We start from the raw sequence: 72,089 nt of genomic DNA, 5'->3' as shown, positions 1-72,089 counted from the left end.
CTGCTTAGTAAAGGGCTCATCAAGCTGGTTTCAGAGCACAGAGTCCAAGTAATTTCCACGAGAAACACAAAGGTCGGGGACGCCCCAGCTGCTGGTGAAGATACATCACTATGTTTAATTGACTGTAGATATAGAAAAATAAAACTATTTACATGAAAAAATGAAAGAAAGAAAAGAAAGATAATGGACCTCTGTATCTGTAAGCCAGTCCTAGCTAAATGTATTCCTTTCTAAGAGTTGCTGAAGTCAAGACATCTCTTACAGCAGGAATAACACTTAGACCAGAGAGGACACAAAATGGGGGAGGGACGACCACACCAAAGTGGACAGATTTCCAAGAACTGAAAACTCTAAAGTTTGAGACGAGCCACGAAAGCACAGTAACCCATGTTACTATCCATGAATAAAACTTAGGTTGGATTGTCGGCTAAAGTCTGTAATTCTACACAGGTTCCTAGGCAAGATTTTCATTAATTCAAGTTATATCAGCCTGGGACCCTGTCAAAAACAGAACAAAACAAAATGGAAAAGGCAGTGGGCCTTATTTTTTAAAGGTGGATGAAAAGACTTGCCAGCAAGCATGATGAAGGCCAGCTTCTTTAACTATGAATACTGTCCTCTGACCATGGCTCCCTCTCCCTGTCCCCCTCGCTCTCTATCCCCTCCCCTCACAGGTCTTGCTGGGATGAGAAGAATTCACAGAAACTTGGTACAGAAGTTGACTTTTAAAAACTGTTTTATTGTAAGATGCTTTAATACTTTTGTTAGCATACAGATATGAAAAAGGGAAACTATTTGCTGACCGCCTGCTGCAGATAGTAAGGATGAATTTGAAGACGTTCCTTCCTATTTGATGTAAAATTTCCTCAGTGATGCTAGGAACATCAGTGAGGCTGTGAGTGAAGGCTGGCCCTAGTGTAAGGTTGCCACCAGCTGGCCTGCTATACAGGTAAAGGAGATGTGGAAGTGGAGAGGGGGGAGTGTTGTTGCCCATCCCAGGGCTTGAGAGAGAAGTTCCCGATGTTTGCATACCAGAGGATAGCTTGGTGGACTTTCTTCCTTGCTGAGAGCTGGATGGAGTGTTTCATGACCAGAGACAAATCATCTTGAATTTTCTGTGACCCACAAATAGCCAAGGGCTGCTCACAGCTGTGTACTAACAGCCTTGTTGCTGGTTTGTGTACTGGCAGACCCCTATCTTCTGCCAATAGGAAGTCAGAGAAGCCAGGCAGCAAGAGAGCTAGCACTACAGCAGAGGTCTCCAGCTTCCCTCGAACATGCCTACAGCATGTCTCCACCACTGCATTTTACAAGGCTCTTGATGTATGGATTTCTCTGCTCTCTTCTACAGAAACACCATGAAACAGACACTTCCTTGGGACATGGTATTCGGAGTTACCCGAGTCTGTGTTCCTGGTCCAGGGGATCCACTCTGCCCTCTCTCGGACTCCTCAGGCTCCTGCATGTATGTCGTGCACACATACAATCAGGTACAAACACACATACAAAAATAAGTAAGTGCTTTTTTCTGTGTTGTGTTTGTGTGGGATGGGCAGGTGTGTGTGTGTGCCATGACTCGCGTGTGGAGGCCAGCGGAGAGTTTGCAGCTGTCAGATCTCTTTCTGCTGTACCTGCTCCGTGGATCAAGCTCTTGGATGATCAATCCTGACAGCAAGCCCTTGCCTGCAAGCCCTCTCTATGTCCCTTTAAAATCTCTCCCTCTCTGTTCTTCTCTGCCTCTCTGCATTCCTTCCACAAGACCCCACCCCCACCCCAGACACTGTCTGTCTACATAGTGATGGCAAGAAGAGCTTTGTGCCACCGTGCCTGACCCCTTTAACCTCTTTAGCCCACGTGCAGACATAATACAGCAATTTAAGGTTTTCAGATGATCGTACCGTTTATCATTGCATCATACACGGCAATTTCTCTTCTATAGTGTGTTTGGGTTGAGGCCACACCTCAGCCCCTGGCATCCATATACACAAAAAGTCTGGAATGTTTGAGTGGAAAATTCTACCTCAAATCCCCTCCTGTGGGAGTTACCTCTGTTCAGAATTCACCTCAGAGAAAGCCTGCCAAAGGGTGACCCCTCCATAGAGATGCTCAAGACCACTCCCACAGGGTGTTTAAACTGCCCCCCCCCCAGGGACAAACTTGTGGTTTCTCTCTCTTATTTCCTCATCTCCCCTCTGAGGATCTGGAAGGCCACTGGGAGCGTTAGCACTCATTCAAAAACATGGGCTTTTTCTGATACAGTTTGACTTGGTCTGATTATGGGTTATTGCATTGGTGGAGAGGTTTATTGGGTCCCAAAACCTTTTCACAATGTTTTTGAAACAAGAATTTATCTGTATAAAGTATCCATCTCGATCTCTTCTGATTGATTTTAGTTTGAAGTCAGTTTTGTTAGAAATTAATATGGCCACACCTGCTTTTTTCTTAGGACCATTTGCTTGAAAGACCTTTTCCCAACCCTTTACTCTGAGTAGATGCCTGTCTTTGTGGTTGAGATGTGTTTCTTGCAAACAGCAGAATGTTGGATCCTGTTTTCGTATCCAATCTCTTAGCCTGTGCCTTTATACTCATAACAGGTACAATTTGTCAGGATGATGTCTCAATCCTGAATATTTATGCCCCTAATATAAAAGCACCCATGTATGTAAAAGAAATATTACTAAAACTCAAGGCAGATATCAAACCACACACACTAGTAGTGGGAGACTTCAATACACCTCTCTCAGCAATGGACAGGTCAATCAGACAGAAACCTAATAGAGAAGTAAGAGAACTACTGGAGGTAATGAAGCAAATGGACTTAACAGACATCTATAGAACATTCCACTCAAATAGGAAAGAATATACCTTCTTCTCTGCAGCCCATGGAACCTTCTCGAAAATTGACCACATACTCGGAAACAAAGGAAACCTCCACAGATACAAAAAAATATCAGTGTCCACCTGCGTCTTATCAGATCACCACGGATTAAAGTTAGAATTCAACAACAATCCTACCTCCAGAAAGCCGACAAACTCATGGAAACTGAACAGTCAACTACTGAACCACACCTGGGTTAAGGAAGAAATCAAGAAGAAAATTAAAGTCTTCCTGGAATTCAATGAAAATAGAGAAACAACATACTCAAACCTATGGGACACTATGAAAGCAGTGCTAAGAGGAAAGTTCATAGCACTAAGTGCCCACTTAAAGAAAACAGAGAAAGCATACATCGGAGACTTAACAGCACACCTGAAAGCTTTAGAAAAAAAAGAAGCAGACACGCCCAGGAGGAGCAGAAGACTGGAAATAATCAAACTGAGGGCGGAAATCAACAAAATAGAAACGCAGAAAACAGTCCAAAGAATCAATGAAACAAAAAGTTGGTTCTTGGAGGAAATCAACAAGATCGACAAACCCCTATCCAAACTAATTAAACGACAGAGAGAGAACACGCAAATAAATAAGATCAGAAATGAAAAGGGAGACATAACCACAGACACAGAGGAAATTCAGAGACTCATTAGATCTTACTACAAAAGCCTGTATGCCGCAAAACTAGAAAATGCAAAAGAAATGGACATGTTTTTAGATAAGTGCCACATACCAAAGCTAAACCAAAACCAGGTGAACGATCTAAATAGACCTGTTAGTCGCGAAGAACTAGAAACCGTTATCAAAAATCTACCTTCCAAAAAAAGCCCAGGACCACATGGTTTCAATGCAGAATTCTACCAGAACTTCCAAGAAGAGCTAATACCTATCCTCCTTAATGTATTTCACAATATAGAAACAGAAGAGTCATTGCCAAATTCCTTTTATGAAGCTACAGTTACCCTGATACCAAAACCACACAAAGACCCAACCAAGAAAGAAAATTACAGGCCTATCTCACTCATGAATATCGACGCAAAAATTCTCAATAAAATACTGGCAAACCGAATCCAAGAACACATTAGAAAAATTATCCATTATGATCAAGTAGGCTTCATCCCAGAGATGCAGGACTGGTTCAACATACGCAAATCTATCAATGTAATCCAGCATATAAATCAACTGAAAGAAAAAAAACATATGATCATTTCATTAGATGCTGAAAAAGCATTTGACAAAATTCAACACCCCTTTATGATAAAAGTCTTGGAGAGATTAGGGATACAAGGGTCATACCTAAATATAATAAAAGCTATTTACAGCAAGCCGTCAGCTAACATTAAATTAAATGGAGAAAAACTCAATGCCATCCCACTAAAATCAGGAACACGACAAGGATGTCCACTCTCTCCATACCTCTTCAATATAGTGCTTGAAGTTCTAGCAATGGCAATAAGACAACATAAAGGGATCAAGGGGATTCGTATCGGAAAAGAAGTTAAGCTCTCGTTATTTGCAGATGATATGATAGTATACATAAGCGACCCCAAAAACTCTACCAAAGAACTCCTACAGCTGATAAACACCTTTAGTAATGTGGCAGGATATAAGATCAACTCCAAAAAATCAGTGGCCTTCCTATACACTAAGGATAAGGAAACAGAGAGGGAAATTAGAGAAGCATCACCTTTCACGATAGCCACAAATAGCATAAAATATCTTGGGGTAACTCTGACCAAGGATGTGAAATATCTATTTGACAAGAACTTTAAATCTTTGAAGAAAGAAATTGAAGAGGACACCAGAAAATGGAAAGATCTTCCTTGCTCCTGGATTGGGAGGATCAACATAGTAAAAATGGCAATTCTACCAAAAGCAATCTATAGATTCAATGCAATCCCCATCAAAATCCCATCAAAATTCTTCACAGATCTGGAAAAGACAATAATCAACTTTATATGGAAAAACAAAAAACCCAGGATAGCCAAAACAATCTTATACAACAAAGGAGCGTCTGGAGGCATTACCATCCCTGACTTCAAACTCTACTACAGAGCTACAGTATTGAAAACAGCTTGGTATTGGCATAAAAACAGAGAAGTCGACCAATGGAATCGAATAGAAGACCCTGACATTAACCCACAAACCTATGAACACCTGATTTTTGATAAAGGAGCTAAAAGTATACAATGGAAAAAAGAGAGCATCTTCAACAAATTGTGCTGGCAAAACTGGATGTCAACCTGTAGAAGAATGAAAATAGATCCATATCTATCACCATGCACAAAACTCAAGTCCAAATGGATTAAAGACCTCAATATCAGTCTGAACACACTAAACCTGATAGAAGAGAAAGTGGGAAGTACTCTACAACACATGGGCACAGGAGACCACTTCTTACATACAACCCCAGCAGCACAGACATTAAGGACCTCATTGAATAAATGGGACCTCCTGAGACTGAGAAGCTTCTGTAAAGCAAAGGACACTGTCACTAAGACACAAAGGCAACCCACTAACTGGGAGAAGATCTTCACCAACCCCGCAACTGACAAAGGTCTGATCTCCAAAATATATAAAGAACTCAAGAAACTAGACTGTAAAAGGCTAACCAACCCAATTATAAAATGGGGCATTGAGCTGAACAGAGAATTCTCAACAGAAGAACTTCAAATGGCCAAAAGACACTTAAGGTCATGCTCAACTTCCTTAGCGATCAGGGAAATGCAAATCAAGACAACTTTAAGATACCATCTTACACCTGTCAGAATGGCGAAAATCAAAAACACCAATGATAGCCTTTGTTGGAGAGGTTGTGGAGAAAGGGGTACACTCATCCATTGCTGGTGGGAATGCAAACTTGTGCAACCACTTTGGAAAGCAGTGTGGCGGTTTCTCAGGAAATTCGGGATCAACTTACCCCTGGACCCCGCAATACCACTCTTGGGAATATACCCAAGAGAGGCCTTATCATACAACAAAAGTATATGCTCTACTATGTTCATAGCAGCATTGTTTGTCATAGCCAGAACCTGGAAACAACCTAGATGCCCTTCAATGGAAGAATGGATGAAGAAAGTATGGAATATATACATATTAGAGTATTACTCAGCAGTAAGAAACAAGGACTTCTTGAATTTTGCATACAAATGGATGGAAATAGAAAACACTATCCTGAGTGAGGTAAGCCAGACACAAAAAGAGGAACATGGGATGTACTCACTCATATTTGGTTTCTAGCCATAAACCAAGGACATTGAGCCTATAATTAGTGATCCTAGAGAAGCTAAATAAGAACCCAAAGAAAAACATATAGGCATCTTCCTGAATATTAACCTTCAGCAAGCGATGAAAGGAGACAGAGACAGAGACCCACATTGGAGCACAGGACTGAATTCTCAAGGTCCAAATCAGGAGCAGAAGGAGAGAGAGCACGAGCAAGGAACTCAGGACCATGAGGGGTGCACCCACACACTGAGACAATGGGGATGTTCTACTGGGAACTCACCAAGACCAGCTGGCCTGGGTCTGGAAAAGCCTGGGATAAAACCGGACTCTCTGAACATAACGGACAATGAGGACTACTGAGAACTCAAGAACAATGGCACTGGGTTTCTGATCCTACTGTACGTACTGGCTTTGTGGGAGCCTAGGCAGTTTGGATGCTCAACTTACTAGACCTGGATGGAGGTGGGAGGTTCCTTGGACTTCCCACAGGACAGGGAACCCTGATTGCTTTTCGGGCTGGGGGGGGGGGACTTAATTAGGGGAGGGGGAGGTAAATGGGAGGCGGTGGCTGGGAAGAGACAGAAATCTTTAATAAATAAATAAATTTAAAAAAAATAAAAGAAAAAAAAGAAAAAAAAAGAATTTATCTGTAGCTTCAGGTACAAAGAAGGATAAAATGATTCAGCTGAAATACTCAACCAATGATGAACATACACATCACAATGGAAAATTTACTGGGTGCAAGACGGGATCACCAGCCAAACAACGGAACCCACTTTAACACGTTTTTTTTTATTTTATTTTATTTTATTGAGCAATACATTATTCTCTGGTCAGCTCCCTTCAGCCCTCTCCCATGGTCCCCATGCTTTCAATTTATTCTGGAGATCTTGTCTATTTCTACTTCCCATGTAGATTAGATCTACGTATGTGTCTCTTTGAGTCCTCATTGTTGTCTAAGTTCTATGGGGTTGTGATTTCTAGGCTGGTTTTCTTTGGTTTATGTTTCAAAACCACTTATGAGTGAATACGTGTGATAATTGTCTTTCTGGATCTGGGTTACCTCACTCAAAATGACGTTTTTTAGTTCCATCAATTTGCATGCAAATTCCAAGCTGTCATTATTTTTCCTGCTGTATAGTACTCCATTGTGTAAATGTACCACATTTTCCTTTTTCATTCTTTGATCGAGGGGCATTTAGGTTGTTTCCATGTTCTGGCTATGAGAAACAAAGCAGCTATGAACATGGTTGAGCACATGTCCTTGTGACAAGATTGAGCGTCCTTTGGATATATACGCAAAAGTTTTATTTCTGAGTCTTGAGGAAGGTCGTTTCCTCCAAAGGGGCTGTACCAGCTTTCACTCCCACCAGCAATGCAGGAGTGTTTCCTTTACCCCACAACCTCTCCAGAATAGAACATTATTGGATCATTTGTTCTTTTGACGACCGATTTCTTGAGTTTTTGGTATATTTTGGAGGTCAGACATCTGTCTGATGGTGGGTTGGTGATGATCTTTTCCCATTCTATAGGCTCTCAGTTTGTCTTGTGGACCATGTCCTTTGCTTACAGGAGCTTTTCAGTTACAGGAGGTCCCATTTATTAATTGGTTTTCTCAGTGTGTGTGCTGCTGGGGTTATATTCCGAAGGTGATCTCCTGTGCCCATGCATTCAAATGTACTTCTCACTTTCTCTTCTATCAGGTTCAGTGTGTCTGGCTTTATGTTGACATCTTTGATCTATTTTGACTTGAGTTTTGTGCATGGTGAAAGATATGGGTCTATTTCATTCTTCTTCATGTTGATATCCAGTTATTTAAGCACCAGTTGCTAAATATGCTGTTTTTTACATTTGATTTTTTTTTGTTCTTTGTCAAAAATAAGCTGTTTAAAGAAGAGTGGATTGATATCCAGGTCTTAGATTTGGTTCCGTTGGTCCTCCTGTCTGTTTTTATGCCAATACCAGGCTGTGTTCAGTACTGTAGCTCTGTAGTAGAGTTTGAAGACAGGGATTGTGATGTCTCCAGAAGTTCTTTAATTGTACAGGATTGTTTTGGCTATCCTGTGGTTTTTGCTTTTCCATATGAAGTTGAGTACTATTCTTTCGTGGTCTGTCAAGAATTTTGCTGGGATTTTGATAGGCATTTCATTGACTCTAGATTGTTTTTTGGTAAGATTATCATTTTTACTATGTTAATTTTGCCTACCCAAGAGCATGGGAGATCTTTCCACTTTCTGGCGTCTTCTTCATTTTCTTTCTTCAAAGATTTAAAGTTCTTGTTATACAAGTCTTCCACCTGTTTGGTTAAAGTTTCTCTGAGACATTTTATGCTATTTGTGGCTATTGTGAAGGGTGATGTTTCTCTGATTTCTCTCTCAGCCCATTTGTCCTCTGTGTAAAGGAGGGCCTGAAGGCGTAAGTCATAAACAATGCCACACCAGCTTGGAAATATGATTAATAGGGTGGTATTTATTTAAAGGGGAAAAAACTTACAGATCACCGTCAGCCCTCTGCGCAACCAGGAAGGGAGTCTAGTCTCCGGTGGAGCAGGAAGTGAAGACAGAGAGGAGAGGGAAGTGGCCGCTTTTTTAAAAAGAGAGAGACCACGCCCCAATGGGCTGGTATCTCAGCAGCTATAGGCTGGAGGAACGGGAGGACCTCCCGCAACACCTCCCCCTTTTGTTTAAATAAGAGAGTTCTAAACCTACTATGAAATTATATACAATAAGTACAAATATCCTATTCTAAGTAGCTTAGGTCTTGTATAATAAATAACTTGGCCAAGTCATGAGAGAAAGTAACTCCATTTATATAGTCTTCAACCCCATCTAAGATCTGAGAAGGGAAATAATGTTACCTGGGTAATTAGGAAGTTCAGTAAAACAACTTCCAAAATATGCAACAAATCACAGAGACAACTAGCTACCTGGGCAATCACCCAAAGTCACGTTAGCAGCGTTGAAGCAACCAACTTTGGCTAAGGCCTAACATAACTGACATACCATTTTCAAAGGCAAGCAACTTTTCAAAACTATCTTACCCTGTCTTGGTAGGATATGACAGTCCTGTTTTATCCACTGATGCACGCTCGGTATCTTTGTCAGTGGTTGAGGTACGGGCATTTCTTTGCCCCAAGGCCAGTTCTGCCAAAAAGAAAGGCTCCAGGTGGAGTGTCTTTGGTGCTCAACATTCTCTCAGGAATAGAGTGGTGTTGCCAGGAGCAATTGTGTCTCACTACCACAAAACTCTGAGTTAGATTAAAGGCCATTTTCTACAGCTCTTTGAAGAAGTTGAAGATTATCTATCTATACTGAGTATAATCTCTATATATCTAAAGAACCTGATTAGTCTTATTATAAATGACAAACTTAGATGACTATTAGTCTATATAATTCTCAATATCTATCTAACTTAAACACTAAGACAATAAATGACTGTGAAACAAATGAGGACAATGACCTCCAAATATAAACAATGTACAAATATACATTGCAGTAGGTAAATATATATCAATACACAAACATTATATAAGTATCTTAATCAGAGGTAGAAATGTACACTGCAATATGGTAAATATATACAATATATATATCAATACAATATATGTCAATACATAAAAATGTTTTAAACGGAGGTAGAAACATGCATGCATACAATAGTCAATATAATTTAACTTTGTATCAATATACAAGAATCTATACCAATATATTTGTCTAAAAACAGTAACTCACAATTACCAATCTATTATCCCATCATCTCTCTTTTTTTTTTCAAAATGATCCCTAAGCTTATGAAATTCCTCCCCCAACCCTCAATCATATGCTAATTATAATCAACCCCTAAATGATGTCCCTAAACCCAAGGGCAAACTTTACTGGGAGAGGGGACGTCGTGCTCTAGAATTACTTCCAGCTGTCATGGGCGCGACGTTCTTTCTGGGGGATCCTGTGAAAGTAAAATGATGGTTAAATTTCAAGATCAATGTCTTTTAAAATTGCCAATAGTCTCTGAGTATTTTGTGCAGGTCTGGCCAAAATGTTGTATAAGATGTGCACCATTTCAGCTAACCAAGTTGGAACTGTCTTGTGCAGCTGGTACCCAAAGCAGGTCTTGTAGTAGTGCTATCAGTATCATGACGTCATATCAACCAGGTGGAGTTGTTGTTATGAGGCCCCATCTTCTTCCTGGAAACTTCAAATGTCACTTCAGGAAAAACTCATTGTTCATTGTGAAAAACTTAAACATTAATCATATAGACATATATAGACATATATATATATTCATTGAAATGCATGATAGATATATTCAATGAAAAGTATGATAGATATGAAGAAAAGCAAAGATGTTTTCTAAACTCATATTTCTTTCTGTCCCATATCATAGCTCTTGATATGAGACAGAAACTCCAGAAACTCTGGGTTTTTCTCTTACTAACAGGCTTGGAATTGGAGAGGGACTGAGCCAGAGTCCAACTTCAAAACCAGCTTTATAAATTTAGAAATATGGTTTAATATATTTTACTTACACAACTCATTCAGTTTTCTTGATATTTCCTATTGGGCAAATATTTTTCTATCTGTCAGTATCCAAACATCCAGGGTCCCTTGAATTTTTCAAAGATGAGTGTTTTCCTGTGGAGATAAGAACAGAACACTGCCCCCATTTTATATGTTTTTCTTACCACCTGTATGAATATCATCATTGTGGATGAGTTGTCATTTCTCCTTTCCAAGAGGTTTCTCCTCTTCAAATCGAAACTTTATTAATTTTGATGATATCTACAATATTTCTTCTCCTGTGGAAACAAGAGCAAAACCCCTTCCCCAACGTAGCACATCTCCTGGCTTCCACTGAGAGGTCAGCACATCTTTGAAATAAATCGGTTGATTTAGTTCAGCAGACTTTTCCATTATCCAATGTCTTTCTGCTGCTGTCATTCCTTTCTCATTAGCGTTAAGAAAATTCAAGGTTAATAAAGCATTATGTAATCTATTTCTGGGGGTATCTTCGTTCCCTTTCTGTTTGTTCAGCATATCCTTTATAGTACGATTTGATCTTTCTATAACTGCCTGACCTGTAGGATTATTTGGTATACCTGTAATGTGTTTTATATTATAATAATCAAAAAAGCGTTTCATTTTCTTAGATACATATGCTGGACCATTATATGTCTTTATTTGTGCAGGTATACCCATGATGGCCATAACTTCCAATAAATGTGTAATTACTGAATCAGCCTTTTCTGAGCTCAGGGCAGTAGCCCATTGAAAACCTGAATACGTGTCTATGGTGTGGTGTACATATTTTAATTTACCCAAGTCCATAAAGTGGAACACATCCATCTGCCAGATTTCATTTCTCTTAGTGCCCTTTGGGTTACTCCCTGCAGGCAACGGTGTTTGATTATAGAAAGAACAAGTAGGACATGTCTTTATAATGGCCTTAGCTTGTTGCCAAGTAATGGAAAATTCTTTCTTTAGGCCTTTACTATTGACATGATCCTTCTTATGAAATTCTGAGGCCTGCAACACACTTCCAATCAATAATTGATCAATCTCAGCATTGCCTTGGGCTAGAGGACCAGGCAGGTATGGGACCGGATGTATGTTATGTACATCGGACAAAGCCTATTCCTGATTATGTCTTGTACCTGGATAAACAATGAAGTCAAAACTGTGTCATCTGGTATAAATTCAGCGGTTTCAATATGCAAGATAACTCTTTCTGCATATTGTGAATCTGTAACTATATTAAGAGGTTCTTTAAAATCCCTTAGCACCATAAGAATGGTATATAATTCTGCCTTCTGGACAGAATTATAAGGGCTTTGTTCCACCTTTCTCAATTCATCTGACTTGTAACCTGCTTTCCCTGATTTATTTGGATCAGTATAGAACGTATGGCCTCCAGTTATTGGAGCATCACGTACAATTCTAGGAAGAATCCAAGAAGTTCTTTTTATAAGGTTAAGTCTACCACTTTTGGGATAGTTGCTATTAATTTCTCCCAAAAAATTAGCACAAGCTCTTTGCCACGGTTCATTGTCTTCCCATAACTTTTTTATTTCTTCAGTAGTAAAAGGCACTATAATTTCTGCTGGGTCTATACCTGCTAGTTGACGAAGTCTCAGCTTACCTTTTATAATTAATTCAGAGACTTTTTCCACATAAGTTTTTAATTTTTTACTTGGTTTATTAGGTATAAATATCCACTCTAAAATAATATCTTCCCTCTGCATTAGAATCCCTGTAGGAGAAATTCTGGAAGGCAATATGACTAGGATGCAGCTAAGATTTGGGTTCACCCTATCCACATGTGCCTCCTGTAATTTTTCCTCAATCATTGTCAGTTCCTTTTCTGCTTCAGCTGTCAGTTTTCTTGGACTATTCAAATCTTTATCACCATCTAAGGTTTTGTTTAAATGAACTATTAGATCAGGTGTTATCCCAACAGCTGGTCGTAGACTGGAAATGTCTCTAATAATCTTTGGAAGTCATTAAGAGTCTTTAACCGGTCTCTCCTAATTTGTGCCTTTTGAGTTTTAATTTTCTCTAACCCTATTCTGTAACCTAGGTAATTAATAGAATTTCCTCTTTGAATCTTTTCAGGGGCAATTTGTAATCCCCACCTAGGCAAGACTTTCTTTACTTCTTCAAACATCCTTTCTAAAGTATCTTTATTTGAATCAGATAACAAGATGTCATCCATGTAATGATAAATTATGGACTTGGGGAATTGTTTATGAATTATTTCCAATGGCTTACTTACAAAATATTGGCACAATGTAGGACTATTGAGCATACCCTGTGGGAGGACAGTCCATTGATATCTCCTATTAGGCTGAGAATTATTATAAGTAGGCACTGTGAAGGCAAATTTTTCTCTATCCTTTTCTTTAACGGTATAGTGAAAAAACAATCTTTCAAATCAATAACTATAAGAGGCCATCCTTTTGGTAACAGAGAAGGCAAAGGAATTCCAGATTGTAGTGGGTCCATAGGTTGAATTATTTTGCTGACAGCTCTTAGATCTGTCACCATTCTCCATTTACCAGATTTCTTTTTTACAACAAACACAGGAGAATTCCAAGGGCTGGTTGATTCTTCAATATAGTGAGCATCTAGTTGCTCTTGCACCTGCTGTTCCAATGCCTGTAGTTTATCTTCAGCTAGAGGCCACTGTTTGATCCATATTGGCTTCTCAGTTAGCCATTTATAGGTAAGGCTGTTGGTACCTCTAAAGGTTTGGTATTTGCTGTATGTTCTTGTACATCCTGAATGGCTGGTGACCTTTTTCCATAATACCTCATCATATCCTTCCCAGAATTATGAGTTCCTGGAACTACAGGAATGTTAATCTGGATATTCCATTGCTGTAGCAGGTAATGGCCCCATAAATTTATGGCAATAATGACTATATATGGCCTTAGTCTTTCTATTTGTCCTTTGGGCCCTATGCATTCAACCCATCTTGTGCTTTGTTTTACACGAGATAGGGTTCCAATTCCCAGGAACGGAACATCTACCTCTTGAAGAGGCCAATTTGGATGCCAAGATTCTGGGGTAATGATACTTACATCCGCACCTGTGTCTAATAAGCCTTCAATAAAAGTGCCATTTATACAGACTCTTAGCTTTGGTCTTTGATCGTTAATAGAAGTCTGCCAAAATATACGTTTACTCTGTCCTACTGGGTTTTTTTTTTACTCATCCTCCACATGTAATTCATCATTTAGACCAGTATTACTTTTTACAGCAGAAATTGGAGCTTTTAATTTCCTTGGTGAGGCATGTTCTCCACTGTGACTGGGAATGACTGGGCCACTGTTGGCTTGGGGGCCTGCGAGAGGCCCTTCAAGGAGTTTCCCAATATTATCGGGTTGCCTTGTTTGTCTGTTGTTGATCTGCATTCGTTGGACCAATGTCGGCCATTACCGCATCTCCTACACATACCTGAAGGCCTAGGTCTCCTATTTTTGTCATTCCCAGAGGAGATATTATTTCTAGAAATTCTGTGCCTGCAATCCCTTTTCAGATGTCCTAATTTACCACAGTTTGATGTCTCCTCATTATTGTGGAAATCGCTTCTCCTACCCAAGATTCATCGTTATAGCTAAACGTCTCAACATTCATCGTATGCTGAATCCATTCATCCATAGGTGCTGATCTAGACTTTAAAGGCCCAATTATCTTTTTGCATTCTATGTTTGCATTCTCAAAAGCTAGAGATTCAAATAGTATTCGTCTAGCTTCTGGGTCTGTTACCCCTATGTCCAGAGCCTTAATTAATCTTTGCAAAAAGTCAATAAAGGGTTCTCTCTGTCCCTGCCTAATTCTGATATATGATTCAACCCTTTTTGCTGGATCTTGTATCCTATTCCAAGCATTTAGAGCTGCTTGGTGACATAGACACAGTACTTCATCGTCATAAAGAGCTTGGACCTGTGGATCAGCATATTCTCCTGCACCAAGAATTTGATCTTGGGAAACCTCGACACCTTTTGTTCTTCCTTGCTGCTCCATATGTTTGGATTCTTCTCTGAAATAAATTCCAAACATCAAGGAAGGTCCATTATCTAAAACTGCAGACACTAACTGATGGAAATCATGGGGGGTAGCTCTAGCATTAGAAGCCAAAGTCCTTATCATTTCCTTTACATATGCAGAGTGCAAGCCAAAATTAACAATAGCTTGCTTAATTTCATTTAGCTCATTCATTGCTATTGGCGTCCATCTCACTTCTCTGACTCCCTTTGAGCCTTTAGAAGTTGATGCTTTGTCAGAATTAAGTATAGGGTATGCCGCTAAAACCTTGGGTAAGCGAGTTCTAATAGCTGGTGTTGGCATTGTATCCTGTCCTTGTGCCTTATTACTCTGTTCACCAGCTCCAATCATTTCTTCAATCATTTCAAGTCTTTTTATTATTGTCATTATTATTGTCTCTTTTGAATCCTGAATCTCCTGACCTGCATGAGTTTCTAGTAAAGATTGTATGGTTCTTAGGAGTGCCATATTCTTCCTAAATGATAGAATATGCAAAAGAATACTGAAACCTAGTAACTAGTAAATCAAGTTATCCCCATAGTCATATAAACCAAGCATGATATAACCCATTGTATTGGTAACCAGAACAGTAAAATTCGCGTTGGAAACGAAAACTGCCATATTACCTATTATCCAGCAGGTGGCGCTGTTGCCAAGTCGCGATAAACAGAGTCCTGTTTCAGAGTCTGCCTAGAATTTGTTAAAAACTGGAAAATGTAAGTTGCTCAACAAAGTAAATGTAATTGTATCAATTCCAGAGACCGAACCAGAAAAACAGAATCCAGAGGTAGAAAAGAGCAACCTGGAAGCCGCTTATGCCTCCACGTGACAGAGTCACCCTGAGGGGTTGCAGCTCTCGGTAACCGCATGCTCTGGTTCACGCCACATAAGAGCTGTGCTTGCAAGGGAGATTTAAAAATGACTCAGAAAAGAGCAAACCATGCGGGCGGAGACTACGCAGGCCTGTGGAGTTTAAATCCACGTGGGGAGGCAGCCGGTAGGGTGCGTGGAGACTGGAAGTCAATCTGAGGTGTCTAAAGAGAAAATATAAAGAACTGCAGCAATAAAAGCCAGTGTGTGATGATTGCTGTTAAGCTGCTGGCTCCAAGCCCAAGACACAGGCCACAAGGCCGCTTGCCGGCTGCGGCAGCTGAGGAAGGGAGGCTCGCACCAAGCCAAACTCACGGCCGGCAGCCGAGCGGGGTAAGGAGAGGTCCTAACACCAAACATTGGGTGCCAACTGAAGGCGTAAGTCATAAACAATGCCACACCAGTTTGGAATTAGGATTAATAGGGTGGTATTTATTTAAAGGGTAAAAAACTTACAGATCACTGTCAGCCCTCTGCGAAACCAGGAAGGGAGTCTAGTTGCCGGCGGAGCAGGGAGTGAAGAGAGAGAGGAGAGGGAAGTGGCCACTTTTTTAAAGAGAGAAAGAGACCACGCCCCAATGGGCTGGTATCTCAGCAGCTATAGGCTGGAGGAACGGGAGGACCTCCCGCAACAAGGGCCATTGATTTTTTTTTCTTAATCTTCTGTCCCACTACACTACTGAAAGTATTTTTGAGTTGTAGAAGTTCCTTGGTAGAACTTTTGGGGTCACTTATGTCAATTACCATATCATCAACAAATAGTGAGAGTTCGACTTCTTCTTTCCTGATTTGTAGCCCCTTGGTCTCCTTCTGTTGTCTTATTGCTCTAGCTATGACCACAAGAACTGTATTGAATAGATATGGGGAGAGTGGACAACCTTGTCTTGTTCTTGATTTCAGAGAAATTCCTGGGAGTGTCTCTACGTTTAGTTTGCTGTTTGCTGTTGGCTTTCGGTGTATAGCCTTTATTATGTTTAGGTTTGTTCATTGTATCCCTGCTCTCTCCACGACCTTTATCATGAAGGGATGTTGTATTTTGTAGAAAACTTTTTCTGCATCTAATAGTCCATCTAATTATCATGTGGTTTTCATTTTTGAGTATGTTATATGGTGGATTACATTGATAGATTTTTGTATGTTGAAGCATCCCTGCAACTCTGGGATGAAGCCGACTTGATGCTGGTGGATGATGGTTCTGATGTGTTTCTGGATTCGATTTTCCAGTATTTATTGAGTATTTTTGCATTAATGTTCATGAGTGAGATCGGTCTGTAATTCTCTTTCTTAGTGATGTCTTTATGTGGTTTGAGTATCAGGTAATTGTAGCCTCATAGAAAGGGTTTGGCAATGTTCCTTCTGTTTCTATTGTCCCACTTTAAGAACTTATTAGAGAGAGGAAAAGACCCATGCGCAGGTTGGGGAGACCTGGTGCTGAGAAGAAAACAGGAAGTGGAAGAGTCCAGTTTTGAAACTGCTTAGTGCATGTGCATAGGGACTTGGCTTACATAGCTGTAACTTCTGCAGGGTAGATCAAGATCACACAGTGTTTGAGGCCCTGGATGACTATGTAAGTTGCTACAACACTTGATGTCGCATGCCTGGCTCTGGAACCCAGAAGTGCCAGTGCTTGGGGTAGCTAGACATTTTGGAAGAATGATGGTTGATGGAAATGATAACATTTCACCCTTATGTTTACTATAAAAATTCGGGGGTTAAGAGCAGCAGATGGGCAAGAATAGGGCATCACATGTATCGAGAGTGGTTCTTGCTGATTTGTGGACATCAGAAAGTTAGGGTCTTGGCCACATCTTGGGGTAGCGGGTTACTTCAGTGTGTTCTGGTCTTTGTGGAACTGGCTGACTAGCACGCCAGTACCAATCTATTCCGGAGAGAATGTTGAGCCTCGATGACACTCCACCTGGAGTTTGTTTTCTTCTTGACACAATTGGCCTTTGGGCAAGAAATTGCCCATGTCTCAACCACTGACAAGGTACATGATGTCTGGACTGGATAAGCAGGACACAAGGAAAAGGACTGCCAAAGCTTGCCAAGACAGGGGAAGACGGCTCTGAAAATTTTTATACCTCTGAAAATGGTCTGTCAGTTATGCTTGGTCTTAGCCAAAAATTGATTGCTTCAACATTGCAAATGAGACTTTGGGTGATTGCTCAGGTAGCCAATTTCTCTGTCATATACTGCTTGCTTGGATTCTGCTTGATTACACTTCCTGCCTACTCAAGTAACATTATCTCCCTTCTCAGGCCTTCCATGGGGTTGAAGATTACATAGTCTTAGTCACCTTCTTCTTATGATTTGGTTAAGCCAATTTCCAATGCAAGACTTAGACTCTTTAAAATAGAATGTTTATTAAAACATTTATCATGTGTTCCTTGCTTAATATTGTATATGTTGGTTGTAATTTTATACTTGATATCGGTTCATATTGTGTATAGTTTTGTATTGGGTTTGTATAGTTCTTATTTAGACAAAGGGGGAGATGATGGGGAATCTTTGTCAACCATTTATCTTTAAGAGGTGGGAACAAGTAAGGTTGTGACTTTCTGAGACCAGGAGAAAAATTCCACAGGGCTCAGATGCACACTCTTTGTGGTTCCCTGAAGAACAGCTGAGTTTGGACTTCTTGTTCCTGTTTCGTGAGTTTGACCACTATAACAAATAAAAAATATAATTGTTTTATCTTTTAGCTAGCCTAGTTATTTATCACTCCAAGAAAATTCAACAAGTAAAAGGTTTGCGATGAGATTAGTGAATCCACTAAGGGAGGCCGTCAAGCTTGGCACCTGTGGGAGTTACAAGAATTACCTTAAAGAGGCCATGCCATTTAGGGGAAAGGGATAAGGGAGGTTGGTCTGGAGGAGAGTGAAGGACCTGATCCCCGATGTTAACTGGAGGTGGACAGGGCTGGCGCATGGTTAGGGTAGTGAGTAAAGTCCCATAAGAGGGAGCCTAGGTGATGAAACAATAGGGTGAGCAGCTGAGCAGGGATGGCTGAAGATTTAGGTGAGAGGCCCGCAGTCAGGAGGGGTTGCCCATACATGAGTTCAAAGGGCAAGATGGAAAGGGGTCTTTTGGGGAGAGCCTGTGGCTTGAATAGAGCCAAAGGCAAAAGCTTTTCCCAGTCAAGAAGAACATTTTTTTGGGGGAGACAGGGTTTCTGTGTAGCTTTGGTGCCTGTCCTGGAACTAGCTCTTGTAGACCAGGCTGGCCTCGAACTCCCAGAGATCTGCCTGCCTCTGCCTCCCGAGTGCTGGGATTAAAGGCGTGAGCCACCACCGCTGGCCAAAGAACATTTTTTAAGAAATGCTTAGTTCATTCTAATTCCCTGAGGACCTAGGATGGTATGGGATATGAAAATGCCAGGGAATGTTAGGAGCCCTAGATAGTGTGAGAGATCTGGGAGGTAAACTCTTGACCATTATCCGACTGAAGCGAGGTTGGGATTAGAAACTTTGGACTAATTTCCTGGAGCAGGACTTCAGCAACTGTCAGGACCCTCTTATTCGTGATGGGAAACCCTTCAGTCCACCCAGACATGGTATCTACCTAACCCGGGAGATATTTAACCCATCTGACTGTGGCACATGAGTAAAATGAGGCTGTCACTCACTTCCTATAAGGGAGCTCATTTCCTGGTGGGTGTGAAAAGGGCAGCTACAATACCTGGACTTGGAATATGACTTTTGATAGATTTTATAAGAGGCAATGATAGTTTTTGAAACTTTAAGTTCTACGGGGTGTGTTAGAGGTGAGCTTTGACAAAGTAGACAGAGCCTGACTATGTGGATGAAGAGTTGACGTAGGTTGGGCAGAATTGGTCAAGTGTCAGTTGGTGACTGTGAGAATGTGGGCCGTACTGTATGAACCCCCTGAGGTGATTGAGGTATGTCTGGGCCTGGAAGGCTGCTGCCTTGGCTGCTTGGTCAGCTCAGTTATTTCCCTTAAAGATGATGGAGTTTGATCCCTTAGAGATGATTAAAGTCTGATGAAACCAGCAGTTAATGATTCCAATAGCTCTGCGGAGATGGGAGGTCTTTAACATGGCCATAATGAGGTCTAGTTAGTTATGAATCCTCCTTTTGTTGTAAGAAGCCCTTGCTCTTTCCAGATAGCACCATTGGTAGGGAAAATAACAAAGCACATTTTTATCTGGTGTGGGAAGAGAGGGGACTTCTGTGGACAACCTCCACCTGCTGTCTGGTTTATTAGGACAAGTAGAGAGTGGGAATCTATTCTTAATAAAGGAAAATTATGGACAAGTCACCAAAGCACAAGAAATAACCTGAATTTAAATAAACAGGTAAATTTTAAACCACTGGCTAAAGATATACATATGGCAGAATGACCAAAATGTAATTCATAATCATAAAACCCTAGAACCAAGTTATTTCAAAAACCACTTGGTGTGTAAACACCGAAATAAATCCAATAAACGGCCAGCCTCTGTCTTGTTTGCTAAGGAGTCCAGGGACTGGTAGTGACTGTTTTGGCCTCTGCAGGTGAGTAGCACCTGCGGAAGGTGCAAGATGGCTGGTTTGCTCCCCAGTTCTTCAGAAGGAACCAAGAGCAGTTCGCCTCCTCTCCAGGTACCCCATCCACCATGGAGAGAAGAGCCATAGAGGGTTATCACGTGCTTGGGGAAAATACTGCACACCTACAAGAGTGGCAATGACCCATGGACTTCTCAGTAAGTGACTGCCCTCACCACCCTACCAAGGCACAGAGGCATTTACTCGGTGCAGCTCACAATGCATAGGCGTTGGAGAAATCACTTCTGCAGGACAGGCCAGTCAGAAGGAAGCCATCCGGTCTGAACAGGGCTGTACTTGACTGAGACTCTGGTGAGCACTGAACATCTGGTGCATGGCTGGCCGTGATCATACAGTGGTTAGTATACTCATCATTGTGGACGCAGCAACCTTGATTCGAATCCGAGTCACGGCAATCATTGTCCTTCCTGTCTGATGTGCTGCTTTCTTTCCCCATAAACCTACGCCTAGCTAATGTCTTGACACAGACTCCAGACTCTCTAGTTCAAGTCCCGCAGACATGGAGGAACTCAAACACTATTAGTACAGTTTGCTGCTTGGAGTCTTCACTGTCAATCACGCTGTCTCATGTGGACTCACAAAATCACCTTCATTGTCAGTCACCCTAGACCCAGGGCATAGTAAGCACCATCTTTGAGCAACACCCCTAGCCCAGGTTTTGGTCATGTCAGCATGATGCAGGGTCTGAATGTTCCTATCTGGTATTTGTCTTAGTAATAACACATTAGTGGGAAATCTTGTTTTCTATGTCCTGCCCTCCCTTTATGTGTCCTCCCCCATTCCTAGTGATGGCTCCTAGTAATGGAGTCTCAACTGGCCATCTCCTTCACCAGGCAAGGATACCAGTGGTAGGACTGGGCTGCATTCAATTCAGGTCAAGGGTGCCCCATGGAAATCTCCAAACCACCCAGGCTGCCGCTAAGACACAGCGCTGCTCTCCAGAAACTGCCCTCAGGTCCCATTGCTGAGGTAACATCCAAACATGGAACACGATGAAGTCAAGCTGGCTCATACAGGAAGCCTGCATCCCTATGTTCTAATATTTGGGTGTGGGAGGGTACTCTGTGGCCTATTGAAAGAGAAAAGCATACGCCAACCAACCGAATCACAAAGCCCTTGACCTTCAAAATGTCCTGCCTTCAAAATATGAAGGACAATGGTGGCACAGAACTTGTGAGAATAGGCAACCGGTGTCTGAATTGATTAAGGCCCACTCCACAAGAAGGATCCCACACCCAACACTTGCTTCTGTACCCAAGAACCAGAGTAGATAGCTAGATAGATTGATAGATAGATAGATAGATAGATAGCCCAGTAGTAGACAATCCAGAGACCAAGGGAAAACCAAACACTACTGGTTTATAAAATATACATATATATATTACCATATGTCTCTGGATATCTACTGCTGGGCTATCAAATATCTATACATCTATCAATTCACCTATCTACTGGGCTATCATCTATGTATCTATCCACCTATCTATTGGGCTTTCAACTATCTATGTACGTATCTCTTGGGCTATCAACTATCTATCTATCTATCTATCTATCTATACCTATCAAGCTATGAATCATCTTTCTCCCTTTTTTATAGTCTTGCACAGAAACACTCTCCACAGGAGGTATGTGGCCACTGATACAGGCTCCTTTTACTCCAGCTAGTCATAAGGCTCCTCATAATATTGCTTAGTTAGACTATCAAGAGGGGTTCCTTATGCCTCCTCTACCCATAGAATGTTTGTCTCAAATTCTGCATGTGATTAGACAGTCCTAACCTGTATTGTTAACCTAGATGAAAGTGAAGAAATCCATTCCAATCAGACAGTCAGTGATGCTGGGGCTGGGTCCTGAACCTCTGTGAGCCCTGCATGGATATGTGGCAGCTTAAGACAATTAGCATGCCTACTTCATGAACCTGTCCCTACAGGTCTCAAGAAACTTGTGTCTTTGGTTGGAGCTGATTTAATCTATTGATGGAGCACACAGGACAGGGAGGACAACGTCAAGTGCAGGGACTGGAGAGATGGCTCATGCATTAAGAGCACCGGCTGTCTCCAGGGACCCACATGACAACAAACAAACCTCTTTAATGTGCTTTCCAGGTGGAATCCACTGCCCTCATCTGGTCACTTGGGGAATTGCATGTACGTGGTGGCAAAACACCCACAAGTAGAAATAAAAGCACCACAAAATGACCCAACATGTCTTGAAGGACATTAATTCTACTGTGCGGTTGTCATTTTTGCGTATCACTCACATTTCAAGAAAACCAGAGGCAGATTGCTTTGAATTTCCTGATTTCTGTTGTACATTCCTTTGTTGAATGTTCTCATTTCCTGAGAGGCCAGGAACAATGTAGTTGTGTGATATAAGACGCCCCATCTGTATATTGTGAATATGTTTTACTATCATTTCTTAATAAAGAGGCTGATTTGGCCAAGGGTAAGGGAGAATATAGCTATGCAAATCCTAACAGAGATACAGAGAGAAGGAAGGCAGAGTCCAGGAGATGTAATGAAGCCACCAGAGGAGTGGGATGTCAGAGAATTAGTGGTAAATCATAACCATGTGGCAATACACAGATTAATAGAAATGGGTTAAAGTAAGAACTAGCTAGTAATAATCTGAGTCACTGACCGAATAATTTTAATTAATATTAAGCCTCAGAGTATGCTTTATAAGCAGTCATGGGACCAAGCAGAACACAGAAAAGCTTCAGACTACAGTTAGTTGTGTTTCCCTTCAGTTTGCTCTGCATGATGATGTCATGAACATGTTGTACAGTGTGTACCACATTTTAATGGTAGCAAAATATATGACCTCAGGGATGCAGTTTGTCTAATTTTCTATAGACTAGTGGGAATACAAGGAGGAGGCCATGCCATCCGTATCCATATCCAAGGTGCCATCTGCCTGTGTAGACCATGGTTGGAAAATCATTGTGTATTCCAAATTGCCTGGAACTTGCTGATATTGATCCATGCTTGTGAGTTGTGTGTTTGCAGGATTGTGACAGCTTATCTGACCAAAAAGAGTCTTAAGAGTGAAAAGTTGAAAACTGTTTTTTATTCATAAAACATTCATTGTATTCTATGGGCGCTTCAAAACAGCGGTCATTACAGACAGTGTATAGCCTTAGCAAACTACTAAAACTATGGAAATAATAAAAGAAATGACAAAATATAACAAAAACTTACACTAAAATGGAGAAAACCAAAAAACTAATGCACAGATATCCCAAGATATAAACCAAACCCAAACAAAAACAATCTAAAACATAACAAAAACAACCAACCAAACAAAATGAAAAATTCCCACTTTCCCTTGAAATATTCTTTAAGAAAAAAACAAATCAATAACATGAGACACGAGGAAGTGGATTAGTCTCTGTAGTGAATTATCATCACCAACACTTGTGTGTGATATGGGGTCAGCGTCAGCTCTGCACTAGAGAGAGAATCCTGGGCTTTAGGGTGTGGTCTGTCTGGATAGCAGTGTGACAGAGTCTTCCTTGTCAGATTCCACATCACATATGCAGTCAGCTTACCAAAGCCCTTGACAGTAGCTGACAGAATGACTCTTGCTCACCCAAGTATCTCCCTCCATGTTGTTTTGCCAACACTGGGGCCACTTGGTGATGGATGTTCAGCTTCTGAGTAATTTGTGGGGTGTCGTCTGAATCTCAAGCTTATTTCTGATGCAGTCTTTTCTCTGGAAATCGTGAGCCAACAGAGGTGGATCAGATTGTGGCTGGATCCTCTAATGATTGGTTGATATTTGCATCAATGTTGTGCTCACAGCAGAAAGGGACATGGCTTTTTCAGAGGAGGCCTGGATCCTGGAGTGTAGAATGTCATGCCTTCAAGGTGTCTCTGGTTTCCCTCAGGCTTCTCAGTTCTTTTACGAGGTGCTGAAAGAAAAGAAGAAAAAGTCTCTCTGGGGCCCAGGCAAGAAGAATATCAGGGCCTATTCAGCCCTAGTAAGGAAAAGTCAAGGAAGGAAACCCACACCGTCAACCCCTGGTTGGTGGGAATGGGCTCAATGGTGGCTCACTTGCCTGGCACATAGTGCTCCTGCTGCAGCAGCTCCATCTGCAGGAGGCTCTCCTCCTGGGCTGTGGCCTGTTTCAGTTCATGCTGGAGATGTTCAAACCTAGAGGAGGAAGGCAGCTGGGACACAGGCCTGGTGGGGCCCTGCCATGTCAGTTTTTGAGCCCCCACCAGCTAGAAAATCCACTGCCTTTTAGCTGAGCTCATTGACTGCTTCCCTAAGGGAAAAAGTCGTAGTGTCCCTGGGATGGTTTTTTTTCTCAATGTCTAAAAAATGCTGTTCGTTGAACCAAAAAATACACTGTGCTGGACCTGAAAAACACAGCATTTTTTCAACAGTCCAAAAACATTATTTTGAAGAAATATCAATATCTGAGTCACAGTTCAGAAAACATATTCCTGGCTTTAATTAGATACCAGGTGAAAATGAGCAACCTGTCAAACTCTATGTCTGCCCTCTAGTGGAGCCCACACAACACTGCAGAGAAGGCTCTGATTATCCCTACAGCCCAGAACCTACATGGGGTTAATTTGACAACTCCTAATCTGTTGATGGCCAGAGTAAATCTTCTCACTGGAAACTGATGAACCCTGCAGAGAGCTTGCAGTCAGCAGGAGTGTGCTGCATCCAAGTTAGCAAGAAGACTAGAAACTTCTCTGTAAATGTGATGTTCCTGAAGGAAAATAAAGTGGCAGAGGACACACTGTCCCTCACAATTGATTTCCTGCTTCTCACAAGAGAAGAAGGGACACAATCCACAGGAGACTAATAACCAAGCATATTGTTTTGTGGACAAATGTTTCTGGAAATTAGCCAAATCATATTCTGAGGTATTTTGTACCAGGGTGTGGGTGTGAGCCTTGCCAAATAGACTAAAACCCAAACAGGTCAGAGACCACAAAACAGAGAATCCACTAGACTACAACTGCTTCTGTCAGTCCGTGCTCCTACCTCGTCTGGGACTCAGTGAAGCGATGCTGCTGCTTTCCTGCCAAGTCCATTAGCTGGGTAACCAGTTCCTTCTGCTTCAGCAGGAATTGAAGGTTTTCCTCCAGTCTTTGATGTTCCTATCATTAGAGGATTGTGTTCTTAGGGCAGGATTGTCTGCGCACACGTACACATGTGTGCATGCATGTACACAAACACAAACAAATGTGTTTACACAGTCTTAATCATCACAAGGACATGGATGCTCACAAACAAGCACACTGCACATGTGTAGTTCCTAGCTAACAAGATGGAAGAAGAGATCACCTGGGATGCTATAAAGAAGAGAGTTAACTTTCATTAGCCCACACCCTCTCCCCCCGTATTCTAAACCAGGCACAGGGATGTGGTGATGTGTTGAGGATTCTGTACTTTGTCTCTGTTTTGATGAGTTTTCATTCTATTTCCACTTTATATGTGTGGGGGTTTTGCCTGCCTGTGTGTCTATGCACCACATGCACGCCTGGTCCCTGGGAGAAGAACACAGTGGGCAGAGCAGTCAATGTAGTGCTTGCCTTGTACACCCAGGCCACCAATGGTGGATGCCAGGGTTCCTTGATCTATTAATTAAGCTTGCATAGGTAGTTTTACAATCTGTACCTTATAGGCCTAATTCTGTGGTGCAGGACCACTGCCTGATGGTGGACCAGCTCCTTCCTCTCACTCAGTGTTTCCCCGTGGCTCCAAAGAGGGCAGCTTCCTCCAATAGGAGCGCTCTAAACTACAGGTTACATCATTTTCAGCCCAATGAGTTCAAGAAAAGAGTTCAGAAAACCAGAAAATCTCTACAACCAGATTCAAATAAATCTGTGCATCCAGTAAGATGATTATGTCAGGAATTTGTCTAAGTAAGAGAAGAAGGCTGACTCACGGCCTAATGAGGGCATGTATTGCTTCATGCTTAACAATATTCCATGGAAGGGCTTGACTTCATTGAATGTTTACTCATCAATGAAGGGCATTTGAATATTATCTGGTTTGGTGGTGCTATGAGGAATACTTCTATAATCTGGGTATCGCCTAGATTCTCTGTGCACCCTTACTTCTGCTTCTGGAATCACAGAGTCATCTTGGAATGCAATCCATGTTTCTGAAAAATTATACATAGCTCAGCATGGCTATGGGACTTTGGCTGGGGGGGGGGGACACCTCGGCAGTTCAGAATATCTTAAATGATAAAATCCATGCTGAGCTGTGAGAACAGGCTGTCTTTGTGCAGCCCGCTCAGGCTCATCATCGTCTAAAGCACTCACTGAGTGTTGTGTCTGCAGCTCAGAAGCTGCTTTCATTCCAACCATCTTTACACTGTGTTTAAATTGGCCTGATGGGGGTTGGCAGAAATGAGGCTCCTCAGTTATTGCTAGTGGTGTAAAACGGTGCAGCCCTGTGAGAAACTATGTATAATTTTTGAGAGAAGACCGCGATAGCACCAGAGAATGAGACTGACCCATGGTCATGACCCAACAACTTTGAACCATAACACAGAACATATAATATGAAAATAGCCCCAGATCAGTCAGTAGGAGCCCAGCGAGGTCAGCACAGTGTTGTTCTGAAATGCAGCTCTCTGTACAACTATGAGGGATCTGTACTAAGACATAAGCATGTGCATGATAGAGTGAGCATCGCATGTCAGGAAAGAGACTGACTGCAGGTTCTGTGTTGTGAAGCCAATGAGACAAACGAGACATTTCCTGGGAGGTTACCTCAGTTCAGTGAAAGGAAAGAAGTCTACTTTTTACTTTCAAAATAGCTCTGGGGATTGAATTTTTTTATTACAAAACTCATTAATTCCAAAGTAGTAAAAATGTGTAAAAATTGAGAGAAAACACCTAGTCCTTTCTCTTTCTTACCAAACACACCAGTTAGCATAAGATGAGAGAAAAAATGATAGGAGACAGAAGATCCAAAGAACTCTGGCCTAGTAGCTTAAACCGAACAAAAATCTTATGTTCTAGCATTACAAATGATCCCCAGGCCCTTGTCCTCACTTCCTAACTCACACAAAGCTCTGTGATTCTCTCTTGTGGATCCCAGCATAGAACCCTTCCTACCATACTGACATGTAGGTGTGTGATATGTGATTTAACAATCTCCCTAATGGACTGCAGCTTCTACCAGAGCAAGATGGTTTGTTTGCCAGTCAGGTTGTGTCTTCCCAGAGGTTACTCCCCAGAAAGACTTGTGACGATCCCAGAAATGAACTTTTAGATGGAATGGAGGTGGTCAGCTGGGTAACTGAGTGGACGGTTACATGACAGTGTACATATATGTGTGTGTGGTTAGATAGGTGGGCAGCTTGCTCCTGCTGGCTCAGCTTACCTGCTGCTGCTTTGTCAAGAGGTCACAGATCTTCTCAAGGGCCTCCTCACAGAGCCTCTTTGTCTCCTCACAGGACTCTTGCAGGAGGATCTGCTCCTGCTGCAGCTTTCTGTTGTCCTCTCTCAACATGCCCACTTTTTCCTTCATCTGTGTCCTTTCCCTCAGAAGCCGGCTGTGGAGGGTGCTTAACCATCACAAACAATAATGAGCTCCAGTCCATCTCCATCTGCCACTCCTACCTACTAATACCACCTTCCCTGCAATGTTTCATGTTCTCAGCCAGCCCCAGACTGCAGCCCACATTAGCCATGAAAGTATCACAAGGTGATTTCCTCTGAGAACAGGATTCTGCACCCCAACATACACCGGTCCTACACTGATCATGGTATTGGGAGACCATCAACAGGTATAGAGCAAATATGGTCTGAGGGAGGACAGAGAATCCAAGAGGAATACATTCCACATCTGTGTCCCTTAACAAAAGGATCTGAAAGCCCCTGTCAGAGTCCCAGAGACCATTCATGGTGCAAACCATGTTTACTATCTAGAAGCTCAGGAAGCTGACAGGACAATGTTGAGATCAGACTCCTTGCACTGGGGGCACAAGGACAAGTAAACAAGCTAGAAGTACAGCCCCCACTTTTGTTCAAAGAGAAATAAGTGCAGCAGCTGTCCTTTCAATGTGCGGGGTCCCATCCAATCAGACGACACTCACCTGTAGGAGTTGGTCTCAGTCAGCTCCTTGCACTTGGAAGAATCCTCACTAATTTCCTTGGGGAATTTCTCCAGCTCTGACATCTTCTGATGATCCATTTTCAGCTCCTCAAGCTCAGAATTCAGCCTGTGGTAGAACATGGGCCCAGGAACAAGGAACCTCATGAAAACATGAATTAAGGCTGTGTCTCGGATTATCCTAGTGCACTGGCTGTCACATCCTGAATCCCAGGTACTAGGACCTGTTGATGTTATTAGACTTACTAAGCTGCCCCAGTGGCAGAAAGGCAGAGCATCAAGAGGGAGAGAGACAGAGCTACGTGAGCTTCCACTTTAGGCCTGGAGGAACAAACTAGCTCTTTTTAAGATGTCCCAGGATTCTGTGTTATGGGTTTGGGCCTACCTGAAACCTGTGATGTCATGTCTCCTGTCTTCAGAAAAAAAAATGTTTATTCTGTGTTCCTTTTATCAAAAGGATACTCAGAACTCATAATCAGGATTTCCATGGAGGAGAGCGTACAGTACAATGACTTTATAAACTCTCCAGGGAATTCCATTCCATCACCAAGCATAGCACAAAGAATGAGGGCAGGGATGCTCAAAGTGAGACTCCAGGGCCTCATCACTCATATCACCTGAGACTCTGAGACAGACAAATTCTCAGCCCTGCCACCAATCTCTGACTCACAGGATGTGGATCTCTCTCTCTCTCTCTCTCTCTCTCTCTCTCTCTCTCTCTCTCAGAAGAGGAATCATGGAACTTGGTGGGGGAGGGGGCTTCCTCTGTATCAGGCAAGTGCTGAGAGCAAGCAATGGGTTTTATTTTTCAGCAGTGGGTTTTTAAGGAAACAAAGGGAAGTCTGTGCTAGGATGAGTTTCTGAGAGCTAATTGGACAACTAAGCCAGAATAGCCAAATAATGAATTTTAATTGCTGGACCTTAGTGTTTGTTTGGAGTCAAATAAGGGTATGAACCTTGGCGACAAATTTTAGGAATTCAATTTTATGTTTTATCAAGGGAAAAGGAAGTGAAAAGGGCAAAACCCACCACTGCCATATTGGCAATGCTTGGGCCTGTTAGCTTTCACTCACATAAACCCATACACAAGTAGGATGCCAGAGACATGTAGGTAAGTCGCATTATTTCAGAGTATAAGGAAGAAGGGCAGAGACGTGCAGGGTTGAGATCCAGGTCTTCAGGTCACACATTGAGAAAAACCAAGTGGGCCCAGACCCTGCTCACAGAGAAACCAGCAAGAAATACCCCAGTTAAATACAAAGACTCCCATGAACTCAGCACCCAACATCTCCCACAAGCCAACACCTGTCAAGGCCTCTTTGAAAAGCGTGTTGTGAGCTCACACACTACTGCCCCATCCATAGAATGTGACTCAGGCCACAGGCTCTGCTTTTCATTGGGAGGAAGCAGAACAGCCTGTGTCCCCATCTCACTCCTACCCAGGCTTCAGTTCTGCCTCTCAGATGCACTTGAGAAAAGTAGTTTGGGCAGGAGAACACCTTGGAGGTGCAGACTCAAGTGCCATGAGGAATGCTGGGGTGGACACAGGAGGGTCAAGACATCACCAGAGAACTGGACATAATGACTACCTATTGTTCACATCATTGTTGGTATAATTGGCCAGGACTGCACGAAGTTCATTCCTCTCGTTGGTCATCATCTGAAGCTGAAGGCTCAGTTCATCAACCTTGTTCATCTGCTGCTCAGTGAGGGAGGCTGAGGTCCGTGCCTTTCCAGTACTTTCTGTAGGTAGACAAACATCAGTGAATTTGTACACTTAGATGGTACGGGGCCATGAGAGACCATGTTGAGTCCCTAGAAAAGGCCTGAGATGTGTTTCTTGTAGACAGCAGAATGTTGGATCCTGTTTTCGTATCCAATCCATTAGCCTGTGCCTTTTTATAGGTGAGTTGAGCCCATTGACATTAAGTGATATTAATGACCAGTGGTTGTTAACTCCGGTCACTTTTTTAGTAGTAGGGTTTGTGTGTTTCCCTTCTTTGAGTTGCGCTGGTGAAAGGTCTCTAGATGACTGAGTTATTGTGGGAGGAGGGGGAGGGAAATGGGAGGCTGGGAGGAGGTGGAAACTTGTTTTTTTTTTTCTCCTTTTCTCAATAAAAAAAGAAAAAAGAAAGAAAAGGCCTGAGAAAGAGGGAATACATTAAACCCACTGAAGACCTCACAGAGTAGACAGCTATCCTCTAGTTGGGACCCATAAGCCAGGTCTCCTTTCCCAGTCACTGTTGCTATTGATGGACTAGATATGTCCATCAATATTGGGGATTATGATTTTCAGGTGTGGGACTTTTCTTTGTGCTGTATTTAACTCTGTGAAGTTGCGTTACTGTGCCTGTCTAAAACACCTGATGGTTCTAATAGAGAGATGAACAGCCAATAGCGAGGCAGGAGCAGGGATAGGTGGGACTACCAAGCAGAGTATAGATAGAAGGAGCGAATAAAGAGGAGCATAAGAAGAGGGGAGGGTTCAGTGGCCAGCCACCAACTCACTGAGCAGCCATGGAGTAAGAGTGAGTCCCACTCCTGAAAGAATCAGCTGAAGCCTTCATCCTTCAGGAATCTCTATCCCCTGCCCAGGACTCACTGCGCTTTCTCCAGAACCATTTATTTCTTGATGTGTGACTCGGAGACTGAAGGCCATCTTCCCTGTGCCTCTCTCTGGCCTCCCTGCGCTCTCCATCCTGTCTCCCAAGCAGCCTGTTCAGTCGTGTCAGCATGGCTGTGGTGAACCACACAGGCACTGAACGAATGCCTCAAGGGCAGTTGGCGTTGCCACAACACAGGTGACATCACAGAATTCCAGGCTCTCCAGGATACAGTAGAATGTCCAGGTGGGGGACTGCTGATGTCATATGATACAGCTCTTAACCCCTGCTAACTACTTCACCCAAAAGTGACCTGAAACTAAGGTGCCATTTCCAAGAGCCTCGCTGGGGACACCGGGGAAGTCTTTAGCAACATTTTCTTCCTATGGCAGGAAATCTATCCCTATGCTGCTCACGTTTTATGTGAGAAGTTGAAGGACCACTTCCCAACCACTGCCCAGGGATGGCTTTTCCCTCCTGAAGATCCACACTCAAGTAACATGAGAAACAAAGGATGCTTAGAAATGAGGTCAGGATAAAGGGAGTAGAACAGCTGAGATCTCTGAAGTGAACGAGCACTGGTGCCGATCCTCAGACTTTTAGAGATTGGAGGGTTCAAAACAAAGAGAAGACACATAGGAAGTGATGAAAATTTCACTCAGAATGTCACTAGAGCTCACTCTGTTATGCCCAAATCCGAGGGTCCCCCCAAAAGCCAACGAAGGAGACCGAGTCCCGTATGTAAAAGCAAAAGGCCTTTATTTTAATCAAGTTTGCAAACTCGGTCTCTCTGCATGTCCAACATATTGGAATATCTGGAGAGCCCCGAGCTCAATTAGAATTGGGTTTTTATAGTAGTAAAGGTGGGGGTGAGGGGTCTCTGAGGTTCAGGACCCCTCATTGGCTGACATTTATCTAGGGGTGTCCTGGGGAAGTGCTGGTTGGTGTTTCCTATCTACAGTGCTTGGAATGCCAGGAATTTCCTTTGAATGGTCTGCTCTTGGGTAGGGGTCAGGTAATCTCTGCCTGCCAGGCATTGTCGCAGGGTAAACTATTAAAAAGACTCCAGACTCCATTTAAATTCATCGCTGGCCAGAGTCCCAGGTGATAATGGTTGGAGGAAGTAAAGAATTTCCTTTCTGCCCAGACTTAGATTATCATGGCTGGATCTCACAACTCAAGCTATGAGGTTGGTAGTGAAGATGTGACTAGCTCTTGGCAGGTCTACCTGGATCCACTGAGCCCAGGTGAGCCTTCAGATATTGAAAGCAAACAGTCGTAGAAAGAGTATGATGGCCCCAACCTTGAATCAATAGACTGAGGAGAGAGTAGTGGCACCCAGAGGTCAGTGTGCACCATCTAGAGGAGTCGTTAGCTATGCAGATGCAAGCACACACACACACACTCACACACATACATACAATTACAATTATGGTGCAAAACATGCTGTAGATCACTGCTATGCTGTGTAAACCAGCAAACAAAAGCCAAGTTCCCTGGTCTGGAGCCACCTGTTCCAATTCCCATGCTCTTCAATAGGTGGCGCTGCTAGCTTTGAGTGAGCATGGGAAGGGCAGGCAAGGGGAGAGACTCAGAGTTCTTGCACCATACAGGTGTTTTATAGCCATCACCAACTTTCTAAGTATCCTGACAGTCCTTGTAAGGGAAGCCAATCCGTGGTCAGCCTGAATTGCTTGTTCTCCAGATCTCGGGACGTTCTCCACCAAAATATGGTACTTGCATCTTAGGACTGATGAGTCTGTCAAGTGATCTGTGTTATTTCAGATGGTGAAGCTCTAATTAATAAATGTCTACCTTCCTGGGCACCTAGAAGTGGGTGTTGGGTTGTCATAAGTGGCTCCAATCCACATCACTTAAAGCAACAGGGATGGATTTTCTGGTTCTGGTGACCCAAAGTCCCAAATCCTGGAGACTGCTTTCTTTAGAGGGTGCAAGTAGAGGCTCCTTCCTGCCTCTTCCAGGATCTGGGACGTGGATGGCCTGAGTCTCAAGTCACATTCCACTAGTCTTCATCTCTGCCTTCCTCTGAATTTGTGTGTTCTTTATTATGTCTTCGTTTGAGACTTGGTCTTGATGAGTAGCCCTGCTAGTCCGAACTTCTAACCCCCTGCCTCAGCTTCGCTAGTGCAGGGTCAGTCGTGGGCTATAGCTCAGAGGTAGAGTGCCCAGTGTGTGTGAGGTTTGGTTTCCTTTCCCAGTGCTGGAGAAAATCCCAAAAGGTATGTTCCCTTATGTGACCTTTTCCCTTCTGAGGTTGACCACCCACCAAGGTCTAGCAATCAATTATTAAAGTCCCGTCATCCACAGCCCCCTTTTGCTCACCAAATCTACCTGCCCAATTAAAATTAAAGACCTCATCCTAACACACCCTCGGTCTTAGGGTGAATGACAGTGAAGGTGACTTTGTGAGCCTGCCTGAGAGAGAGAGAGCAAACTGTAATAATACTATCTTGAGTTCCTCCATGTCCACGGGACTTGAACTAGGGAGACTGGAGTCTGTGTCAAGACATTAGCTAGGCATGGGGTGCATGGGGCAAGAAAGCAGCACACCAGACTGACAGGACAACAACTGCCGTGACTCGGATTCGAACCGAGGTTGCTGCGGCCACAACGCAGAGTACTAACCACTATACGGTCACGGGCAGCCACGCGCCTGATAGTGGTAGGTGCTTGCTTGAGCCTCAGTCAAGCTCAGCCCGGCACAGACCGGTTTCCGAGGCTTCCTTCAACGGGTCTGTCCTACAGAAGTGATTTTTTTCCAAAGCCACTGAGGTTGGGAGCTGCACAGAGTGCAGGCGTCGGTGCCTCGGTTGGGTGGTGAAGGCAGTCGCTAACTGTGAAGTCGGTGGGTCGATGCCACTCTTGCAGGTGCAGTATTTCCCCCAAGCACTTGATAGCCCCCCATCGCCCTCCTCTCCGCGGTGGCTGGGGCACCTGCGGAGGGCACGCACTGCTCTGTGGTTCTTCCGAAGAGCTGGGGAGCAAACCAGAGGTCTAGAGCCTTCCGTAGACGCCGCCCGCCTACAGAGGCCAAAACCATCACTGCCAGTCCCTGGACTCCTTACTAAACACGGCTTGGCCTTAGGAATAAATCGGTTCTAGGGTTGGTGATTACGAATTACGTTGTCGTCGCCCTTGTCATATGCGTATCTTTAGCCGGTGGTGTAAAGTTTACCCGTTTTATTAAAATCTGGTCCGTTTCCTGTGCTTTAGTGACTTGTTTTCCATAATTTTCTTTTATTAAGAAAGGATTTCCACTATATCAATCCCCAAATAAACCAAAGACAGCAGGTGGGGGTTGCCACAAGTGTCCTCCTCCCCCTCTCCCCTCCAAAATAAAAATTGGCTTTATTGTTTACCCTGCCTCAGTACAGGCCATAAATAGCGTGTGACAGAAAGCAGAAAGGTAAGGCCTTAGGTACTTTAAGTCCATAGGGCTTTTTTTTTCTTATTTAGTGGGCTTCCGGTATTTCAGAGAAGTAGGAGTGTTTCCATTGCCAAGTCAGCACACAAGGAACTGTAAATTTAGAAAGCTCTTTGTTAAACGCCCAAAGATCGTAGTCCCTGAGTGGGCTCGAACGACCAACCTCCCGCTTAACAGCATAACGCACTAACGCATTGCTCCACAGAGACTTTGACATGACAAAGCCGCCTCTCCTTGGTGAGTCAGACATCACCATGGCAGTCACACCTGTGATGTCCACCGTGTCGCGGCCGAGCATCCGGAACAGGAGCCCTCGAAGCCAACCTGCCGGGCTCCCTGCCGGCCCCACGGCAGCTTCCCGAGCTCGCGCGAACGTTATGAACCCGGCGCCTCCGGGACGCTGGGACGGGGCCGCCTAGGACTCCACGCTGGCAGAGTCTTGTTCAGGGCGCCCATCAGGACTCCGTGAAGGAGCCCAAGTGAACCTCAGGGTTCGGTCCTTTGCAGACCTCGAGCACGGACGCCCGACGGCTGGTCACCCCGGGTGTGTGCTGAAGCCTCCGCGTGGACGGCGTGGGAAAGGCGGCGAGTGCAGTGCCAGTGCTCAGGGAGTTCGGACGGGAGGAACTTGACCCCGAGTGGAGAGGGACAGACGGGGGCGAGGGTGGCCTGGGGGTGGGATTGGGGGATACGCACCGAAGAGACCTGCGGAGAAGCCAGGTGGAGCCCTAGGACACGTCAGATTGAATGGTGCATTTAAACTGAGCTGATGTAGTTTGAAGGCAATTTATGTTAGGAAGACAATAAAATCATGAGGGGTGTTTTGTTTTGAATGAATCAGAAGAATGAATTCCTAGCAACGATATCTGTCTTTCAGCTAGGGGTGTGCTGGTCCCGAGCCCGGGTCTGGTGCGGGTTAAGAGCAGAAAAGAATTAAGGAGAGTCTGGAGTCTCAAAGCAAAGTTTAAGACAAGTGCTCCTGGACTTTAAGACAAAAAGTTCAAAATTGAAGAAATGTTCTCCTGAGTCTAAGGACCAACTTCCTAAAGATGTCACTTGTAAGGTTAAGACCTTAAGTTAACTTGGCACTTTTGACCACATATTTAGAAGCATAGAAAATAATAAAAAAAGACCAAGAGGAAAAACAGCTGTAGGAAGAAAAAGGCCTTTTTTTAAAACAAGAGGTATCAGGAAAGAGCGCGAACGCAGTCCCCCACTAACAGAAATTATGCAGTCGAGTTTCCCGCATTTGGGGAAATCGCAGGGGTCAACACACCCCAAGTGCAATGGGTGAGCCTCGCCCTGGGAAAACCACCTACGTGATCATGGTATCTCCCCTGCCAGGTAAGTATGCTTTGCTGTCTTGCAGCCCAGACTCAGCTGCACCGGCCCTGCACTCTGAACACACGGTCACTTCGCCGCGCATACTCCAGGACCTTATTGGACGCGCACCCCATTCCTTCGTCTCGATGCTCTCCGCGGGCCAAGGCACCCTTCCACGCCGCGCTGGAAATCCAGCGTGTTCCCGCAGAGTTTGCGGACAGGACAGCCCCTGCGCGCCCCTCATCTGCATAGACCACGCCTCCAACCGGCACCCACGGGTGACATCACACCCATCCTCTTTTCCCGTTTGCTTAGTGAATTTTTTTGCTTGCGGAGAGCTGGATGGAGTGTTGCAGGATCAGAGACAAATCATCTTGAATTATCTCCAATTCCCAAATAGTCGATGGCTGCTCACCGCCGTGACCTAACAGCCTTGTCGCTGGTTTCCGTGTGTAGCGACAAACCCCTATCTTCAATCAACACCAAGTCAGAGAAGCCAGGCAGCAAGGGTAGCCAGCCCTGCAGCTGAGGTCTCCAGCTTCGCTGGAACCTGCCCACCTCATGTCTCCACCACTGCATTTTACAAGGCTCTTGATGTATGGATTTCTCTGTTCTCTTCTACAGAAACACCATGAGACTGACACTAAGTCTGGACATGGAATTTGGGGTGACCCCAGTCTGTGTTCCTGGTCCAGGGGATCCACTCTGCCCTCTCTCGGACTCCTGCATGTGTGTCGTGCACACACATACAATCAGGCACAAACACACATACATAAAATAAATAAGCACTCCCTTTTCTGCGTTGTGTTTGTGGGGGAGGGACAGGTGCGTATGTGCCATGACTCGCATGTGGAGGCCAGCAGACAGTTTGCAGCAGTCGGATCTCTTTCTGCCATGCTTGCTCCGTGGATCAAGCTCTTGGATGGTCAGACCTGATGGCAAGTGTCCTCGCCCTTGTCTATAAGCCATCTATCTGTCCCTTTAAAACCTCTCCCTCTCTGTCCTTCTCTGCCTCTCTGCACTCCCCCTCAAGCCACCACCAACACCACTCCAGACAGGGTCTATCTACATAGTGATGCAATAAGAGCTTGGTACCACCCTGTCTGACCCCCTTAAAACCTCTTTAGCCCACGTGCAGACATAACACAGCATTTTAAGGATTACAGATGATCATACTGTTTATCATGACGTCATACATGCACTTTCTCTTCTACAATGTTTTTGGAACAAGAATTTAACTGTAGCTTCAGGTGCAAAGAAGGATAGAATGATTCAGCTGAAATACTCATCCAATGATGAACATACACATCACAAAGGTAAAATTACCGGCCGCAAGAACAGATCACAAGACATACAAGTGAATCCACTTTAAGAGTTTATTAGAGGGGGCTGGAGAGATGGCTCAGAGGTTAAGAGCACTGACTGCTCTTCCAGAACTCTTCCTGAGTTCAATTCCCAGCAACCACTTGGTGGTTCACAACCATCTGTAATGAGGTCCGGTGCCCTCTTCTGGCTTGCAGGCATACACACAGAATATTGTATACATAATAAATAAACAAATATTTTTAAAAAAAAAAGAGTTTAAGAGAGAGAGAGAGAGAGAGAGAGAGAGAGAGAGAGGCGCGTGCGCGCAGGCCTGGGGAGAGCTGATGCTGAGAAGAAAACGTGGAGTGGGCGGTTCCAGTGGTTAGACACTGACACTGCCTGGCGCGTGCGCATAGGGTCATAGCGTTTGTTGCTGTAGCTTTGACAGGAGCAGATGAAGATCACACAGGGCTTGAGGGTCCTGGGTGGCTATGTAAGTTGCCAGAATGTTGGATGATGCATGCGTGGCCGTGGATCCCGGAAGTGCCTACTCTTGGGGTGGCTCGACATTTGCCATAACGCTAAGTGACGGAAATGCTGACATTTCACCCTTTTGTTTATTATAAAGATTCGGGGGTTAAGGGTAGCAGATGGGTGGGAATGAGGCGTCGCGTCTCTCAAGACTGCTTCCTGTTGGTTTGTGTGCATTGGGAAGTTGGGGTGCTTGGCCACATCCTGGGGGTAGCTGGTTACTTCAGTGTTTTCCAGGCTTTGTGGAACTGGCTGGCTGGCAGCTTGACCCTGACAAGATGCTGGCAATGCGGAAGATTACGTTTAGATCCTGGGGATAAAATCTGAGATCCTGGTGATCAGGGGAGGAAGGTTCCAAGATGGAAGGGGGTCCCCAGAGTCCCCAAGATAGAGGAGGGAGTTTCCCAGGAGTCCCAAGATCAAGGAAGGAAATGATACTTATTCTGGGCAAGTCTGGTCTGTTCATTTGGGTCCAATTTGGCTCTCTGGAGTTCGTGGGAATGTTTGCATTTTTAAAAAGATACAAATTTCAGACACATTAAGAAGCTTGTGGTAATGATTCTATAGCATTGGAATTAGTTTATTAGGATTTTATTGGTTAGTGTTAAGATTGTGGACAGTTATATAGTGAGGGGGGAGAAAGGGGAGTTATATTTAGTTAAGCCCACAAACATACAAGTCTTGATATTTGACAGGTCTCACCTCTCATTGCTATCCATGCTATTAATATTTGGTACATTAAAAAAAGCAATTTTGTTAAAAGAAAATTTAAAACTACTGTATTGGGAGCTAGAGACGTGGCTCAGCTGTTCGGAGCAGTTGCTGTCTGCAGGGACCCAGCTATATTCTCCAGCATCCACACACTGTCCCGCAAAAGGCCACGACTCCAGTTCCAAGAAATCCAGACCCCTCTTCTGGCCTCTGCAGGCACTTGGCATATACTCGGTATGCTACACACCTCAGGCAAAACACTTGTACACGTAAAACAGAAATCACATAGCCCACAGGGTGTGCCCGGCCTTAATCCCAGCACTCAGAAGCAGAGGCAAGTAGATTTGTGTGATTTCGAGGCCAGCCTGGTCTGTAGAGTGAGCTCCACGCTAGCCAGGGCTACAAAGTGAGATGCTGTCTCTAAAGCCAAAACAAGTCCTCTGTAAACAAAACAACAACCTAGCTATGTGATTTTTGTCTCTAATGTGACTTTCTCTTTATTCCCCAAACAAAGATTTGGTAATTCACACAATCACGTGGAAAGGTTACTAACTTCAGTACTTGGGAGAGACAGGATCGCCCATTCAGTCAGAGGATTTGTTAGAGGTAAGAACCAGGGGCTGTCTGCTCTGCTTCTTTGATCTTTCAGCATTTACTTCCATATCTGACTTGGGTTTTTATTTATTAAAACCAATTAGAATTTTGCTGTGTGTGTCATGTATATGTGTGCCCGTGGAGGCTGTGTGTCATGTACATGTGTGCCCGTGGAGGCTGTGTGTCGTGTACGTGTGTGCCCGTGGAGGCTGTGTGTCGTGTATGTGTGTGCCCGTGGAGGCTGTGTATCGTGTACGTGTGTGCCTGTGGAGGCTGTGTGTCGTGTACGTGTGTGCCCGTGGAGGCTGTGTGTCATGTACATGTGTGCCCGTGGACCCTGTGTGTCGTGTACGTGTGTGCCTGTGGAGGCTGTGTGTCGTGTACGTGTGTGCCTGTGGAGGCTGTGTGTCATGTACGTGTGAGCCGGTGGAGGCTGTGTGTCATGTGCATGTGTACCCGTGGAGGCTGTGTGCGTGTACGTGTGTGCCTGTGGAGGCTGTGTGTCGTGTACATGTGTGCCCGTGGAGGCTGTGTGTCGTGTACGTGTGTGCCCGTGGAGGCTGTGTGTTGTGTACGTGTGTTCCCGTGGAGGCTGTGTGTCGTGTACGTGTGTGCCCGTGGAGGCTGTGTGTTGTGTACGTGTGTGCCCGTGGAGGCTGTGTGTCGTGTACGTGTGAGCCGGTGGAGGCTGTGTGTCATGTGCATGTGTACCCGTGGAGGCTGTGTGTCGTGTACGTGTGTGCCCGTGGAGGCTGTGTATCGTGTACGTGTGTGCCTGTGGAGGCTGTGTGTCGTGTACGTGTGTGCCCGTGGAGGCTGTGTGTCGTGTACGTGTGTGCCCGTGGAGCCTGTGTGTCGTGTACGTGTGTGCCTGTGGAGGCTGTGTGTCATGTACGTGTGAGCCGGTGGAGGCTGTGTGTCATGTGCATGTTTGCCCGTGGAGGCTGTGTGTCGTGTACGTGTGTGCCTGTGGAGGCTGTGTGTCGTGTACATGTGTGCCTGTGGAGGCTGTGTGTCGTGTACTGAGCATGTAACTTAAACATGATCAGTTTTTATGACGTCCTGATTCTGCAGTGTGGGATCGAAGTAGGAGTGCTTCCCCTCCACAAGTCAGTGCCCTGTGCTGCATCCCGGCCACTGCCGAAGGGAAAGTTTTTGTGTTTGGCAGGTTTGATCCTCACCACAGGTTGTGCCTTATTATTGAGAGCTAAGGAGAGACAGACTCCAATAGACTCTGGGGCCCGAAAAAGTGAGCGTATTTTCACCTTGAGCAAAGGTCAGAGAGTTGGAACTTAGCTCTTTTCCTTCAAGGTGACCGTCTGATTCTACCTCAGATAAAGATCCCATCTAGATTTAGAGCCTAGAGTTCTGCTCTCTCAAGGTTATTGTCCGCAGGTGTGGCTAATATGCAGACCTTGTCTTTCATGAATAGAGAAATAGATGTGTTTCTATCCCAAACGAAAGTCTAAGGATCTGACTAAGGTCCTACCCTAAGGAGATAACAATGGATTCCACCCAGGGAGTGGTTTGCCTACAGAATATTTTGGTCTAGGGTGTGAGCTGAGCCTTCTTTGTCTTGTTCTAGCGTCAGAATGTTTACCTAAGAATGTAGCCCACGACCTTCAATTGGTGTGTTCTTTTTCTTGTTTCACAGTCTCTCATGAGTTCCTGGGGCGGGGTGGTCATGTTATCCCAGAATTGAGTGAGAGTCTCCCCGACCCAGAGGTCTTTCATTTGCTCAAAGATGATGTTTACTATGCCCTGGGTCTTATGGTGATTGACAGTGAAGGCGATTTTGTGAGTTCACCTGAGACGGTGTGATTGACAGAGAAGACTGCAAGCAGCAAACCATAATGATAATGTTTGAGTTCCTCGGTCAACTGGGCTTGAACAAGGGAGACTGGAGTCTGTGGCAAGACATTAAATTAGCGTGGCGTGGGGTGCAGGGGGTAAGAGAGCAGTATGCTGGGATGGGCAAGAGAGACAATAGTGCCATGACTCGGATTCGAACCCAGATTGCTGCAGCCACAACACAGAGTACTATAAGACCGTGGCTCAGTCCAGATGTGCATCTGTTCCCTTCTGGCATCGGTGCTGGGGCGGAGGTCAGCACTGAGCGCAGGCCAGCCTGAGCTGGTTTTCGAGACTTCTGACCGGCCTGTCCTGCAGAAGTGATTTCTCCAACGCAGCTGAGTTGGGAGCTTGGGAGCGGCGCCCGCACGAGTGAACGCATCTGTGCCTCAGTTGGGTGGTGAGGGCCGTCGCTAACTGTGAAGTCGGTGGGTCGATGCCACTCTTGCAGGTGTACTATTTTCCCCAAGCACCTGATAGCCCTCCATCGCCCTCCTCTCCACGGTGACTGGGGTACCTGGGTAGGGGGCGAACTGTCCTGGGGTCCTTCCGAAGAGCTGGGGAGCAAACCAGCGGTCCAGAGCCTTCCTAGACGCTGCCCGCCTACAGAGGCCAAAACCATCACCGCCAGTTCCCGGATTCCTGTACCAAACACCGCCGGGCCTGCCGTTTCTGTGGTTTCTTTTGGTGTTTCCATACCACATGGTTTTCGAAATCTGTTCTAAGGTTTGTGATTAGGAATTACGATGAGCTCGCCCTTGTCGTACGCAAATCTTTAGCCGGTGGTGTACTTTATCTGTTTTATTAAAATCTGGTCCGTTTCCTGTGCTTTGGTGACTTGTTTTCCATAATTTTCCTTTATTAAGAAAGGGTTCCCATTCTACCCATCCCCAAGTCAACTAAAGACAGCAGGTGGGGGTTGTCCATAGGTGTCACCCTTCCCGCCCAAAATAAAAATTAGCTTTGTTGTTTTCCTTGCCAGCGGGCCAGGCCGTAAAAAACGAACGACAGGCACTTTAGTAAAGGATTTTCGGAGGCTTGCTGAGAAAGCGGTAGAAGCGTGCACTTTCAAACTAACAATCAACATGCTCGCACACGAGCGACTGACCTGTGTATTTAGACTGTTTAAAATCTAAGAGCCATCGTCCCTGGGTGGGCTCGAACCACCAACCTTTCGGTTAACAGCCGAACGCGCTAACCGATTGCGCCACAGAGACTATGCACAAGCGAATGCCCTGTCTCCTTAGTGAGTGCGACACCGCAGCGGCCACACCTGGGAAGCCCGCCCGCCCGCAGCCGAGCAACCTGAGCTGGAAGATTCAAAGCCAACAGCCCGGACGCCCGGACGCCCCGCTTCCCGACCTCGCGCTTACGTTAAGACCCCGCCGCCACCCGGGGGTCGGGGAAGGAGCCCAAGTGTGCTTTAGGGTCCGGTCCTTTGCAGACCCCGAGCACGGACGTGAGAGGGGCTGGTGTGTGCTGGAACCTCGGCGGGGCCTGCGTGGGAAAGGCGGCGAGTGTGGTGCCCTTGCTCAGAAAGTCCGGACGGAAGAGGTGGACGAACTTGACCCGGAGTGGAGAGGGACCGGCGAGGCGAGGGTTGGTTGGGGGTGTACGTGTGGCTACGCACCGCGGGCATCAGAGGATCCGGAGCCCGGTGGAACCCCAAGGCATATCCGAGAGAATGGTGACTAGTAAGCCACTGGAGCGTGTTGGGAAGACGATATTCCACTAGGATGAGGGGTGTGTGTGTGTGACAGTAAAAACACCTGAGGAGGGACGGGGAGAGGGGGAGAGAGAGAGAGAGAGAGAGAGAGAGAGAGAGAGAGAGAGAATTGCTTCCTAACAACGGTATCAATTAGGGGTAATTTAAAACACTCTTTGAGAAGGGATGGGCTGTTCCCGAGTCAGGGTCTGGTGCATGTTAAGCACAAGAACCAAGGGGGAAAAAAAGGTAGAGTGGAGTACCAACCTAGATTTTGACAGTTGCCAAAAAGTACTCAGGCTTTCAGGTAAAAAAAACTCATAATTTCAAAGCTTTCGACGTTTTCTCATTAACATAGTACCTGATTTCCTAAGGATAACTTCTATAAAGCCAATACCAATTTTCTTATCAGTTAGGAAAAAACAGGTGCATGCGAAGAGGAAAATAAAAATCCGGTAGTACATATTTCCCACGTCTATTTCAGTTAGCTAGAGGCACAAACGCTACTTATATAGCCTTTTCTTTACAACAGTATCAGGGGAGAGCGCAAACGGAGTCCCCCACTAACAGAAATTATACAGTCGAGTTTCCCGCATTTGGGGAAATCGCAGGGGTCAACACACCCCAAGTGCAACGGGTGAGCCTCGCCCTGGGAAAACCACCTACGTGATCATGGTATCTCCTCTGCCAGGTAAGTATGCTTTGCTGTCCTGCAGCCCAGACTCAGCCCCACCGGTCCTGCGCTCTGAACATATGGTCCTTTCGCCGTGCATACTTCAGGACTTGCCCGGACGCGCACCCCATTCCTGGGCACCGCTGCTACTCGTGAACCCGCGGTGACTTCCACGCCGCGCTGGAAATCCCTCGCGTTTCCGCAGAGTTTGAGGATGTGACAGTCCCTGCGCGCTCCTCATCTGCATAGACCCCGCCTCCAACCTGCACCCAGGGGTGACATCACACTCCTCCCCTTTGCCCCGTTGGCTTGGTGAACTTTCCTGCTAGTGGAGAGCTGGATGGAGTGTTGCAGGATCAGAGACAAATCACCTAGAATTATCTCCAATCCCAAATAGCCGATGGTTGCTCGCCGCTATGGCCTCACAGCCTGTCGCTGATTTTGGTGTGAACCAGCAGACCTCTATCTTCCACCAACACGAAGTACATGAGATCATTCGACCCCTGTAGAGAGAAAATTCTCTAAGTTGCTGGGCAGGTTTTACAAATCTCATTCACCTGTGATAAGTGGTTGCTGAGTTACAACACAGCAAAAATAGCTCCATAGGCCATTCTGAGAAATCTTGTACAACCAGGGCAATTCTTAAACTAAAATAAATAGCCACAGGTACCAGACCTATGTACCTTAAGATGGAGCCAGTGCTGTGCCCCAAGGCGCAGAGACCGAAGCTTCTTGAACAGCAGATCTGTTTTCTTTACATGTGTTAGACGAGTTAAATTCCTCACCTGGGTCTGGATGACCCCCATGTTTGCCAAAGGAGTCAGTGAATCTCTCTAAGTAAAGCAGGAGATAAAACATTTGCTTTTGGGAAAACATGTAGTTATACTTTCTCGTCAGGTTCAGCAGTCCTCAAGTAACTACATGAAGACTTATTAACACTTATAAAAAGCCTGGCTATTAGCTTAGACTTGTCCCACTAACTCTTATAACTTAAATTAACCTGTCTCCTTTCTTTTTTCTTTCTTTCTTTTTTTTTTTCTTTCGAGATAGGGTTTCTCTGTCGTTTACGAGGCTATCCTGGAACTAGCTCTCGTAGACCAGGCTGGTCTCGAACTCACAGAGATCTGCCTGCCTCTGCCTCTGGAGTGCTGGGATTCCTGTTTCTTTTAGTCTGCATTCTTCCACGTGGCTTGGTTACCTCTGATCTGTACCTTATGTCTGACTTTTTACGAGTCTTTGGTGAAATCCAGTTGCCTCTATTCCTCTTCCTCTCTCTCCCGGGAAATCCTCCTATCCTCTCCTGTCTAGCTATTGGCCATTCAACTCTCTCTTTCTTTTGTTTGGTTGATTGTTTTGTTTGTTTGTTTTCCAACAAGGTTTCTCTGTGTAGCTTTGGAGCCTGTTCTGTGCTAGGATTAAAAGCACGCTTCACCGCTGCCTGACTGGCCATTCAGCTCTTTCTTACACCGACCACAGCAATACACCTTCACACAGTGTACAGATATCCCACAACAGAAACATGGACTTGTAAAGTCTGTCATAGTGGGGTTGTAACCTTAGAGGTGGTTAAAAAGCATGAGGTTGTAAAACCTGTCACAATGATGATTAAGGAATGATACCAAGTGTGTCCTAGTCTTAAGGTTATAAACATGCCGCCTATTCCAGTTGGCTGATCGTTCGCTAAACTCTTCTGTAAACAGGCAGTTCTGCTTTTGTGAGGTTGTGGATATTCTGTCCGTCCTGATTGGCTGACCTATGGTTGACCCCTGCATCTCTGTATTCCCCCATCAATTGTGTGTGTATCCCAATATTGCTGCCACTCCATCCCTCTTCCAGTGGGGAGTGCCTAGGCCCGGTGCCATAATAAAGATTTTTACTTTGCAGCTCTACTGCTTCTAAGAGTTCTTTGATCTAAAATCGGGGACACAAGAGTTTATTGCAAAAATGTATTTAACTTGACAAGTATGGTGACCCACGTTGTAATCCCAGCGCTCAGGAGACAGAGGCAGGTGGATCAATGAGTTGAGGCCAGCCTGGTCAACCGAACAAGTTCCAGGATAATGGGGATCACACAGAGAAACCCTGCCTTGGAAAACATTAACAAACAAACAAAACCAAACGTTTGCCACATATTGGGGTCACCATATTTACAAAAATAGAAAAAAAAGAATCGCATGTAAATGAAAACTATAAAGTGTCCTTCATTTATCTGCTGCTTCCAGTGACCTGTCTGCATGTGCCCATCGGTGTCCTCCAAAACCAGGTGTCCAGACGCAGGCCCTAAGTTCAGCTTGCTGAGTCTAGCTTATGCCTCCTCCTTGTATCTCAGCTCGCACCACTCACTTTCCTCACTGAAGTGACAAGGACCCGGCAGAGCACCCTAAGGGAAGAGAGGTTTCCTCTTGTTTGTTTCGGAGACTGCAGAGCATTGCAGGGGAGAAGGCAGGGCAGCTACAGTGGCTCAGTCCTTGCACTGTGCGTATCCACATCTTGGTGGGCGGAGAAAGACAAGCTCTCTGGATAGCCCCTTAACAGGGGAACATGTGCTCCATCCCGAGAGCCTGGAGCGGATATTTTATATTCACGCTGGAACATTCTGCTCCTCCTCCATCAGAGCCATTTCATATAGCAAAGGGCATTCAATTCACCTTCAAGAGTCCCGTAGTCTCAACAGTTCTAGCACCATACAGCAGCTCAGTCACTTTTGAGACTCAAGACAATTCTTAACTATTGTTGGGCCCATAGGGGTAGCGCAAAGATGGGGACAGACCACCAAAGTCTAGTAAGCCAGAAGCAGACTTTATTCCAGGAAAAAAATTAAAAATTAAAAAAAAAATCTCCATGGGGCACAAAAGCTTACCAGCTAGCTGAGGCCACAGCCAGAGATGGCTGTGGTCATGGGCTGTTTCCGGGCTCCCCTTTTCATAACAAGAAGCAACAAGAAATTTTTACAATTGCGAGGTAAAACTCAGATACAAATTGCCCTTTTTTACTATTTCCATGGGCAGGGATTTTAGTTACAGGAGCGTTTGTCTTTAAGTTGTCGTTCTCCCTGGTGCTCCCCAACAGTGTCCACTGAAGTACTGCCCTCCTCCGATGCTGCCAGTTTTACAGAGCAGGGACAGTGTAAAACCGAAAAGTCACATACACCCCATCCTTTCAAGGCTAACTCGGCTCACATCAGTTGTTGGTCATGAGTGGCTGGGGTTATCTAAAAGCTGACCCTTGGTTTGCACAGGGCCGCTTCAGCCTTGCAGACAGAGCTATGGGTTGTAAAGCAAAGTACCCCACTGTTAACAATTAATCCTTAAGCTGTTAAAAAAGCTGCTAACATTCTTCTGGGCTTACAACTTTATACTTCTGTATTTCTACATTTTTACTTGTGGGACCTATATTTCTTTATTCTTTTTTTTTTTTTTTTTTTTTTTTTTTTGGTTTTTGAGACAGGGTTTCTCTGTGGTTTTGGAGCCTGTCCTGGAACTAGCTCTTGTAGACCAGGCTGGTCTCGAACTCACAGAGATCCGCCTGCCTCTGCCTCCCAAGTGCTGGGATTAAAGGTGTGTGCCACCACTGCCCGGCTATTTCTTTATTCTTATTCTTGGATTCTTCACTATGAAATCAAAATCTCAAGTTACACACTTTCAATATACAATGGCAGACCATAAACATCCCCATTCCAAAAGGGTGAAATGAGTATAATTGACTGGACAGAGAAACTACCCAATTGGACTACTCTGTGGGTAGAAAAGATCTATTGGGGATCACCCTACCAAGGCCTACTGGGGAGGGGGGACAGAGAGAGGAGCAAAAAGGCAGAAAAGCAAGCAGATTTATATGACAGCAGGGTTGGAATCTGAGCTACTACAGGCTGCTGGATTGATCCGGAGCTTTGTGCCTGTCCTTGCTGGAGGTAGGCCTACAAGCCTGGCATCTCCAACATCTTCGGCTCTCCATTCCAACTTAGGATTCACCAATACAGCATTATATATTGGTCTGTAAGTGTGTTCCATGTTGTGAATGTTTTACTCTTGGGGGACCTGCCACCCAGCTCCTAAATAAATCACACATACACAGGCTTATTCTGAGTTATGAATGCCGGCCTTAGCTTGACTTTTTTCTTAAATTATTCTGACTACCTTTTGCCTCTGTGCTATTTCCTTTTCTTCTGTATATCTTACTTCCACTCTTACTCCATGGCTGGCTGGCCGTATAGCTGGCCTGATGTCCTCCTTCCCTTGTTCTCTCATTGCTCCTTTCCTTCAAGATTTCTCCTTCTATTTATTCTCTCTGCCTACCAGCCCTGCCGATCCTTGCTTCTGCCTCACTATTGGCCGTTCATCTCTAGAGAGTTTGTTTGGAGGTTCTAGCAGGGGAGCGCAGCTACTCATATACCCTTAATTGAAGACCCGTCCTCCTCTATTCAGGGAAGGTCGTCCTCTTTGACTGAGCGCAGGCAGCTTCTGGAGGGACGCACATGGAGCGGTGATGGAGGAAGGGGACACCCGCCTAGCCATCCAGATCAGCCGAATCAACCCTGGCGATCAAGGGGGTTACAGATGTCGCAGCCAGATCGCCCTTACATCCAGCTGTTCAGCTCTTTATTAGACTATCAGGTGTTTTACACAGGCAAAGAACCACAGCTTCACAGAGTTAAACAAATGCAGTATAAACAAAAGTCACAAACCTGAAAATAATAATTCTCCAACAGTCCCTGCCTGGCCTACTGGAGTTTTTGGCCACAGGGGACAACCAGCCCATATTGGAAGGCATGTACTCACAATGATTGTGAAGGGTAAGATCCCAGAATATTTTGAACTATATAAGAAGATGAAATATAGGCAGACATAATGGCACAACTTTTTCCATACAATGTATTTTTATTGTTTTTCCCTCCCATGACTCCTCACGAATCCTCCCAACCACTCACGTTCATGCCCTTTCTCTCTCACATTCTTCAAAACAAAACACTGAAAATAATAACAGATAAACACAATAAGACAAAAAAAAACACAATAAGACAAAAGATGCCAAAACAAAACAAAAAGTCCACAAAACAAATGAGAAATTCATTTTTGCTGGACAACTATTTCTGAACACGGGCCTGCTCAGGAGTGTGGTTGCTATGCCCAGTGGTGTGTCGTTGGAGGAAAAGGACAAACTACTTGACTTTAGAGTTAGTGAAAGCCACGTCAGACTAGACAATGGGTGAGTAGCAACAGGAGGCACAAATACATAAAGGATGAATAATGAGATTTGAAATCAATTCGTAGTTCTTTAATCAATTGGGTTTAAGCTGAAGTAGTTCAGAGAGGGAAAGAAAATAGCGTTAATACATGCTGTCAGAACAATTTAACACGGTGTCCATGGTGGAGAGCAAAATGTCATCAACTTTATTTCTGTAGAACACTATACATAAACATGAATTTGAGGCTGTGGGTATAAAGTAGTATAGTGCTTGCCTAGCATGTACAAGGTCCTGGGTTTGAACCCTAGTATCACCCAACTTAATTTGATGTGTCATAGACCAAACCTTAAAATTTTAGTGATAAAGTACTTAAAGGAGATGGTGATACGTTGATATACAAATGTATGCTAAATAGCACCTAAGAAAATATAAATACAAAAAATGGAGCTGAATTTGGAAATCTGCCTGAATCTCAGATCTTGGGAGGTGATTCTAGGAACATCTGTGAGGCTGAGTGCCTGCTGGCCCTAGTGTAAGGTTGCCACCTGCTGGCCGCTATTGTAGATAATGGAGTGGAGGAAGTGGAGAGGGGGAATGTTGTCTCCCCTCCCAGAGCTTGAGAGAGCAGTTCCCCGTGTTTGTGCTCTGCAGAGCAGAGGAGAGCATTGGCAGGGACGAGCTCAGAGCTGGAGCAATAAATCGCCGGGCAGAAGGACGATAGTGCCGTGACTCGGATTCGAACCGAGGTTGCTGCGGCCACAACGCAGAGTACTAACCACTATACGATCACGGCGAGCCACACACACGGAACAACACGGACGTCACCGGCGCTTGTACAACTGGTCAAGCCTCGATTCAGTTCCGCCTAACACTGACCCTGGCGCCCGCTTCTCCCGGGATGCCTGCGCGGTAACTCGACTACCCGCTGCTCCGCTGGAAGCGAGCGGGGCGCGGATGGATCTGTTTCTAGTTATCGTCTCCTTTGAGTGGCCTGTGACACCGAATGCTGTGGCTGCGGCTAGCATCGAGCTAGAGACTTCCTCTTGCTGCAATGACAGAAAATACTCCTGTTTTCTTCTGTGGTTCAGTTGGCTAGTGAGGGTGTGTGATGAGATGAAGGTAAAAAGTTCCGTCCTCGCCACTTTCATTTTCTTTTTGTGCTTTTGTTCGCAAGACATTTTCATTGCCTTCCAAGTCTTTGCTGTGTCTGGTGCACTTCGAGAAGCTACGACCAGCCTGGCCTTCACAGTGAGTTCAGCCAGAGGTACACAGTAAGACCCTACTCAAAACAACAACGGGATAATCAAATAAAAAATAAAAGTTAAAAGTCATTCCCTGGGATCCTTTCAAAGAGCCAACGAGGAAACCCGCTGCACACAGACTCTTTGAAATATAAAAACAGTCATCGCAGTCACCGGCAGTCTCGGAGTTCTTCACAATGGAGGCATTCTTTTTTTTTTTCTTTTTTCTCTTTTCTTTTTCTTTCTTTTTTTTGCCATTTTTCTGTGTCAATTTGAATTAATTTGGTTCTGACATGAGCTTTGGTTCCCATTCTTGTCCCCATGTCTTTGACCAATGATCTAAGTTTTTCTGGGGGTGAGGGAGCCCAGTTGCCTTATTTTAGTGTTTATATATTTTACTTTTTAAAACATTCATTAATTTTTTTCTCTCCTTTGGAGGTGTATTTTCTAAAACTCTTAATACTTGCTATAGGGTTGTCTGACATCCTTTTGTTTTCCACAGACCATGTTTAAGTGACATTCTTCCCTTTCCAATTTAAGCAGTGTGTCATCTCTCAGTGAAATATTTCAGCACCTCCGGAAATGCCCTTCTTTAGATGAATTATTTTTTAAAGTAGGACCTTATGTAGCCCAGGCTGGCCTCAGTTCCTCATGTGTAGAACATGGCCTTGAACTCCCCATCTTCCTGCCTCAGCTTTTCCAATGTTGGGATTTCAGGTTTATGCCTGAAATTTTTTTTATCAATTTTTAGAAGATAAATATTATTTTAATAAGTCTTTTTCTATTCTGCCAGCCAGCTCCCAAATAATGATATGGGTTTATTCATTATGAGAGCTCAGCCTACAGCTCAGGCTTGTCCCACTAGCTCTTAGAACTTAAATTAACCTACAATTGCCCTGTGACTTCTTACCTCTCTTCCATTTTGTACCTTCTGTTTCCTCTCTATGTCCTCTGATGTCTCTCCAGAGCCTAAGTTCATCTCCTCTTCCTCTCTCTAGCTGGAAGTCCCATCTAACCTCTTCCTATCTCTCTTTCCTTCTCTCCGCCCCCCACTCTTCCTGCCTAGCTAGCTACTGGCTCTTTATTAAAGCAATCAGAAGGCACCTCGGCAAAGACACATCTTCACAGTGGACAAAAAGATTATAGCATAAAAGATTATGTTATAGCATAGGTTTTCCTTGCTGTGTCCTCTTTTACATGCTGTCAGATGAAGTCTTAGGAATTGCAGAAAGAAATCTGACATGCGTTTCCTCTCTGTTCCTGTGCATATACAACACTGTTTTCCCTGGAGTTGACTACAGCCTGTCTGGGGCTTATTCCGCACAATGACTCCTGGACTGAGTTTCTCAAGTCTTTGCATCTCTTCCTTCAATTGCAACAGGCCCAGACCTCCGTTAGCCCACTCCGCTCGTAGACAGCTGCGCTTGCCAAAACGAAAACAATGACCTAGTCCATCAAAGTCCACAGGTCTGAGAAAGTCTATAAATGTACGAACCTTGCTTTTCAGATTCTGTGGTTCTGCTTCTGGCGAACTGTTCTTGTTAACTTAGGCGTGTCACCCCAGAATGAGGTTTTTGTGCTTAAAAGCTCACCCTGAGAAAGGTTCCATCTACACTGGGATCCTGAACACCCAGTGTGGTCACCACCAGCTCCTAATCATGACTTCCTTTCTTGTTTTTGTTTTGTGAGACAGAGCTTTTCTTGTGTAACAATTGTTATGGAACTCATTCTATAGATCAGGTTGTCCTCAAACTCACAGAGACCTGCCTGGCTCTTTTCCCCAAGTACTATAATTAAAGGCCTGCACCACCATGCCAGGCTTACTAATGCCTTTCTATTGGTCTAAACCCACGTCTGAGTAGTGTTGGAGAAGGGGTTGCTTGTTGGTTCCCGGCTACCTGGCTAGCTTAGACCCGAAATAATCACGTAGAAACTGTATTAATTAAATCACTGCTGGCCCATTAGCTCTAGCTTCTTATTGGCTAACTCTTATATTAATTTAACCCATTTCTTTTTATCTGTATATTGCCATGTGGCTGTGGCTTACTGGCTAAAGTTCTGGTGTCTATCTCTGGCAGCTCCATGGTTTCTCTCTGACTTTGCCCTTCTTTCTCCCAGCATACATCCTAGCTTTCCCTGCCTAGTTCTGTTCTTCCCTGCCATAGGCTCAAAGCAGTTCTTTATTCAATAAGCAATAAGAGCAACACACAGTCAGAAGGACCTCCCACACCAGAGTAATCTTCTCTGGCAGATACTCCACACTATAATCTTTGCCATGGCTGGGGTTTTCAGCCATTGTTTCTTCAAACATATTTCCTTCTCCTCTACCCACAGTTTTCATGAGGCCCAGTTTTCCCATATTAGATCATTTAAGTTTGTCTTAGAATTCATGAATCTGTCCATTTTTAAAAATTCTTTTTTGTCCTTAAATCTCAGTTTGAATATTTTTTTTTACATTTTTAAGTTTTTTATATATGTATAGGGTTTTGCCAACATATATAAATGCACAACCCATGTGTGCCTGATGCCCTAGGAGGCCGGAAGAAGGCACCAGACCCTGAGACTGGAGTAAGAGTTATGGGTGACTGTGTGGATGCTGGGAATTGAACATGGGTCCTTTGGAAGAGCAGTCAGTGGCCTTAACCCCTGAGCCATCTCCAGCCCCAGATTGGACATTCTCAATTGCTCAAGGATATATTTCCCTGATCAGGTGGTCTGCGATGTGTAACTTGCGACTAATCCCTCTAGGGAAGCTGCCTTCTCTAACATCTTACTTTTAATCTCTGCTGTCTCCCTTGGTTGATTTTACACATTCTGAATCTCGTTTTGAAGATCTGGACCTATGGAATTTAGGCATAATAACTGAAAGTCCTGTCTCCTAATGCTAACCCCAGGACATGTCTGATTCTGTTTCACTGATGGAAATGGCTCCCTGGGCCTTGGCATGCCTGGTATTCCATGGTTGCTTTCCAGTGACGATAACTGAGTCCTTGGGGTTGGCACAGGCCCAGAGAAGACTGACTGAAGGCAGCCCACCTCCCTCCTGCAAACAGCTTGTCCAACAGAAAGGGGAAATTTGATGGTCCCAGACATTTGTTCCTCATCTTTTTCCTTTTTCTTTTGTCCTTTTTTTTTGGACAGGGTCTCTCTATTTTGTAGCCCTGACTGACCTTGAACTCATGGAGATCTGCTTCCCAAATGCTAGGATTAAAGGTGTAAGCCATGCCCAGTGCTCTTCTGTTTTCTGTATGACTTGCTTTTGTCTGTGTTGGATGTGGGGATGCATGTTCTCTCCGTACAAGCAGAATTATCATGCTGACAACCTTCTCTATTATTCCTCGGATTGGTTATTTTCCTTGTTGCTTTGACCAAACACCTGACATTAGGAAAATTAAGAGAGGAAGGGTTCTTTTGGGCTTACAGTACAAGGGGACACAATTCGTAATAGAGGTGAGGGCAGGATGGTGCCTGAGATGTACTGAGTACAAACCAGGAAGCATATACAGAGAGGAAGTAGGCTCAGGCTTCGTTCACACCTCTCTCTCTTTCTGTCTACTCCAGTGGACTGAAAGTGAGGCCTGCCCGAGAAGGGTGTTCCTCTGTCTGTTCACACAGATAGGGTGTGGTATAGAATTGTCCCCAGGGTCTACGTCCAGCGTGTTTCCACGACATCTGAACTGAGCATGGTTTGGGCACTGGCAAACTTAAAGGGAGGCTTTTCAGAGCCACGTACGAGTTTGGAACCGGAATTAGCATTTCCTTTCTAATGAGCTGAAAGTCATGCCCCGAAAGTCCTTGAGTGGCAAATCTGGCCCAGATTTATCACAGTCTAGCATGTAGGAGGACATGTGTTTCCTCGTCAGGACTGGAAAATTCAAAAAGTCATGAGGAAACGGTTTACATAGCTGTTTTCAGTAAAAATTCACTGAGACACGTGGTTTCTATTACCTTTTCTCAATGGCTGTCACAGAGCCTTCTTGAGGATGCATTGGTGGTTCAATGGTAGAATTCTCGCCTCCCACGCGGGAGACCCGGGCTCGATTCCTGGCCAATGCAGCTTGTTCTTTTCTCCTCTTCTGCCTGCCACCCTCGCAATTTTTCTGTGCGAACAGAGAATGGACCAGTACTCTATCCTTTCAGACTGATTTTGGAAATGTTAACAGTGAACTTAATTAGCAATGGCTCAAACAGCTAAGTACTCTCATTTGTCAATGAGTACCGGCACAAATTTGTGAATATCGAATATCGCTACCACAGCTTTAATTAAACAGAGTCTTCCTGTTTCCGTTCAGACACCTTACCCTGAGGTTTTTATTCTCATAGCAGAAGATGACTTCATACCGATATTCTGGGCAGGAAAAAGAGACTAGGATGGGCAGGCAGAAGGTATGCAAACAGTTTGTTCAGGGAAGAGTACCATCCCCAGAGGCTTCTGCCTATCTGCTCTAGACTGTAACTGAGTTATAGGGTAACACCAGGCTGCAAGAGATCCAGAAAAGGGAGGTGACTGTCAAGTTTATTGGGGTTAAAATGGAATGTGAATCTGGATGTGGTAGCACATATCTTAGTTTCAGGAAATTTAAACTCAGCAGAGACAGGAGAATCGCTGTGAGTTTGAGATCATCCTTACCTACATAGTGAGCTCCAGGCCAGGAAAAACTGAAGAGTGAGACCTTGTCTTAAAAACCACAACAAAAGCCTTTCATGTCTAGGAACCCTGTCCCTAAAAAGGCAAAAAAAAAAAAAATTCTCTCCACCACCACCACCCAAAAACAACAATAACAAAAAAGTAAGAAAAAAAAGGAAAAGAAAAAGAAAAAAATAGTGGAATGATTTGGAAGGCTTTTCATGTCTGTGGATCCTGTCCTGGTTTTTCTCAGCATCCCTGAACTGCAGTTAATGGAGCCAAATAGAAGTCTCAGAGCTGGATGTCTCTCACTGCAACCATCCTTTCTGATGACAATTTTGTAGAGGACAGCAACTAAATAGTATCCTAAACGCAGACTTGGAAAAAAATAGGTTAGAAGACACAAACCGCAGAGCCCTAGGACTATTATAATGCCAACTACACACTTGGTTAAAACTTACAGTCCCCATCAGGATTAACTCAGCATTCTCTCAACCCACATAAGGATTCTCTTCCGACCTCTACGGTACCAGTGTTACAACTGAGAAGTATTTCATGTACAAAGTAGGCAAAATATTCATACACGAAAGCTTCAAAAGCAAAACCTTTGTTGGTTTGTTTTATTACGTTCTCATTCCAAGCGTTACAGACCGGAAAAGACAAACAAAAGCAGGCACATGCCAGTGACAGAAACATCTTTGCCGTCTTTGGGGACGTTAGGATTGCTTTCGCTCCTTTTGTACACATCAAACGTACACCCACACAGGACGTTAGATGGAACTCGGATTAATATGACCACCGCAAGGAAAAGAAAGCAAGGAGAAGCGCATCCACAAGAGAACACGTATCGAGCAGTGCTGTAGTTAAACATCAGCCTCCCCCCCTTAAACCAAATCAGACCACCTCTTTTTAACTACAAGGAAAACTAGGGGAGAGAGCGAACACAGTTCCCCACGGCCACAAATTATGCAGTCCAGTTTCCCGCACTTGGGAGCAAAATCGCAGAGGTTAGCACACCCCAAGTGCAATGGGTGAGCCTCAGCCTGGGAAAGCCCACCCACCTGATCATAGTGTCTCTCCTGCTTTCCCCCTCCCCAGCCCCGACTCAGCCCCACCCACCCTGTGCTCTGAACACGCAGTCACTTCTCCGCATGCGTGTGCTAGCTTTCTCAGACGCACATTTATGTTCTAAGTCTATCTGCCACGTACAGCCCGGCTTTTCTTCCCGCGTCGTGAGAAATCTCCACAGTCTCCAAAGAGATGCAGACCGTGAGGCTCATGCGCGCCACTTACCTACAAACATCAGGCCCCTCTCGCAATGGGTCCTGCTTTTAGTCTGTGGGTTTACCCTCATGACATTTTCGCTATTTTATTGGCTCATTGGCCGTGATAAATTTTGAAATTTTGCTTTAAGGTTTACAGCACCACCTTTTACTTTCCTACAGCCTGTGCTCAAGGACTGTTCTTCCTTCCCCATGCTTATGCGGTTCTTACCGTGAAGTTGGCTTCTTCCAAGTTTGTAGACCCCACAATTTATTGTTACTATTTTTGTCTAAACAGTCAATTTTTAAACTTTTTGTTTTATTGTTTTAAGACAGTGTTTCTCTGTGTAGCCTCGGCTGTCCTGAAACTCTCTGTAGACCAGGCCATTCTCCTCCTTTGCCTCCCGAGTGCTGGGATTAAAGGCCTGTATCACTACTTCCTGGCACCAGTAATTTCCCCCCCAAACAAAATTTCAGTAATACCCTCATTTTTTTCCTTTCATTTTTCTTTTTTCCCCAGAGACAGGGTTTCTCTGTAGCTTCAGAGCCTGTCTGTCCTAGAACTAGCTCTTTTAGACCAGGCTGGCCTTGAACTCACAGAGATCCGCCCGCCTTTGCCTCCAAGTACTGGGATTAAAAGCCTGCGCCACCACAAATGCTGCTAAGAGATGTGTAGCACCATGCCTGACTTCCAACAGTAATACTGGTGATAATAAATACAGGGACCACATCCATGTCTGTGATGAGAAAATATCTAGATAAATGTGCTTCGCTCTCACTACAAAAAGAACGTATTTATCTGAGAAGTTGTTGATGTCAATTCTCGAAACAGGAATGGCAGCACCCACATTAATAATAACGACAAATACTAAGAAAACATTTCTTCTACTGAGTCCTCAGACTCCACGTCTCAGCCTCAAGTGTCCTTTAATATTTGGGACCCCGTGTGAAGCCAGCGCTCCTACCAGTCTGCTTTACAGTCTAGATCTTGTCTGTGATTTTTGCCGGGGAATAAGGCAAGTAGACAGAATGACAACCATATTTTTTTATCTGCAGATTTGTTAACCATTAAGGAAGCCAAATAAAAGAAAATTGAACTTGTCAAGCTAACAGACGCTCTCAGGACAGTTAGCAATGGACAGAGATCACCTCTGTTTCCAAGTCCTAACAATAAACTCAAACTGGGGCCATCCTCTCCTCGTGTTGTGGGTTTGAAACCACAGCTATACAATGTCTGGGCTTTCTCTGAGGGTGCGGGTAGGCGCGGGTAGGTGCAGTTAGGCGCGGGTAGGCGCGGGTAGGTGCGGGTAGGTGCGGGTTGGCGCGGGTAGGTGCGGGTTGGCGCGGGTAGGCGCGGGTAGGTGCGGGTAGGTGCGGGTAGGTGCGGGTAGGTGCGGGTAGGTCCTTATGGCCCGGAAATGTGTTGCTCCCTAAGGTGACGGCCATTGCTTGGTCCCAGCTCTGGGCCTTAGATCCTTTTCCTTGGCCCTGTTTCATCTCTGTTGTTAAAAGTCAGGCAGCAAGATGTGAGGCATGGAAACCACAGACATGACATCTGAAGCATCCCACAGCCGTGAATGTGTACACAGGAAGGATGTTTATTAGAGAGAGGAAAAGACACGTGCGTGCACAGGCCTGGGGAGAGCTGGTGCTGAGAAGAAAATACGGAGTGGGCGAGTTCAGCTTTGAAACCGCCTAGCATATGTGCATACTGACGTGGCTTACATAGCTGTAGCTTCTGCAGGGTAGATCAAGATCACACAGGCTTTGAGGCCCTGGATGGCTATGTACGTTGCCACAACACTTGATGGTGCGTGCCTTGCTTTGGAACCCAGAAGTGCCAGTGCTTCAGGTGTCTAGACATTTTGGCAGAACTACGGGTGATAGAAATGATAACATTTCACCCTTATATTTATTATGAAAATTGGGAGGTTAAAGGTAACAGATGGGCAGGAATGGGGCATCACGTCTAACAAGACTACTTTCTGCTGATGTGTGGGCGTCAGACAGTTGGGATGCTTGACCACGTCTTGGGGTAGCTGATTACTTCAGGGTTTCCTGGTCTTTGGGGAACTGGCTGACAGGCAGCTTGGACCTGACAAGATGCTGGCAATGCTGAAGATTGTGTCTAGAAAAATTTTTTCTCCTGGTGATAAAATTTGAGATCCTGGTGATTGAGGGAGGAAGGTCCCAAGATGGAAGGGGGGGGGGTCCCCAGAGTCCCCAATAAAAAATATATGGCACAGACCTAAACCAACAATTCTCAACAGATGAATCTTAAAATGTCTGAAAGACACTTAAAAATGCTCAAGTATAACATCCTTAACCATTAGAGAGATGCAAATCAAAACTCTGAGATTCCATCTTATCCCTGTAGGAATTGCCAAGATTAAAAACACTGTTGACAATTTGTGCTTAAGAGAATGTGCGGAGCCGGGCGGTGGTGGCGCACGCCTTTAATCCCAGCACTCGGGAGGCAGAGGCAGGCGGATCTCTGTGAGTTCAAGACGAGCCTGGTCTACAGAGCTAGTTCCAGGACAGGTTGCAAAGCCACAGAGAAACCCTGTCTCGAAAAACCAAAAAAAAAAAGAGAGAGAGAATGTGCGGTAAAGGAAAAAAAAAAAAAACTTCTCCATTGCTGGTGGAAGTGCAAACTGGCACAGCCACTTTGGATACTAGTATGGTTATTTTTCAGAAAATTAGGCAGCTATCTACCTTAAAACTCAGCAATACCAGTTTTGTGCCTATGCAACAAAGATGCTCAACCAATAAGGACATGCGCCAAACTATGTTTATAGCAAAATTACTTTGTCATAGACAGAATTTGGAAACTACCCAAAATGCACCTCTTCTACAATATGTTACCTGAGAGGCATCACCCTTTACAATAGCCATAAATACCATAAAATATCTTGGAGTAGCTTTAACCAAACAAGTAGAAAATTCTATATGATAAGAATTTTAAATCTTTCAAGAAGAAATTTCAGACACCAGAAAATGGAAAGATCTCCTATTCTCTTGTGAAGGTAGAACCAACACAGCAAATATGACAATCTTACTGAAACCTACAGATTCAATGCAATGCCCATTAAAATTATAGCAAAATTCTTCACAGACCTCAAAAGAACAATCTTCAACGTTGTAAGAAAAAAATACTCAGGGTAGCCTAAACAATCTTATAAATCCTGTAAATCAAGGAACTTCTGAATGCATCACAATCCATGGTTTTAAACTTCACTACAGAGCCACAGTACTGAAAACACATTGAGAAGGTATGAGGATCAAAAGAACTGGTATCAGTTCACCTTGGGTATGAATCCACATGCCTACTAACAGCAGATTTTTGACAAAGAAGCAAAATTGTGAACTGGAAAAAGAAGCATATTTAACCTGCTTGTTTATTTTTAATTGTCCTGAAGCTGCAGCTTTCTGAGGCTACTTTTTCAAACCTGCCTTTCAACTCCCTGCTGAAGCCAGGCCACTTGGCAGGGGGCAGGACACAGGCTCCCTCCGTCTGCCAGTCTGCCATCACAAGCTCTGGTGTGTATAGTCATACCGATTTTAAACTTTGTTTTTTTAATTTTAACTTGTAATCGTAAAATGAGGAGAATTCCTGAATCCTCTCCGCTGTTCTATTAGACGACTCTGGGCTACCAACTGTGTGGGGTAAAATTTGTTCTCTAAACGTACTCCCGCAGGTGGGTTAGATTCAGCTGGTTACTGTGTGCCCCCGGCGCCTGGCGTCTCAATCTTAGCAGTAACCTAGGCGATTCTTGGGCCAAATGCCATAGTTCCTTTACTTCTCCTACCTGTTTAGCTAGCGATAAAAGTTGCATTTCTGCGGCTAGCATGCTTACAGGCTCTAAATCTCTCTGCCTCTGTTTCTGCTCCAGTTTAACTCCCTTTAGCTATCAACATATCTACTGAATACTCCTTCCTTATCCCATATATGAAACTTATTATTTACAAATTTTTGCTCCTGATTTAAACTTCCCACTTCTCTATACTTCTTGAAACTCTATTCTTTATTTCTGAGTGCACATTACTCACATATGCACCTGTACTGCAATTTTTTTCTCGTGGGTTCCTCACGTTCTCCTCTGTACGTTTGGTCACTTCTTCCATGTTTTTTGGGGTTCACCAATCAGTCTCGCATACGGGTACCATTATGTCAGGGTCTGGTGCTAGCCTGGAGCCTAAATTATTTCTCCTGGACCTGAGGAGAGGCGTGGGAATAAACTCACAACTCAAATGGCTTTATCGGGAAGGAGATTCTCAGGAATCCCTCATGAAATCCTGAGTTCACATCCTGAAAATTCCTCTGCATTTTTTCTCCAAATAGACTTATATACCAGAACATAAACTGAGGGCGAAATTCATTGGCATTCTGCTTCCGAGGTAACCAGGCGAATGTCTCTGGTCTCGTCCCCACCTTTGACCACACCTTTCTATGCCCATTTTGTCTCCCTATCTTCCTGCACTGATGCCAGCTCTGTCACATAGGTCAAATTAGCATCTCTATCCCAAGCATCCTCCACATTACAAAGAAGGAGCAGAACAACATTAGCATATCCTGACCCTTTGTTAGGGAGGTGACCACCTCCTGTGCTGCAGGTGCAAACTGTGGCCTGGGATTCTGGTCGCCATACCATGTAGAAATATGGGTCTACAGTATGGAATATGAGAATGCCAGGGAATGTTAAGAGCCTTAGATAAAGTTTGAGAGATCTGGGAGGTAAACCCTGGACCATTATCTGACTGAAGAGAGGTTTGGATTCCAATCTGGGGCTATTTTCCTGGAGAAGAACATCAAAAGCTATCTGGACCCTCTTGTTAGTGGCAGGAAACACTTCAATCCACCCAGACATGGTATCTAACAAAACCAAGAGTTATTTAACCCATCTGACTGTGGGCATATGAGTAAAATCAAGCTGCCACTCAGTCCCTAGAAGGGAAACCCTGACCTGGTGGGTGGGAAAAGGGAAGTTACCATACTTGGACTTGGAATCTAACCTTTGACAGATTTTATAAGACACAGTGATCATTTTTAAGAACTTTAAGTCTTCCAGGTGGATTGGAGATGAGCCTTGACAAAGTGAGACAGAGCCTGACTATTTGGATGAAGAGTTGATGTAGGTAGGACAGAATTGGCCGAGTGTCAGGTGGTGACTGTGAGAATGTGGGCCGTACTGTATAAACCCCCTGAGGTGATTGAGGTAAGTCTGGGCCTGGAAGGCTGCTGCCCTGGCTGCTTGGTCAGCTTGGTTGTTTCCCTTAGAGATGATGGAGTCTGATCCCTTAGAGATGACTAGATTCTGATGAGACCATCAGTGAATAATTCCTATAGCTCTGCGGAGATGGGAGGCCTTTAACATGGCCATAATGTAGCCTAGTTAGTTATGGATCCTCCTTTTGTTGTAAGAAGCCCTTGCTCTTTCTAGATAGCAGAGTGGGCAGGGAAAATAACAAAGCCAATTTTTATTTGGTGTGGGAAGAGAGGGGACCCCTGTGGAAACCTCCACCTGCTGTCTGGTTTATTTGGGAATGGGGAGAATGGGACTCCTTTCTTTTTTTCTTTCTTTCTTTTTTTTTCAAGACAGGGTTTCTCTGTGGCTTTGGAGCCTGTCCTGGAACTAGCTCTTGTAGACCAGGCTGGCCTTGAACTCACAGAGATCCGCCTGTCTCTGCCTCCCGAGTGCTGGGATTAAAGGCGTGCGCCACCACTGCTCAGCTGAGACTCCTTTCTTAATAATAAAAAAAAAAAGATTATGGACAGCAAGTCACCAAAGCACAGGAAAAAACGGGTAAACTTTACACCACTGGCTAAAGATATACATATCACAGGGCAACCAATATGTAATTTGTAAACACAAAACCCTAGAACCAAGTTATTTAAAAAAACCATTTGGTGTGGGAATACCAAAATAAATCCAAGAGATGCAGGTAAGCAGCATCGATGGAAGGAAGGCTCGGGGCCACTGGTTTGCTCCACAGTTCTTCAGAAGGACCACAGAGCAGTGCGTGCCCTACCCAGGTGCCCCAGCCACCGCGGAGAGGAGGGCGATGGAGGGCTTTCATGTGCTTGGGGGAAATACTGCACCTACAAGAGTGGCATCGACCCATGGACTTCTCAGTTAGTGACTGCCCTCACCATCCAACCAAGGCACAGATGCCTGCACTCGGTACTGCTCACAGTGCATAAGCTTTGGAGAAATCACTTCTGCAGAACAGGCTGGTCTAAAGAAAGCCACCCGGCATGAGCCAATCTGAACTTGACTGAGACTCTGGTGAGCACCCACCATCAGGCGCGAGGCTCATTGCGATACTATGAGTAGTTAGTACTCTGCATTGTAGCCACAGCAACCTCGGTTCGAATCCGAGTCACAGCAATCAACATCCTTCCCATCTGGCATGCTGCTTTCTTGTCCCCTGCACCCCACACCTAGCTAATGTCTTGACACAGACTCCAGCCTCCCTAGTTAAAGTCCCGCAGACATGGAGGAACTCAAAAACTATTAGTACAGTTTGCTGCTTGGAGTCTTCACTGTCAGTCATGCTGTCTCAGGTGGACTCACAAAATCACCTTCACTGTCAATCAGCCTAGGCCCAGGGCATAGTAAGCACCATCTTTGAGCAACACCCCTTCCCCTGATTTTGGTCATGTCAGCATGATGCAGGGTCTGAATGTTCCTATCTGGTATTTGTCTTAGTAATAACACGTTAGTGGGAAATCTTGTTTTCTTTGTCCTGCCCTCCCTTTATGTGTCCTCCCCCCATTACTAGTGATGGCTCCTAGTAATGGAGTCTCAACTGGCCATCTCCTTCACCAGGCAAGGATTCCAGTGGTAGGACTGGACTGCATTCAATTCAGTTGTCGGTCAAGGGTGCCCCATGGAAATCTCCAAACCACCCAGGCTGCTGCTAAGACACAGGACAGGGCTGCTCTCCAGAAATTGCCAACAGGACCCATTGCTGAGGTAACACCACACATGGAACATGGGGAAGTCATCTGGGTCATACAGGAAGCTGCATCCCGACCTTCTAGTCTCTTGGGTGAGGGAGGGTACTCTGAGCGCTATTCAAAGAGAAAAGCAGACATCAACCAACCAAGTCACAAAACCCTTGACCTACAAACTGTCCTGCCTACAAAATATGAAGGACAACGGTGGCGCAGAACTGTGGGAATAGCAAACTAGTGTCTGAATTGACTTAAGGCCCTCTCCACAAGAAAACCCACACCCAACACTTGCTTGTGTAGCCAAGAACCAAAGTAGATAGATAGATAGATAGATAGATAGATAGATAGATAGTAGTTAACCCAGAAGTAGATAGTCCAGGCACATAGGGTAAAACCTTTTTGTTTTTTTAATGAACCAGTACTGTTTGGTTATTGAACTTAAGTCTTCAGCCTTAATGGAAACTTTACTATTTTTTTCTGACACAATATGAACACACACACACACACACACATCACATAGCATGTATGAAATCTTCATGGTTATTTTGGTACCTGAGGAGATCAGAAAAGGGATGAGGACCCCCAAGGTCTGGAGTTAGATAGGTGTGAGCCTCCATGTAGGTGATGGGATTCAAATATGGATCCTCTGCAAGAGCAGCCAGTGCTCTTAACCAAAAACCTGTCTCTTTAGCTGTTTAATATGAAGGCTTTTTCCCCTCTGTGTCGCCCTAGCTAACCCATAACTCACTATGCAGACCAGGCTGGCCTGGAATTTAGAGATCTGCCTGTTTCTGTCTCCTGAGTGAAAGATGTATATCCCCAGGATTCTGATGAACATAAATGTTTTTATGGTTGTGAAGGGTGCCTCTAAAAATAGCTGATAGTTTAATTGTGTGTTTATCACAATTGAAATAACTGTGTGTGGGACAGGGCCTTGCTATGTAGCCCAGGCTAGTATCAATTTCCTGCCCCTGCAGCCATCGCATTTTGTGTGCTGGGCTGACCTGTCCACACCTCCACAATCAGACTCATTCTCAAGGACCACCTGGGTGTATGGTAAAGCAAACATCACACAAGACAGACTTGACACTCATGGGGCCCATGAGAACCCCATTTCTTCTGCAGTGTCTGAACACCCACTGAAAGGTAAAGTTTCAACTCAGGACCCTCAAGACCAAGTTCTTAGCAAACAAGAGACTTATTTACCCCAGAGGAACAGAGGGCAGGAAAAAGAACGAGATATAGGAGATAGGGAATGAGGGAGAAGGGGACAGGGACAAGGGAAGGAGACAGGCATGCTTTCTGGAAGCACAAAGGACTGGCTCTTGATGGAGAGGAGACAGACATGGCACATAGGAAAATGGTGATTAATGAGGGTAAAATGGGAACCCCTATGTTAGGATGAGGTCTTTAATTTTAATTGGGCAGGTAGATTTGGTAAGCCAACTGGGGCTTTGGATGACTGGACTTCAAGACTTTGATTGCTGGACATTGGTGGGTGCTCAGCCTCAGAAGGAGGAAAGGTCCTGGAGACAGCAGCCCTCCAAGACTGTGCTGGGCCACCCTAATTATCATCTGCCACCGACTCTGCCACCCATCTCTCCATCTCTCATGGCAGATCTCCCGTCTGGGGTCACCTGCCTGTGTCCTGAAAAGCCAGCTCCCCTCTTTAAATCTCTGTATCTCGACAGCTCCCATGTAGCCCAGGCTGGCCTCCATCTCACCATACAGCTAAGGCTAACCTGCAAGCTGTGATCTTTTTGCCTAGATGGCAAGGCATGTTTACATGGTGCTGAATTGGAGCTTGGGGTTTAATGTCCTAGGGAAGCCCTCTACCACCTGAGATCCCATCCTGGTCTGCCTGTCTTCTTTGTGAACCAGAGTTTCTTAGTCCAGGATGGTCTGGAACTCCTGGTCTTCCTGTGCTGTTGCCCCCAACACTGGCATGACAGGCTTGTGTCTCACACATCTTCCTTCCGGTCAATGAACAGCTCTCCAGCATCCCAGGGTCTGGTGTTGGGTCACTACCATGAGAATGTGTCCACGAGGAAGGTGAATGACACTAACCACCTGGGGTGCCAGGAAAAGGTGCATTCCCACACAGTTATTAGGCAGCCTGGACAGGACTGATTTGTTCAGACCATTTTTGGCTGCAAATTCTTGCATGGAACACTAGTGGCATGGATGAAGCCAGGCCCTCGGCATTGCTCGGGGTCCTCCGGTGTCGGGAAAACCATATGCTATAGCAAAGAAGGACTCGTCAGAAATATCTGAGGACTGGAGAGACCCACAAATCTATATGTCACAATGTGTCTTTGAAGTGTGGAAGTGGAAAAGCATGGAATCTGCAAGAACCAGACACAGCTGGAAGGATCCAGGTATACGAGGAACATTGTGGTTGGACCAATGTGAGGGGAATGTGAGCCACAAGCCAGCTGGGGCTAGTTTGGTAACAGAGCATCCAGTGTGGACATGAGAGGAAACAAAAAGACAGGGTCAGATCCTGAGACTCCACAAAAGTGGGAAGGAGCTGGACAGCCACTATTATCAGATAGGGACACTGTGGGAATTGATGGAGAGTCTGGGAGGGGCAAGGTCCCATGTAGTGGTATCTGCAGATGTCAACAGTGGCAGAGGTTATATCTGAAGAACATGCATTCCAGGCTGACCATGGACTGGCTTCTCTTTACAGGGATGGTCAGGATACGTAGAAAGGTGGTGATGGCTATAAAATACCTGTATGGTGCAACAACTCTGAGTCTCTCCCCTTGCCTGCCCTTCCCATGCTCTTCTAATGTATCTTGCACCAAAGCTAGCAGCGCCACCTATGGAAGAACATGGGAATTGGAGCAGGTGCCTCCAGAGAAGGAATTTGGCTTTTGTTTGCTGGTTGACACAGCATAGCAGTGATCTACATCTTGTTCTGCAACGGAATTGTGTGATTATGTACAAGTTTTTCTATTTACATATGTGTGTGAGTGTGCCGGTTTTCCTATTTATGTATGTGTGTGTGCTTGTGTCTCCATCGCTAATGCCTCCTCTAGATGGCGCACACTGACCTCTGGGTGCTACTCCTCTCTCCTCAGTCTATTGATTCAAGGTTGGGCCATCATACTCTTCCTCCAACTGTTTGCTTTCAATATCTGAAGGCTCACCTGGGCTCAGTGGTTCCAGGTAGACCTGCCAAGAGCTAGTCTCACCCTCTCTATCAACTTCATAGCTTGAGTGAGCTCTAGTGACACTCTGAGTGAAATTTTCATCACTTCCTATGTGTCTTCTCTTTGTTTTGAATCCTCCAGTCTCTAAAAGTCTGAGGATCTGCACCAGTGCTCGTTTACTTCAGAGACCTCATCTGTTCTACTCCCTTTATCCTGACCTCATTTCTAAGCATCCTTGTTTCTCACGTTACTTGAGTGTGGATCTTCAGGAGGGAAAAGCCATCCCTGAGCAGCGGTTGGGAAGTGAGCTTTCAACTTCTCACATAAAACGTGAGCAGCATAGGGATAGATTTCCAGCCATAGGAAGAAAATGTCCCTAAAGGCTTAACCGGTGTCCCCAGAGAGGCTCTTGGAAATGGCACCTTAGTTTCAGGTCACTTTTGGGTGAAGTAGTTAGCAGGGGTTAAGAGCTGTATCATATGACATCAGCAGTCCCCCACCTGGACATTCTACTGTATCCTGGAGAGCCTGGAATTCTGTGATGTCACCTGTGTTGTGGCAACGCCAACTGCCCTTGAGGCATTCGTTCAGTGCCTGTGTGGTTCACCCACAGCCATGCTGACACGACTGAACAGGCTGCTTGGGAGACAGGATGGAGAGCGCAGGGAGGCCAGAGAGAGGCACAGGGAAGATGGCCTTCAGTCTCCGAGTCACACATCAAGAAATAAATGGTTCTGGAGAAAGCGCAGTGAGTCCTGGGCAGGGGACAGAGATTCCTGAAGGATGAAGGCTTAAGTTGATCCTTTCAGGAGTGGGACTCAGGAGGTGGGAGTTCCTGGGAAGCGATGTCCCCTTCTGCTTTTCTGAGTTACTAAAGAGCAGACCCAGAGTAGAGGATTTCTGATGGTGTGTTTGGCAGAGAGCCAGGGATGGACAAGGCTTCAACTGCAGTGCAGAGGGCCCTCTTCTTTCCCTCGGCCTCTGCGTGGGAAGCACCGAGGGACCACAGTGGTTCCAGTTCCAGCCCTGCCCTTCACCGTCACTGGATTTCTTTTGCTTGTGTTTCACTAGAAAGAGGGAGAGTAACGTCCCCCAGACAAGCTCCCAAATAAATCACACACAGAAGCTTCTTCTTTCTTCTGAATGCCTGCCCTTAGCTTGACGTGTTTCTTCTCAGCTCTCCTTGACTTAAATTACCCAGACTACCTTTTGCCTCTGGGCTTTTATCTCTCTCTTCTGTAAATCTTACTTCCACTCTTATTCCATGGCTGCTGAGTGAGCTGGTGTCTGACCCCTGGAGTCCTCCACTCTTGTTCTTGGGCTCCTTCTTCTTCTCCTCTCAGAGTTCACCTACTATTTATACACTCTGCCTGCTAATACCACCTATCCCTGCTCCTATCTCACTATTGGCTGTCCATATCTTTATTAGGACCATCAGGTATTTTAGAAAAGCACAGTAACACAGCTTCACAGAGTTAAACAAATGAAGCATAAAGGAAAGTTATACACCTGAAAATAATATTTCCCAACATTGATGGACATATCGAGCAATAGTGATTGGGGATGGAGACATGGCTTTATGGGTCCCAACTTGAGGATAGTTGTTCTGCTCTCTGTGGACTTCAGTGGGTTCCATGCGTTCCCTCTTCCTCAGGCTTCTTCTGGGGACTCAACATGGTCTCTCTTGGTCCTGTACCATCTAACTGTACAAATTCACTGATGTTTATCTACCTACAGGGAGTACTGGAAAGGCACGGACCTCAGCCTCAGTCACTGAGCAGGAGCAGCAGATGAACAAGGTTGATGAACTGAGCCTTCAGCTCCAGATGATGACCAATGAGAGGAACGAACTTCGTGCAGTCCTGGCCAACTATACCAACAATGATGTGAACAACAGGTAGTCATTATGTCCAGTTCTCTGGTGACTGTCTTGACCCCCCTATGTCAACCCCAGCATTCCTCATGTCACTTGAGGCTGCACCTCCAAGGTGTCCTCCTGCCCAAACTACTTTTCCCGAGTGCATCTGAGAGGCAGGACTGAAGCCTGGGTAGGAGTGAGATGGGGACACAGGCTATTCTGCTTCCTCCCAATGAAAAGCAGAGCCTGTGGCCTGAGTCACATTCTATGGATGGAGCACCAGTGTGTGAGCTCACAACACGCATTTCAAAGAGGCCTGGACAGGTGGAGGGAGATGCTGGGTGCTGAGTTCATGGGAGTCTTTGTATTTGACTGGGGGATTTCTAGCTGGTTGCTCTGGGAGCTGGACCTGGTCCTATTGTTCCATCTCAGTGTGTGATTTGAAGGCCTGGATCTCATCCTGGCACCTCTCTGCCCTTGTTCCTTGTACTCTGCGATAATGCCACCTACCTGCATGTCTCTGGCATCCTACTTGTGTATGGGTTTATGTGTGTGAAGAGCTAACAGGCCCAAACATTGCCAATATGGCAGTGGCAGATTTTGCCCTTTTCACTTCCCTCTCACTTGATATAATGTTAATTCGAATTTCTGAAATTTGTCCTCAAGGTTCATACCATTATTTGTCCTATGACTCATTCCTGAAGCCAAACACCAAGGTCCAGCAATCAAAATTCACTATTTGGCTATTCTGGCTAAGCTGTCCAATCAGGTCTCACCAACTCATCCTAGCACAGACTTCCCCTTATCTTCTTAAAAATCCACTGCTGAGAAAAATACCGGTTGTTTGCTCTCAATTCTTGCCTGATTCAGAGGCAGGTACCTATTCCATGATTGCTCTTCTGAGTCAATAAATCTCCTTTGTGCTGTGGTGTCTGGTGTGTTCTGTACTGTCTCTGAGGTGTTCCCTGACAGTGTGTGTGTTCATGTGTGTATCTGTTCAGATCCTGTGAGTCAGAGATTGGTGGCAGGGCTGAGGATCTGTCTGACTCAGAGTCTCAGGTGATATAAGTGCTGAGGCCCTGGAGTCTCACTTTGAGCATCCCTGCCCTCATCCTTTGTGCTCGCCTTGGTGACTGAATGGAATTCCCTGGGGGAGTTTATAGAGTCATTGTACTGTACGGTCTCCTCCATGGAAATCCTGATTATGAGTTCTGAGTATCCTTGTGATAACAGGAACACAGAATAAATATTTTTTTTCTGAAGACAGGAGACATGACATCAGAGTTTTCAGGTAGGCCCAGACCCATAGCACAGACTCCTGGGACATCTTATAAAGAGCTAGTTTGTTTCTCCAGGCCTATGAGGAAGCTCATGTAGCCCTGTCTGTCTCCATCCTGCTGCTCTGCCTTTCTGGCCCTGGAGCAGTTTATCAAGTCTAATAAATATCAACAGGTCTTAGTACCTAGGATTCAGGACATGACATCTAGTGCACTAGGATAATCCAAGACCCAGCCGTAATTCATGTGTTCATGGGGTTCTGATGACTGTGTTCATGGGGTTCTTTGTTCCTGGTCCCATGCTCTACCACAGGCTGAATTCTGAGCTTGAGGAGCTGAAAATGGATCATCAGAAGGAGACATCAGAGCTGGAGAAAGTCCCCAAGGAAATTAGTGAGGACTCTTGCAAGTGCAATGAGCTGACTGAGAAGACAATCTCATACAGGTGAGTGTCTGATTGGATGGGACCCCGCACTTGGGAAGGACAGCTGCTGCACTTATTTCTCTTTGAACCAGAGTGAGGGCTGTGCTTCTAGCTTGTCCTCCAAGACTGATTTCTCCCAATTGCAAGGAGTCTGAGAGCCCCTCCCAACACTGTCCTGTCACCTCTCAGAACTTCTAGATAGAAAACATGGTTTGCACCATGAATGGTGTCTGGGACTTTAACAGGGACTTAAAGAGCCTGTTGATATGGGACACAGATGTGGAATGTATTCCTCTTGGGTCCTCTGTTCACCCTCAGAAGATTTGCTCTATACCTGATAATGTTCTCCCAAAACCATGATCAGTGTAGGACCGGCATGTGTTAGGGGTGCAGAATCCTGTTCTCAGAGGTACATCATCTTGGTGATACTGGCATGGCTAATGTGTTCTGCACTCTGGGGCTGTCTGAGGACATAGAACCTTGCAGGGAAGGTGGTATTAGTAGGTAGTTGTGGCAGATGGAGGTGGACTGGAGCTCATCATTGTTTGTGATGGTTAAGCACCCTCCACAGCCGACTTCTGAGGGAAAAGACACAGATGAAGGAAAAAGTGGGCATGTTGAGAGAGGACAACAGAAAGCTGCAGCAGGAGCAGATCTTCCTGCAAGAGTCCTGTGAGGAGACAAAGAAGCTCTGTGAGGAGGCCCATGAGAAGATCTGTGACCTCTTGACAAAGCAGCAGCAGGTAAGCTGAGCCAGCAGGAGCAAGCTGCCCACCTATCTAACCACACACACATATATGTACACTGTCATGTAACCGTCCACTCAGTTACCCAGCTGACCACCTCCATTCCATCTAAAAGTTCATTTCTGGGACCGTCACAAGTCTTTCTGGGGAGTAACCTCTGGGAAGACACAACCTGACTGGAAAACAAACCATCCTGCTCTGGTAGAAGCTGCAGTTCTTTGGGGAAACTTGTAAATCACATATCACACACCTACATGTCAGTATGGTAGGAAGGGTTTTATCCTGGGAGCCACGTAGGGAGAATCGCAGAGCTTTGAGTGAGTGAGTGAGTGAGTGAGTGAGTGAGGACAAGGGCCTGGGGATCATTTGTTTGCTAGAACATAATATTTTTGTTCTGCTTAAGCTACCAGGCCAGAGCTCTTTGGATCTCCTGTCTCCTCACAGGTAGAGATTCCTATCTTTTTCTGTCTCATCTTATTGCTAACTGCTTTGTTTTATAAGGAAGACAAAGAACTATTTTGGAACTAATGTGTTTTGTAAAAGAAAATTCAAACCCCAGAGCTATTTTGAAAATAAAAAGTAGATCTTTCCTTTCACCGAACTGAGGCAACCTCCCAGGAAATGTCTCGTTTGTCTCATTGGCTTCACAACAAGGAACCTGCAGTCTGTCTCTTTGCTGACATTGTGATGCTCACTCTATCATGCGCATGGTTATGTCTTAGTACAGATCCCCTCATAGTTGTACAGAGAGCTGCATTTCAGAACAACACTGTGCTGACCTCACTAGGCTCCTACTGACTGATCTGATTCTATTTTCATATTTTTATGCCCCGTGTTATGGTCCAAAGTTGTTGGGTCATGACCATGGGTCAGTCTCATTCTCTAGTGCTATCAAGGTCTTCTGTGGAGTAGCCTGGGTAAGGTCTCTTAGGAAACTAGAATGGGTCAGCTTAGAGCTATCGAGAGGCTTCATGTGCAGCTTCTTCCTTGGGGACTTGGTCTTTTGTGGTCAAGCTCAGGTGTGCAGATGTTTTTCACTCACCTGTATGATCAGTGAGTCTTGAGATGAAGAACTTTCCTGGAAGGGGAAAGAAGTTCTGACTAGGGCAGAAGCCAGTGCTAAGAGCACTGAGAGACAGCACTGAGGACCGCTGCCTCCCCCTGCAGCAGGAAAGGTGCTGCAACATTGTAGTCTTTTCCTTTGCTTTTCTGGGTTCAGGAGGAGTGTGTGTGTGTGTGTGTGTGTGTGTGTGTGTGTGTTATTGTGTGTGTGTTGTGTTTATATGTATCTTTGTGGGTTTGAGAATATGTGTTTAAGCTTCTATATGTGTGTCCACTCATGGAATGATGGACATCTTTAAGGATGACGGAGACCAGTGTTAATAGAAAGTACTGTTCCTGCTCTGGTCAGCATCAGTTTGCATCAGTCACAGAGTACATGGAGCTCCCATCTTTGGCATGTCCACCCAGCTAAGTAGAACAAAGGACCACAAAACTCATGCAGCTAAAAGTTTGTCAGGTGTTTGTAGAGACATAAATGTTCATCTGCAAAGAAATCCTTTGTAGAAATCCAAGGTAATGCAGGACATGGAGGTGAGAAAGAGGGTGCTGAGGCGAATCAAGGTGCCTGAGAGCAGGAGAGCCTGGTTGAGGATGTGTGTCCTTCTCTGCTCTGGGTGAAAGGTGACTGCCCATAACGACTTCTGCATCCTGTTTTCTTCTCCTCATCATTGCCTGCTGCCATTTTCCTTTCACCTTTGTCCAATCTTGAGTTGGTTCACTTTGTTTCTGGATCTTGGCGTGGATTTTGTCATTTAAGAGATGCTGAACTGCAGAGGTGTCTCCCCAGCAGAAGTCCCATAGCCATGCTGAGCTGTGAGAACAGGCTGTCTTAGTGCAGCCCACTCAGGCTCATCATCGTCTAAAGCACTCACTGCATGTTGTGTCTGCAGCGCTCAGAAGCTGCTTTCATTCCAAGCTTCTTTACGCTGAGTTAAAGTTGGCCTGATGGGGGTTGGGAGAAATGAGGATCCTCAGATATTGCTAGGAGGGAAAATTGTGTAGCCCTGTGAGAAGCTATGTATAATTTTTCAGAAACTTGAATTGCAGTCTCCAAATGATGCAGTAATCTCAAAATGAGAATTAAGGGTCACAGAGTATCTAGGGGACACCTGGGTTATAGAAGCATTCCTCAGAGCAAACCAATCCAGAAAATATTCAAATGCCCAACATTGATGAGTAAAAATTCAATGAAGTCAAGTCCTTCCATGGAATATTGCTAAGTATGAAGTAATAGATGTACTATTTGACCTTCAGTCAGCCTTCTGTTACTTAGAGAAATCCCTGACACAATCATCTTACTGGACGGAAAGGTTTATTTTGACTTCTGCTTGTAGAGATTTTCTGGCTTTCTGAGCTCATTGCTCAAACTCCTTGG

General features: G+C 44.9%; 6 non-coding genes across 6 annotated transcripts; 1 reads left to right on the top strand and 5 right to left on the bottom strand.

Moving 5' to 3' along the window:
- Positions 1–35,411: 35,411 nt before the first annotated feature.
- On the bottom strand, positions 35,412–35,575 carry LOC121451155. The gene has a single exon (XR_005974687.1). It is a non-coding gene; the product is annotated as a U1 spliceosomal RNA (small nuclear RNA).
- Positions 35,576–41,681: 6,106 nt separating this feature from the next.
- Positions 41,682–41,755, bottom strand: Trnan-guu. Its single transcript has one exon. It is a non-coding gene; the product is annotated as a tRNA-Asn (tRNA).
- Positions 41,756–42,778: 1,023 nt separating this feature from the next.
- On the bottom strand, positions 42,779–42,942 carry LOC121451159. The gene has a single exon (XR_005974690.1). It is a non-coding gene; the product is annotated as a U1 spliceosomal RNA (small nuclear RNA).
- A 5,880-nt stretch (positions 42,943–48,822) lies between these two features.
- Trnah-gug lies at positions 48,823–48,894 on the bottom strand. Its single transcript has one exon. It is a non-coding gene; the product is annotated as a tRNA-His (tRNA).
- Positions 48,895–53,327: 4,433 nt separating this feature from the next.
- Trnag-ccc lies at positions 53,328–53,398 on the top strand. The gene has a single exon. It is a non-coding gene; the product is annotated as a tRNA-Gly (tRNA).
- A 1,498-nt stretch (positions 53,399–54,896) lies between these two features.
- On the bottom strand, positions 54,897–55,055 carry LOC121451167. The gene has a single exon (XR_005974697.1). It is a non-coding gene; the product is annotated as a U1 spliceosomal RNA (small nuclear RNA).
- Between the last annotated feature and the right edge of the window lie 17,034 nt (positions 55,056–72,089).

This window comes from Microtus oregoni, unplaced genomic scaffold, assembly GCF_018167655.1.
Source record: "Microtus oregoni isolate MIOR12 unplaced genomic scaffold, Mior012 000007F_ref0000211, whole genome shotgun sequence".
In the NCBI taxonomy this organism is placed as follows: domain Eukaryota; kingdom Metazoa; phylum Chordata; class Mammalia; order Rodentia; family Cricetidae; genus Microtus; species Microtus oregoni.
This window is presented reverse-complemented; position numbering and strand designations above follow the sequence as displayed.